The 58,523-nt window shown below is 39.5% G+C and overlaps 2 pseudogenes; one reads left to right on the forward strand and one right to left on the reverse strand.

The window, feature by feature from the left end:
• Nucleotides 1-49,463: 49,463 nt before the first annotated feature.
• Nucleotides 49,464-50,613, reverse strand: LOC141442332 (uncharacterized; annotated as a pseudogene).
• Nucleotides 50,614-56,581: 5,968 nt separating this feature from the next.
• On the forward strand, nt 56,582-57,917 carry LOC141442053 (uncharacterized; annotated as a pseudogene).
• The last annotated feature ends 606 nt before the right edge of the window (nt 57,918-58,523 follow it).

A 58,523-nucleotide genomic window follows, 5' to 3' on the forward strand; every position in this document is an offset into this window, starting at 1 on the left:
ACGATATCAAAACTATAAACTAATGAACTAAAAGATTTCCTTGCTCACCCGCGACCTTACGATAGCTAAGCTTATGCATAATATGCGTGTTCACGCAGTTCCTCCACCTCCACACACAATCACACAAACCCATCTATCACCACCACCACACACCACACTCACGCGTTTCGAACTCAACCAGAGCTCATCTTCAGAATAATACAACCGTACACCATGCTACCAGTTGTTAGACTAACAAACCACAACCACCGTTTTAAATTTCTCACTGTAACTCCCAAGTACCCACTTATATTTTTTTTCAAACAAACCAAACTACTCAGAAATATTAATAAATTTAACGGACCTACAAAACTACCTTGATTTTTATTTATTTACTGTCAAGGCGTGTTTTATTAACTACCATTGCGGAAATTAGACCAAGCCGTAGCAAGGGAGATGATACTTAATTTACTTGCTCATTAATAATAGACCCCTACTGTTGTACCTATATAATTATCTCCATGCATTCTAAAACATCGAGACGAAACTCCTTGCCGCAATAATGTAACACTTCATACGAATCTGAGTCCGATAAAAATGATTTAATTCTAACAGATGTTTGGCAAAGTTCGATCTATCAGGATGCTCATTACTATATGCCGAAACATGCTCTTTAAATCTAGTATTAAAACTGCGACTTGTCTGACCTACATATACTTTACTGCAGTCATGACAAGTGAGCTTGTATACACCCGATCTAGTTCCTTTATCCACCTTATCTTTGTGGTTACAGTACAAAGTGTTATTAGTCTTAAAGGCTACTTGATATTGTTTGATTTTAAAATACCATAAATTCTATCAGACAAACGACCAACGTATGAAATGCTACACCTAGGTATATTTGTTAGTAGACTGTTCTCAGTCTACAATACTATTTCATGGCAATACTACGTAAAGCATGCTATTCACTATCCGTGTCTGCTTCTTTTGAACCAAACTATTTACCATTGATTTAGTTTAACCATTTAACATCGCTATCTGATAAATAGTATTAATTGAACTCTTCAAAATCTCTTCTTATCAAATGTTCCTTAGAAAGAGGTACAGTTAACAATCTATGTTTCATAACAATAAAAAGCTGCTAATTTATGCTGCCACGGGTGATTACATGATCTGTGTACGTGGGCTTCGGTAAAGTTTGAATTGGTGTTTATTATTAAATCTTGTTATTGTCAAATCCAAAAAGTTTTACGAAAGATTTCGCGGATTATACGAGGTTTATGCCATTATTGTTTCTTCCTATTCGCGATTCTGCACAAAATAAATTCCACACAGCTGAATTTGATCACATGCGTAATGCTTCACAGTAATTATTTCTACGCAATCTTGTTTCTTCTTATTCGCGATTCTGCACAATATGAATTCCACACAACTGAATTTAATCACATACGTAATGATATTCAGTCATTATTTCTACGCAATCTTGTTTCTTCCTATTTGCGATTCCCTCACAATATGAATTCCACACAACTGAATTTAATCACAGGCGTTATACTTCATGATTCCGTAATTATTTTTTTTAAAATCTCATACATAACGGGAATCGAACCCGGACAAAATTGGGGCGGAGAAAAAAAATTTTTTTTTTTAATTTCAATCGTCCCTGTTTATTATTATTATTTTATTTAGGCTGCTGCTGCCTTCGGGAAGCTTCGTCTCAAGGTGTTCCGTTCACATAACTTAAAGCTCGCGACCATGATAATTTTTACCGCGGGAAAAGCGACTCACGCAGTCTGTTTTTTTTTTTTATTTATAAACGCGACTAGGAAGAAACAAGATATTATAGAAAATAGATAGAATAGAAAGATAAGATAGTATCGTGAAGTATAACGCATGTGAGTAAATTAAGTTGTGTGGAATTCATATTGTGCAGAATCGCGAATAGGAAGAAACAAGATTGCGTAGAAATAATGACTGTGAATCATTACGTATGTGATTAAATTCAGTTGTGTGGAATTCATATTGTCCAGAATCGCGAATAGGAAGAAACAAGACTGCGTAGAAATAATGACTGTGAAGCATTACGCATGTGATCAAATTCAGCTGTGTGGAATTTATTTTGTGCAGAATCGCGAATAGGAAGAAACAATAATGGCATAAACCTCGTATAATCCGATTTCGCTACAAAAATAAAGAAATAAATAAATGTGATTCAAAGAAGTGTGAAATATTAAAATGTCAAATGAAATTCTGCCAAGTAAACACTATTAAATGAGACAGAACAACTAAATGTCGCTGTTTATTTCTTCGATATATTATTATAAAACACCAACCAGAAATAGTGTCTTAAACTTTCGTGTTTTTCACTCATAGTCAAAATACCACGCACTACTAGTAGACTACTCGTGACCACGGCCACTGTAATGTCGAGGTAAATATTACTAGTGTGTGTTAGCGTGATAAGTCCTGTGCGTGGTATTTTGACTACCAGAAAATAGGTTATAACTACGACCTCAAAAAAAAACGCTACCAGAATAAAAATAGGTTGGGTTAGAACCGCGACCCCAACATAAATACATCGCTGCCAGAAAAGTAGATTAGGTTAGAACTGCGACCCCAACAAAAATTAATCGCTACCAAAAAAGAAGGTTAGGTTAGATTAGAACTGTGTCCCCATCAAAAATAAATCGCTACCAGGAAAGAAGGATAGGTAAGGTTAGAACTGTGACCCCAACAAAAATAAACCGCTACCTGAAAAGTAGGTTAGGTAAGGTTGGAACTGCGAGCCCAACAAAAAAAATCGCTACAAAAATAAAAAAAAATAAAAATTTGAATCAAAAAATAATGAAAATAATAAAATATCAAATAAAATTCTGCCAAGTAAACTATCTATTAAATAATATTTCCAGAAATTAAATATCGGTGATTTAAAAATACTTATTTTAATCATTCGAGGTAATGAATATTCGATGAAATGAAAAAATAGGAAACGTTGACTTTTAACTGATATGCTAGACAACAGACGAGGTTCTGGCAACCGAGCAAATGGCGGGATAATCATTCACCTGGCTGGGCAACCGGTTGGAAGAGGCTAAAACGGCCTTAGGGTTTAAATAACCCCTAAAAGGCTTAAATGCATAAGGCAAGGGGAAACCACTGCATAACAAATTCCCAAGAAAGGCATCATGAAGGTACAGTCAAATACACAGATGAGGCTATGCGATCCACTTAGCAACCGGCGCCGCACTGCGTCCGGGGCAGACGGTGGGAAATTGGCTACCAGCCATACGGTTGTAGGAGACCAGGCAACGTATGGAAAACATGCTACTGGAAACCCCATGAAGATGCGACATATCATAAGGATAGGGACATAGAATGTTCACGGTCTACTTCTACCAGGCAAGCTAAAGATCCTAGAGAAGGAGTTAACGAGGTATGGCATTAATATCTGCGGCGTTAGTGAAACTCACTGGAAGAGCAACGGTCATTTTCTTACAGAGACTCATGCCATATACTTTTTCGGAAATAACGGTAACAGCAGAAATGGAGTTTCCTTCCTTATTCCAAAAAATCTAAGGAATAGTGTAACGGAGTATAAACCTGTTAGCGACAGGATAATAAGGATAAAGCTGAAAGTGACTACTGTGAATTTTAACTTCATTCAGGTTTATGCACCGACTAGTGATGTACGTAATGATGTGATAGTCTCGTGCCTACATCCTTCCTTTGTAAAGTACATAGTGAAAAACTAGTAGGAAAAGCCGGAGATTTTTTCCTCTATTTTTCCTGGACATCTTAAGTTCTAAGCAATATAATTTGAAAGTTATAGAGAGCTTTTACACAGAACTGGAAAATTCCATCAAAAAGATCACCAATAGAGAAGTTTTGATCATCTTGGGTGATCTCAACGCAAAAGTGGAAGCAGATACTCATTCATCAGCTGTGTCGCTGTGCAGGTAAGTTTGGCTTAGGGCAACGTAACGAGCAAGGGGACCGGCTCATTCAATCGAGTGGGAGGCCTGCCAACGTTTCGTCTTCCGATTCGTGGTCGCCAATCGAGGTCTTTTCTCCGGCGATGGTTTTCTGTGATACGGCTGATATGATGATAAATGATGATGATGGTCCGTGATTATGGCTATCGCTTTATTTGGATGAATCAACGTCCTGTCAAAATAAAAAACCCGCAGATCCACCGTGGGAAAGAATCAAATGTTTATAATATTCACAAAGCAATATAAATTACTATGAGTCCGTTTTCTCCCAATGTTTTTTTTTCTAAACACTCAAGTGACGTGATAAGAATTTCACCTTCATCGGTTCAGATCAGACGTGAAGAGGTAGTACAATTCTATGGTACTCAGTATGAATATAATAATATAGACAGGGTTCTTGTAACACTGCATTTTAATTATGTACTTAATCATATCTACCTATATACTTCACGTATCCGCTATGATCAGAATAAGTATATAATTTTTAGTTAGTGAATTAAGCACGCTGTCAAATTTTGATTCTGCTAAAAGCTTTATAATTCCAGTTCGTCACAAAATGGAAATAGAGGGGCCACACGATGGCAGCAAAAGGGGACACATGATAGTAACAAAAAGAAAGTAAGATTTTTTTTAATTGTTATTAATTCATGGTGTCCGTGGTGGCCTAGTGGTTTGACCTATCGCCTCTCAAACAGAGGGTCGCGGGTTCAAACCCCGGCTCGCACCTCTGAGTTTTTCGAAATTCATGTGCGGAATTACATTTGAAATTTACCACGAGCTTTGCGGTGAAGGAAAACATCGTGAGGAAACCTGCACAAACCTGCGAAGAAATTTAATGGTGCGTGTGAAGTTCCCAATCCGCACGGCCCGCGTGGGAACTATGGCCCAAAGCCCTCTTGTTCTGAGAGGAGGCCTGTGCCCAGCAGTGGGACGTATATAGGCTGGGATGGTGAATTCATAAGAATGTCATACTGTTTAATAGTAAATAAGTTAAATATGTAACCTTTAATTGCTAAAAGTGGCTCCGAAGCGGTAACGTTTCGTGTGCTCAGCCTACCCCATTTGGGAATACAGGCATGATGTTTGTGTGTGTGAAATGTAATAATTATAATAAAAAATTAACAAATATCAAATTTCTTACTTTTATTGATCCCCGATTTAGTTTTTTGAATAATTTATAACTGTGTAATTTCTTAATCGCAATCAAAACGACAGAATATTCAAACTAAACTAACACTACGAAGAAGGGTTATGTTTTTCGAGCGCAGTATGTCTGTTTCTTTGGTCCTCACTGTTGGCAAAACCAACAAGAGTAATGCTATCGTGTTGGTGATATGTACGTAAATTCTTTTTCACAATGTACTTCCTTGTTTGTGAGAGCAGTAGCTCACCTCATGGCTATTTTTTATCTCCAAGTTTTCCCTTAAGTTTAACACTAGAATCAGTGCGAACCGGCGTCCACTCGCCTACCCTTTATACACTGCAGCCTCAACGGCTGCAAGGAGTTTATCACATGAGGTATCAAACTAACCAAACCACCAGCTTATATAATCTAAAAGAACTTTGAAAACACCTTGTGTATTATGCGCCTGCAAGAGGCGCATTGACCGGCTCCACGTGTCTATGACGTCGTAGCTTACAACAATATATGCAATCGTTATCTGCCATAGAGTACAAGGGTCATGATCGAATATAATGTCGCAGTGACCCTAAAGTTAATGTATTAACTCTATAGAGTATTTGTACCAGCAATTGACGTATGAGCTATCAAACTTCTCCACTGGACCTATACACATAGCCCTTTTTTTTCGGCATCACCCTTAAGGTGACCCAAACGCACGTAGATATTTTTTGAGTTCTGAGTTGCGTACTTTTGGTCACGTCATTTTGGTTAGGTACATAAGGGCTAAAATAACTACCGAGTGGATGCCTACCGACTCCAAAATGCGACCTTGTAGACCTAGACGATGATGGCAGGACGAACTGGACTACTTGAAGGACTGGCCCTTGTATGCAGGGGACAGAGCGCAGTGGAAGTATCGGGGGGAGGCCTTTGCTCAGCAGTGGGCTAACAATACTAAAAAACATACAAACGTCCGTTTTCGTAAAACTCATTTTGTCTGGCACAAACTGGACGTTTTGTATAAAACCGAATGCAGCAGAAATTATCCGACCGAAAATACGCAACTCACAACTCAAAAAAGACTATTTTGACTCCTTTTCTTGGTATTGTGTCTTATAAGATAGATACATAATTTTCGACCGTCTTTTTGTATTTTTTAAAGTTAATTTTGTTAGCTCGCACGCGTTTTTGTTATCTTACCGCAGCACGCTGGCTTCGCTCGCTCGGCTCGCGCACTGTAGGATCGCAGTTCTACCTAACACTCCTCCTCGCTTCGCTCGTCGTCGTACCTATTCCCTGTATGTTTAGTATTGTTATTTGCTTGAACCGAATAAATAATTAGTAAAATATTTGGATTAAGTAACTGACCTTATTTTATAATTAAAAGTTTAGGTACCAAAATTTGGCATAAAGTTAGTAAGCAAAACAAATATTATGATAATTCAGCATTAGACAATCCAACGTTAGTTAAAACGTTATTCGGCTATATGATGATTAGTTAAAATAAGAATCAACAAAATGAGTTTTCGATAAAATAATATTCGACAAAACAAGTTATGCAAATGATGTTAGTTAAAACGTTATTCGGCTATAATGATGGTTCGTTAAAATAAGAATCGACATAGTGAGTTTCCTATAAAACAATATTTGACAAAACAAGACCTACGCAAATGATCATTTATTTAGTAAAAATTAAAATTGAACAAAATGAAAATTATGAATAATGAAATCATACAAAGTAACTTTAGACAAACTATTCATTATAGTTAAAGTTGTTAGACAAAGTGAAATTAGGCAAAAAAACATTTAGGCAGGTCAAGGGAATACCGTTAAGTATTACTTGTTTGGCAACCCAATCCTATTTTAATTTAATTTAGTTCTTATTGAATGAGAATAAGTTAGTGTACAGTCACCTTCATTAATATATGCAACAGTGGAGCGTGCAAAAATATCTGACACGTCCTACCGCCCCTAGAAATAGAGTCGTATCAGACATTTTTTGTGTCAGATATTGGTTTGGACTGTACACAACATACATAGCAAATTTTCATAAAGATAGCAAATTTAAATAAGAACTAAAAATAACAATAAAATAAAAGATCGCTTTGAATTAAGGTTTCGATACAAAGTTTAACATTTAATACTGTTTGTTAGAGTAGTAGGTTAGAGTTCAGTGATTCATAACAATAATATTGCAACCATGTGGATTATGGTTATACAGGTTGTACTCCAAACCAAACATCAAAACGACGAGGATGGACATAGCTACAAAGTATCTATGAGCTGGTTTTTTTGTGTGTGACAATTAACTGTGGAACAGCTAACTTTTTCTTAATTTTTTTAAATGATATTTCTCTATATTTAACTTAGTTTTAGTGCTAGTTTTAGTCTCATTACTGTTAGGTGGTGGTACTTATGAAGCCAAAATAAATCTCTTTCTTTCTTTATAGGTTTATGATAGACGGTAAGCGAGCAGTATCAGTGTATACCTAGGGCCATCCACGAAGACGAGTGATTTTGTCAAAATTAGACATTAATGACATTGTAATAAGAACCACGGCACGCGTAGTACTAATTGATCTAGTCCCAAATTAAACAAAGCCGTTACGGATACTAGGCAACAGAGAGACATAGGTATCTACCTACTGAAATACATATTTATTTATTAAGCAACCAAAGACTCTGGAACCAAATAGTACATTGTGTCTTAAGGGCGGTAGACAAGGAATTGCGAACGAGAGTCTATTAGAAGCCCGAAGTCGTAGACTGAGGGGCTTTAATGAGTCAATGTTCGTAATTCTAGTACCGCCCGTGTGACATACAATTTTTTTTCATCACAATTGCGAGTAAAGTTGTGTAGTTGTAAATTCTTTTTTGTGAAAGTGTGATGAAAAATATTTTTTTTGAGCTGATGCTTGAGTCCTAGTCAAGTTCTCTATCTAGTGGGCTATCCGATCGTCGATCCATACTAATATTATAAATGCGAAAGTGTGTGTTTGTATGTTTGTCCGTCTTGTGGCATAGAGATAATTTATGGGCCAGAGAGTGACATAGGCTACTTTTTATCCCGGAAACAGCGCGCGATAACCGAATTCCACGTAGACGAAGCCGCGGGCAAAAGCTAGCAGTCGTATAAAATAAATGATATTACGTAAAATAAAACACACACAAAAGAGCTCAAGTATACAAATGCAGGGTAATTTATCCTTGAAGGAATCTTCCATGCCTCGTTGTTTGACGTGACGTTCTTAGGACAGCCTGTATATGGTCTAGTTTCATTAAAATGTAATAATCTGTTTTGATAAATAGAGCTATTAAAATAATTAATAATTAGCAGATTTACCACGTGTACGTGATAAGTTCTGCATAAGGGTTATGGGTTATTAAGATAGTGCAATTAGTATATAAGCAGAACTATGCATTCACATAATATTATATCTCTTCCAACTTCGGTGAGGTATCGAGACTCAATATAACGGTAAGTAACATCATTTAAATTACAAGATTTTCTGATGAGGTAAAAAAAAGATAGAAAGCAAACCATTTGATTCCTGACAAACCGTACAACATTCTCACAGTAAGTGTCATAATGAATTTTCTTGTCAAGCAATGCGATGTCACTGACTTTTTCTGCGAAAAGGTTCCACTATGGGTCACGATTCAGCTGGTTCGATAGTACCTACAGTCAAAGAAACTGAATCACGCCAGGGTGGGAAACTTTTCGTAAACAATTTCGCTATAAGTAATTTGAAAATGTATGGGATGTCAACATGACTTTAGTATCACAAAGGTTCCACCCGTATGTGATTCGGCTTCCTTGAATGTACCTAAGGTTCTTGTTGCTTTGTTGAGTATTTGTTATGGTTTACTAATGTTTTGGCGAAAATTATTTAGCAAATTATTAGCTCCCAAACTATTTATCCCATATTTTTAATTAGGCGAAATGATATTTCTCAACTAGTGATTTGATAAATTATTTTTATGCAAATTATTAACTGTAATTTTTTTAAGATGTGATTTATGTTTTCGTCAAATGTTGGCATACACACCTTAATTTAGCAATATATTAAATGGCTTATTGAATCAGGCGTTACTTTGCGGAGGTCCATATCAATGGCTATCGTAAGGTCGCGGGTGAGCAAGGAAATTATTTTAGTTCATATTAAATGGCATCCAATCTACAAAAAGTAGGAAAGTCGGAAAGTTCCTAGTGGCAGTTATCCTGGCTGCTATAAAAAAACACCTAACTGAACCATATACTAATCCAAGTTGCTGCTGCTCTGAACCGATTAGCTCGCTCGCTTCGCTCGCTCGCAAAAATCAAATCTTTTTCTACATTTGGTATCATAACTTTGCAATATAAAAATTGACCAAATGTTATTTGCCTAAGCCAATCGTTTGCTACATAATTATTTGCCACATAAAAGTGTAATAAAGTTAAATTTTGCAATATAAAAATGTTGCGAAATAAGAAAAATGCAAAGTAAAGCCAACGTTATGCCAACGATTGGTTTGCCAAATGAAACTTCATCGAAAGGTTGGTTGCTAATAAAGTGAAATTTCGCGAAACATATTTCGCCGAAAAGGCAGTACATCATTTGGAACACTTATAGAGAACTAGTCGCACTGTTGTTATCAATTTAGGCTTTCGAACGGAAACGAAAACCCATTACTGTCTGTTTACCGCAAAACGTAACATCGTAGGTCGGGTCGTGTAGAAGTCACTTTACGGGAATGTGTGATGGACCCTTAAATCATTTTTATTGTTTTTGACAGCCTATGTATGTCAATGGACCGGTCACTCATTCGACCGGGGAGTCATTAAAAAGCACTGAGAGACGTCTGTAGCGATCTCGGGGTCAGAGCCGCTCTCAGTGTCAAATTGTGTCATTAAGTAATCTAAGATCATCTGAATCATATTTATAGATATAAACAGTTGTACGGTATCAGTATCGCGATAATATAGTGGTGAACGTAATCGCAGTTTAATTTCATCGTCATAACCTCAACCCTTCACAAGACACCGGCGGCAGCTAGCTACAGGAGGCGGCAGCTGTCCAGACCGATCCCAGGGGCTCGGGAGAGGTCTGCCTTCACATCGGCATCATCAGCGACGACCAAGGCGCGGCCTGCACATCGAACCCGCGAGGCAGCGGTTGGTCTAAGTATAAGCGACGCAGGGTGCGCACGCACATCTAATCAAATCAACCACCGGCAGTTCTCAGGGGCGAGAATTGCCAACATTTTGGTGGAACCCATGAGAGGGAGCAGAACGTTAGAAGAACGTTGAGAGGAATCAGCACGATAACGTACGTCGCAGGGCGCGTGTACTTCATTATCATCTCGGCACGGCGGGCGCCGCGCGCGCATACTTCACATCATATTATTATTATATCATATTAATTAATATTAAGACATTAAATTCAGTGCGCGTTAAGTCATTTTCGCAGTGAGTGAAAGTGCGGTTTAAATAGTGCAATAGGTATTGACACTCGAAATATCATCATTGGAAGAATTTCGCCGCCATCTTGTTGCGAGTAGCAAACAAGCAAGCAAGTCATCACACAAATCATCGGAGAACGGACGGAATCGGCAAGTCAATCACATTCTCATTCATTCATTCAAAGACTTTAAGTGTTTTTAATAAATTGTCATTCACTTTACTCCGACCAATTCGGACAACTTGCGAGTTGCATTGTCTATGGTCAGATGAGCGCATAACCAAAACTGACTCATTCATTCGTTCATCTGTGTCAAATGACATTTATTTATCAACATAATCAACAATCGTTATCTGAAATCAATAATCTTATCATTATCACGTTATCAGTTAATCATTACGGCATAAGTAAACAAATGCTGTTTTAGTGAGGTTTAAGTTTAAATACAGTTGTGTTTAATTTGATCAAACAGTGAGATTTATTGTTGTGCGCGTCGATTGTTGTTAAAGGTAACTTTTAGGTAGGTAGTTTAATATAAGTGTAGCTCACAGGGTGTGACTATTGTTATTCAGTTTAAGCATTTATCGTTCGTCATTGAATTCAGAGGTTATTTACTTGATTTAAACACATCAAGTACTTCATTCATTTAAGTCAATATGCCTCCTAAAATTCATGCCAAGATTCAATTTATGTCGAAATATCGCATGCTGACAGATTTCTAGTACAATAAGCGAAGCCCAAGGTACATCAGCGGTGGCAGTAGCTAAACGTAATTTCGGTCATATTATAATCAGTTCGTACTAGCATATGAGCGTTGCTTGGTCTTTCGTCAGAGGAGATTCCTGAGGGAGAAATGGAACAAATTCACGCACAGTTCAGTGAAATCAATAAGTTACTTGTCAAGTTGGAGCAGGCATCGGAGGGCAGGGGGTCCGCAGACGAGCCTAGGATACCTCATCATAGCCAGGTAATGGCAAAGTTGCCTTCCATTGAACTGCCTAAGTTTAGCGGCAGGCCAATGGAGTGGATGTCATTTTTGATCTCTTTCAATCCTTGGTCCATTCACGGGACATTTCAGATTCGGAGAAGCATTTTTATTTGCGAGCATCACTGTCGGGTGAGGCGCTTTCGCTTATACGTCAGCTACCAATGGATGGTCAAAATTATTCAGTGGCACTGAAATTGCTCACAGATAGGTATCAGAACCACAGGATGCTGGTAGATACATACTTGTCACAGATCACCAACCTACCGGTCATTAACAATGTTGAGAGGTTAAGGTCAGATTTCTATGATCCTCTCCGAGAGTCTATTCAGGCATTGGAAAAACTCAAACAACCAATTAATGAATGGTCATATTTAATTGTGTTTTTAATCATACAGAAGCTGCCAGCATTGATCAGGTCAGCATTCGAACAGCGGTATGGGACGTGTCATCATGTTCTACCCAGTGTTCATCAACTGCTCGGGGTACTCGACGAGCAATGCAGGGTGCAACTCGCCGTGTCACCACACCGGAAGCGGCTTCAGGGAGAAGCTACCAGCGGCACCACCACGACGAGGACGGCAGGGTGCGTCCACCTCGGGGGCACGTGGCAGGCCAGCACGTGGAGTGCATCCAGTTCATCAGGTGAATCCTATTTCATCCTGTTCATTTTGTGGTGGGACCACTCATTATATAAATGTGTAGACTTTCTAAGTATGTCACCAGTAGCACGCAAGTCATGGGCAAAGAAAAGTGGTCATTGTTTCAAGTGTCTACGGCTACACTATGCAAGGAATGCAGTCATACCAACTGGTGTCTTCATTGCAAATCACCGGATCATAACTCGCTCATTTGCAATGCAGCAGCGAGTTCAAGGCACAGGTATCACCTGATCATAGTCAACCTGGGGCCTCAACCTCCGGCCAAGGTAGACAGATACCCAGACGCCAGTCACCAGTCAGGCAGTACCAACATGTGGCACAGGTGCAAGTGGGGAGCCAGGGCGGTCACCCAGTTGCACAGGTGACTCATTCACCACAATGGTCCGGGAGCCAGGGCGGCCAATCAAATGTACCAGTGACTCAACCACTGTACCAGGAAGCTCCATCAGCTCAGGCGTTGGCATCTCACCGGCCAAGGCTTCCGGTAGGGGCAAGGGCACAGTGGGCTCAGTCTGAGTACCAGGCACTTAGGTATGGGCAGCGGATCAGCCCCATTCCTCCACAATCCCACCATCTCCTCAATGAGATGCTACCACTGTTGGTGTGACACAGTCATTACCAGTCACCATTTGTCCCACGGCGGTAGTAATGGTGAAATCAGGTGATGGCAATTATTTTAAGGTTAGGGCCTTACTCGACACCGGGGCGAGTGTCTCAGTAATTAAACAGTCAATAGTTCAAAGGTTAAAATTACACCAACAGTCTAATGGTAATAATATTTATGGAATTGGTCAGCAAAGGGTAAAGGTACCTGGTTCAATAGTCAAATTAATAATCAAACCTGTAGGTAAACAGGTACCCATCATTAGTACAATAGCTTCAGTCATGTATTCACTAACGGGAAACATTCCATCATATGACACTCAGCTCAAAGATCAATTACGGTTGTCACATATCATATTAGCTGATGGCAAGTTCGACAAAGCCTCAGATGTGGACATCATTTTAGGTACTGACATATTAAATTATGTACTCGATGGTTCAAAGATTTCCACTCACGTTCCAGGAATAGCAGCCTACGGGACGTGCTTTGGGCATGTCGTCATGGGTTCATTGACCTCGACTCACCAGTCAGCGGTGACGTCATCACACGCAGCGGGTACGTCCGTGGAGGACTACGGCCTGCACGCCACTAGACTCGAGGAGGTGCTCGAGCGGTTTTGGAAGGTCGAGGAGCCGCCTTCGAAGCCTGCAGTTCATCCAGATCACATGGAATGCGAAAGGTTGTACATTTCCACTACTCAACGTCTGCCTGACGGCAAATACATAGTCAGATTACCGTTACTTTCAACACGTTCATCATTAGGCGAGTCAAGGTCGCTTGCAATGAAAAGGTTGCGAGCTTTGGAGAGAAAAATGTCTAAGGACGCACTTTTCGCCTCCAAGTATAAAGATTTCATGAGAGAGTACGAAACTCTCGGTCATATGTCAAAATCGGACTTTCAATTTAACTCAGAACATTTTGTCATACCGCATCACGGTATCTTCAAACGAGGCACAGATAAAATCAGAGTTGTATTCGACGGATCAGGGCGATCGTCCACAGGTGTGTCACTCAATCAATGCCTTCACTCTGGGCAACCTCTTCAAAATGATATCACTAAAATCATTTTAAATTTTCGACGTCATCAAGTGGTATTCACTACTGACATCAAAATGATGTTTCGTCAAACATTTGTTCACCCAGATGATAGGAAATATCAATTAATCCTCTGGAGGGAGGATCCGTCACACGATGTTCAGGTATATGAATTAAATACTAATACCTACGGGCTGAGGTCAAGTCCATTCATAGCTATACGGACGGTGTTGCTACTAGCGGACGATTGGGAGGTGTCGCATCCGAATTCACACGCAGCACACGTCATGCGACGAGATATCTTCGTTGATGATATCCTCACAGGAGCAGACTCAGTGGCAGAGGCTCAACAGCTCAAGCAAGAGCTCATAGCGCTAACCGGGAGCGCAGGTTATGAGTTACGTAAATGGTCGTCCAATAGTAGGGAGCTATTGCGTGACTTACCGGAGGAGTATTGCGAGCTGCCACACTCATTTGATACTGAGGATAAAAGTTTCATCAAGGTATTAGGTGTTCAATGGGATCCAGTGTCAGATTCAATGGCATATCAAATCAACGTGCCACTTGGTCACCCTCCTACGAAACGTAGCGTGCTCAGTACAATCGCACGTTTGTACGACCCGTGTGGTTATTGCGCACCAGTCATATTTCGATTCAAAATATTCTTACAGTCATTATTCTCGGATGGGCTCAACTGGGACGAGCCGATAAATCAAAATCAAATCAATCAGTGGGACGAACTTACCCAGGATCTCAATCATTTGTCTCATTTACAGATTCCTCGGTGTGTCTCACTACCGAGCGCCGTTTCATACTCATTGCACGGTTTCGGCGACGCCTCGGAGCTGGGATACGCGGCGAGCGTCTATCTACGGACGGTGGATGCGTCAGGACATGTCAAGGTCAGCTTAGTCATTGCTAAATCACGCGTCGCGTCACATAAAACCAAGCAGACGATTCCAAAATTGGAACTCAATGCATCTCACCTGGTATGCAAACTGCTTAATCACGTCGCAGATTCGTACGACGACTCTGTTCAGTTAGAGACTATCAATGCTTGGTCAGATAGCAGTATTGTTTTGTCATGGCTCAAGGCCAAACCTCACATGTTACAAACATTTGAATGTAACAGGGTACAGGACATTCAACAGTCCAAACGTCACATCACATGGCGTCATGTCAGATCAGAGCGTAATCCGTCAGATGTCGCTTCACGCGGAATGTCCGCAAGGGAATTAATTCAATTCAAATTGTGGTGGTCACCTGATTGGTTATTGCGGGAGGAATCCCAGTGGCCACAGTTACCAGTCACTATACCTCAAGAGTTACCAGGTTTCAAGAAATTAGTTCATTTTGTCACGCCAGTAGAGTCGTGGGAAGACGCACTCTTATCACGTGTCAGTTCATATAGCAAACTAATCAATGTCAGTGCATTCATACTTAGATTTTGTAAAAATATCAAGTTGCCGAGGGAGCAAAGGAATCTTCAGTCTACACTGTCATTGGACGAGATTCGCGCAGCTACTAAACATTGGATAGGTAAAGTTCAATTAGACGCTTTCAAGGAGGAAATTGTTATGGTCAAACAAGGAAAGCTGGTCTGTAAATCATTGCAGAAGCTTAGCGTTTTCGTCGATGACGAAAACTTGCTGCGTGTCGGCGGACGACTACGTAAATCAGCTCTACCATATGGAGCAAAGCATCCATATCTCATACCTAAGGATCATAAATGGGGTCAGTTACTCATCGAATACTATCACAGGTCATATTGTCATGCAGCGACGAACGCGCTCATTGCTATAATCCGGAGGGAATATTGGTTTCCGTCACTCCGACGTCAAGTTTCAAGGGTTATCAGGAAATGTTTAGTTTGTTTCAGATTCAATTCATCGGTTCAACCGCCATTCATGGCAGATTTACCGGCTGACCGAGTCACGGCAGCACGGCCTTTCTCAGGCGTTGCGACAGACTTCGCAGGCCCATATTTAGTTAAGAGTAGTTTATTAAGGAATGCTAAATCAGTCAAAGCTTACCTATGTGTGTTTGTCTGTTTAGGAACCAAGGCGGTTCATCTCGAGGTGGTTTCAGCATTGACGATCGAGGCATTCATCGCGTCGTTCACCAGGTTTGTCAGCCGACGAGGGCTGCCTTCACTCGTCCGATCGGATCGAGGTACTAATTTTGTTGGCTCTAATTCTTACCTGCGTGATGTCAATCAGTTTCTGGTCAATAATGAGACTGTACTCAAGGGGGAATTTGCTCGTCAAAATATTCGCTGGGAATTCAACCCAGCAGGAGCTCCTCACATGTCTGGTTTGGTAGAGTCAGCTGTCAAGCATGCCAAGCTTTTACTCAAACGAGAGGCTGGAGACACTATCTTCACGTTTGAGGAACTATCAACTCTATTTTCAAAAATAGAGTCCATATTGAATTCAAGGCCGTTAGTTCCTATGAGTGAGGATCCGTCAGATCTCGAAGTGCTCACACCGGGGCACTTTCTCATTGGTCAACCATTAGTAGCTCTACCGGAACCACATTGGAAGGACACTAAGACGTCGAGGTTATCACGTTTTCAGGTTATTCAAAAAATGTATCAATCAATCTGGTCAAGGTGGCATATTGAGTATCTCAATAATTTACAAGCGCGTAATAAATGGTATTCTCAAGTCAATAACCTCGAACTGAATGATCTGGTTCTCATTAAGGATGAGAACTCACCTCCATTACAATGGAGGCGTGGTAGAGTCATTGAAGTGTATAAGGGAACTGACCAGATTGTCAGGTCAGTTAAATTAAAAACTCAAGGTGGCGAACTCATACGCCCAGTAGTCAAACTGTGTAAATTGCCTATTGAATATAATGTAGGTCAATCATAATCATATTTTTCTATTATTGGTAGGGCACCAATTGATATTGTTGTAATTATAATCATCTGTGTATTATTATGTAGACCCTCAGTCTAATGGATATTGTTCATTTCATGTGTATAATGTATGGATAACTCAACTCTTAGGATAAGTCATATAGTCAATTGTATACCTACATTTTCAGGATAGGTAGAGCGTTTATTCATGTGCTACACCTAAGTTGTCATAGGTTGTCAGCTGTTTATCAGTAGATCATAAGTCAATATTATTGTAAGTAGAGTCAATAGTGCTTGCAAGTGTTCAGTCCATCTTTCGCCTGGCCCTGGCAGGAAATGTTTACGCAAAACGTAACATCGTAGGTCGGGTCGTGTAGAAGTCACTTTACGAGAATGTGTGATGGACCCTTAAATCATTTTTATTGTTTTTGACAGCCTATGTATGTCAATGGACCGGTCACTCATTCGACCGGGGAGTCATTCAAAAGCACTGAGAGGCGTTGGACGTCTATAGCGATCTCGGGGTCAGAGCCGCTCTCAGTGTCAAATCGTGTCATTAAGTAATCTAAGATCATCTGAATCATATTTATAGATATAAACAGTTGTACGGTATCAGTAACGCGAAATATAGTGGTGAACGTAATCGCAGTTTGATTTCATCGTCATAACCTCAACCCTTCACACGACACCGGCGGCAGCTAGCTACAGGAGGCGGCAGCTGTCCAGACCGATCCCAGGGCTCGGGAGAGGGTCTGCCTTCACATCGGCATCATCAGCGACGACCAAGGCGCGGCCTGCACATCGAACCCGCGAGGCCAGCGGTTTGGTCTAAGTATAAGCGACGCACATCTAATCAAAATCAACCCACCGGCAGTTCTCAGGCGCGAGAATTGCCAACACGTCTTTTCGCTGATCCATTAAGTTCTGTCTGTCAAAGGGCATTTTTCTCGTGAACCGCCAAAAGAACAGCTGAAATTTACGCAAGAATATCCGATTCTTTGCAGGAACCGACTCTATATACTATACAAAGTGCAAAATCGAACTTGTTATCTTGCCGTCCCGCTGACGTTAATATTATAATAATTTATACGGAGTGAGAGGGACGGTAGGTACGATACGAACTTCGATTTTGAAATTTTGTAGTAGCCTCTCTGTTTTTTGTAGAATCTGATTTCGTAGCAACATTATTTCAATGCACGCGTTCACACAAGCATAAAACTATTTAACCGTTTCAACCGACTCATTTTATTGGTATTTTTTTACGAATTGGCTGTAGATTTTGATGTCGTTTTCGATTATTTGTTAGAGTTCTTACCAGATAATAAAAAACTGTATCAGAATATTTGGCCACTTTTACAGAAAAGTCCAGAAAAATGAGACGGTTGAAATGCTCGAATAATGACTCTAGAAGGGATCCTGCAAAATGTGTCATCCATTGCGACAGCAAATCGATCTTTTGATCGATCGATCGATAACATTTAAACTAATAAAAAAAACTTTTCGTCAAAATTCTAACAGCGTGTTCTTCCCGGTAAAGACGGCTTTCCGAATAATATTGGCGACTAAAAAAAATCATGTAAAGTAGCCCTCTGAAGCCTATTGGCAAAATAAACTTTTGTTTTTGTTTTACGAGCTGATATAGTCTTAAATCATATTGTTGCAGAATTGAAGCGGACCACAAATCAGGCAAAATGTCGAAACTAGTGCTCTTGTTCCTCGTGATCCTGGCTGTAGTCCTGATGCAGAGTGGCGTGGAAGCCTGCCAATCTCTACTTGGGCGGGGTAAGTTTTATCCACCGTTACCTTGACAGAGTGTTCGTGTTTGTCGGATGACCAGGGGGCTACTACGAAATTCGAAAATTGAAATTTCGTATCGCACCCTCGTTTTTAATACGATTACCGGATGGCAAGTGGTTAGAGAACCTAAACTACGAAGCTTGACGTCCTGGGTTCGATTCCCGGCCGGGGCAGATATTTTGTTATGAATAATACGAATGTTTATTCTCGGGTCTTGGATGTTTAAGGGCCAATCAACTATTTTACAGACACTTTGGGCGTCTCCTGCGTTACCAAAAATGTCTCTGGGCGTTTCCAAAAAATCGTACTTCTAACAAGATATTTAACGGTTAAATAGGTTGAACTTACCTAGGATGGTATTTATTCATGTACACCATCCACTAAAATTACAGAAAAAAAAACATGTTTACTTACAAAAATCTGCAATTGTTTGAGAATTATCGCGGACAGATTAGTGCTGGAAAATAGTTGATTGGCCCTTAATATGTATTTAAGTATTGTATTTTCTATATAAGTAAGTTTAACCTTTGCCTAGCATCCATAGTACAAGCTTTGCTTAGTTTGGGACTAAGTCATTCGTCGTCAAGTGTCCCATGATATTTATAATTCATTTTATTTAAGTAATATTAAGCATCAACGGGACGCCCGATCCGGAAAAAGATACGATGGTTGAATTAAAACACTGCGTAGTAGCGGACTAGGGCCACTAGTGAACCTTTGCCCTTGGACGTCCACTACAAGATGGGCGGATGACCTGGTTAAAGTGATTCAGGGTGGAGCAGGCCGCTTCCAACTGAGCAACTGGAGGCATAAAGGGAGGCCTATGTTCACAGTGGACGTCCTACGGCTGATATGATGATGCATGATGGTGAGTGAACCTTCATGGGAAAATAGTATGATGGGTTCCGCTTGCCTTCCCCATCGCCCAAAGCCTAGCCCTGTACCACAAAAGTTACAAACTGCTACAATTCTACAAAATTGTAACATTTTACTGGAGAAGAAACTTTACAATTTGTAGAATTATAGCACTTGTAACTTATGTGTACAGGGGGCAGGAGTGTAAAGTTCGCGGCCACATTACGACTAGTTCGTAGTTGGCAATGGAGAGCGCTGCTCTCTATTAAATCCCTTTGTCGCCTTTTACGACACCCACGGAAAGATGGGTCCGTCCTTTTCTAAAACCAGCAAAGGCACGGACAAAACAGACCAATAGAAATCTGTGCTCACGAGTAATTGTTTCAAAAGAACTAATATCAGTTCCGAGGGCGGGTCCACCCTCCTCTGCTATCCTCTGCTGGAGAGGCCTCGTATTAAAAAATAATAAAATAAAATAAAAATCATTTATTTTAGGTCATTTTGTAATTACTTTGCTCACCCGCGACCGTTATGATAGCTACTTTGTGCCCATGCAATGTGTGTTCATCCAGTTCTTCCACTTCCACACTGTAAGAACACACACAAATCACACACAATCCATCTATCACCACCACCACTTTACACTGACGCGCTTTCGAAACTCAACCAGAGCTCATATTCAGAGCAACACAACCGTTCAGCATGCTACCGTGTGAAATTTGGCATAGATGGACCTAAGTAGTACAGAGGTGCACTAGTGAAAGATTTTTAGAAAATCTCATGGAATAGTTAAATATCTCAATTTTGTTTGTTTTTTGTTTGTTGGGGGTAATCTCTTGGGTTGGGGCTAAAAATCATTTCAATAGAAAGATTCACTATCCTTGATTGACATTAGAGTACTTAAAAAAAAATGCAAACTTTCCGTAGAATAAAAATAAGTTTAAATTATTGAGCACAGATTTTCAAAAATTATTTCAATAATAGAAAGCTATAATGTTTCTCTAATCGACAATTAAGAATTTAAAAATAGATCATAACAGTAATTCATGTCCCGTGGGAACTTTACAATTTCTCGGATATAATCTATATCGTGTATGAAGTCGCGGACAAAAGAAACGCGTAGTAGGGTAGACCGGGGACAATAGAAACACGTTATGATTGAAACAAGTCAAATTTCTCGAAAACTATGATACCTACGGGTATGACGCAACACTCAGAACACGCGGTCGGCCACGGCTGAATCCTCGACCAATAGCGCTCGAGCGACGAGCGGCGTGGACTTGTCGAGGAGCCATCGAAATTTTTCGCAGTCAAAAACATGAATTTGTGATCTACTATGTTTTCTTATAACTTTGTTTACTCTTGTATTGATTGTATTGTTATATTAAATTATTGGAGGGTAATAGTAAGGAATAAACGCGTGTTTTGATTGTTATGGATCAGCTTTAGAGTGTCTTTGATGAGTAATATTTGACCTTGAATTAAAAAATGTGATGTGGGGACGGTAGAAACAACTTGCTTGTGGACGATTGAAACGTTTTTATCATCCACGCGTTTTAATCGTCCCCAAAAGTAACCCACTTCAAATATAAGGAGGTTCTGTGTTCGATGCACATACATGCTGTTCACAAACATTGCTGCTATTTTTGACCTAGTTAAAAATATTTTATTTAGTAGTGTCAAATTAAAACCGCTAAATAATAATACTTTTTAATATATATTTCAAAGGATAGTATTTAAACGCACATGACTTTTTTTATTCAAAAAAAAAATCGAATCAAAATTACGGATAACACAGCAAAATACTCCACTCAAAATATAACCTAATAAAAAAAATACAAAACCTTGTAACTCTTTTTTTTATATAGCTTCTATTTTTGCACATCAAATATATAATTACCTATCAATTTATTTTCAGCATGTATAGGTATACTTTTACATAACCAGCACTATTAGGGGCCAAATAAATAAGGTTCTGGTCACAATTGTACCTAACGCTCCTCATAGGCGTATAGAGGGGGGCCGGGTGGGCCGTGCCCACCCCAGTATGGTCTATTACCCACCCCAGGTTGTTGGGCTACCGATTCAAAATTATATAATACTGATATCTTCACACAAAAATCTAGGCCAGGCCTCCCCTGAATAATAACCCTAGATACACCAATGACGATCCTTCTCGCTCCGTTCGTCGTCGTACCTAATTTTCTGGTGCCAAATTTACAGTAAAAGTTATTTTGCTATGAGAATGAGTATCATCTACGCACGCTCTAGTTAATTTGCTGTGGAGTCAGTATTTTTGCTGTGCAGTCAGTATTTTTGATGTGATTGTAGTATTTTGTATAGTTTGTGTTGATGTATATTTTCGAATTATCTGCAGTACTAGTTTTGCTAAACATTTAGTTTATTTGTATTGAAATAATTTAATTGATGTACAAAGGTATATAAATGATGAGAATAAATTGATAGGCAATTATTTATTTGATGTGCAATTAAAAATATTCCTTTTTCAAATTCGCATAAAGGCGTTAGGTATAAACTACACATACTTCAGTATTTTCACGAGACTGACTATGTAGGTACCTACAATTGTTAACAGATAAGGTTGTTGGTTATTGTAAGAGCGTTTATACCTGCTGAGCTGGCAACGGTGCATTTTTGTTAGTTTTTCTCGATTATGCTGTAAAAATTGAATTAAAATTAAAAATGTATTCTGATTGAACTGTTCTTAATATATATTGTGTCTGATGCAATAATTATTCGTGATAGACTTTTATTTTCTTTAGAAACCGTTCATTAACAATTTTTCGTTTATAAAAAATATATAAGTATCACGAATAATTATTGGAGTAGACACATTTACTTATATATTAAGAACATTTCTAACAGACCTAATTTTTAATTTTCATTAAATTTTTATGGAATTCATATATTTATATCAGAAAAAGTTTAAGAACATTTTTATTTCATCTTGGCATATGAACTTAAATATTTTTAAAAATAAAATATCGGAGTGGTTATGATTGAAACATTGTAATAATTGAAACAAGCACTTTTGTATGAAAAATGAATATGCTTTTTCCACTTTAATTCTGTATTGTTTTGTTTACTCTTGAATCATAACTACTTCGATTAAGTTAAATTTATAAGGTAACAGCAACAAAGACAGCTAAAAGTCCTATAAAATTTTTTATGCGCGTTTTTTAAATCGAGATGTTCAGAAGGTCATAAATTGTAAAATATTTATGTTATGCATGTGGAATTTTGATGAGCTCATTGTATACTATGGTAGCGATGAAAAAGATTATAACAGATAAAATTACTTTAATTGTGCCGAAAATATTAGGGTGTTTCAATTGACCCCACATAGTGTTTCAATTGTCAGCCATGTGTGGTCAATTGAACCACTCTGCCCCATTATCTTTATTACGTTATGGACAAATAACTATGGATGCTAGACCTTTCAAGTTCATCTTATTTAGGGACCAGATAACTAAACTTGAAATAATTTAGGTCTACATCTTTCTAACCATGAAAATAAAAAAGTTACAGGCGGTTAAGGTAAAATCGTTTCAGTTGTCCCCGGTCTACCCTAGGTACTTTAACGTTTTCTAAACTTCCAACCCTGAACCAGCGAAGCAGGGTTTCAAAGTTGGTAAGAATCATAATTAATTACATACGAGTACCTACGTATGTAGGTTGATTTTTCTATTACAAAATTTGTACCATCTGTCTAAAAAGAAATCTGTCTGTATTTTTATTTCCATGTAATCCTCCGAAAAATTATCAAAACACGAAACATGGATCGCAGAAAGTAAATGTATGTTACTCCAAATTTAACGCGAGCGAAGCCGCGGGCAAAAGCTAGTTTTAACATAAATAAAGTATAAACTAAATTAAATCAAATCAAATTAAATTAAATTACCTACATTAAATTAAATAGCTTTGCGGTGAAGGAAAACATCGTGAGGAAACCTATACAAACCGGCGAAGCAATTCAATGGTGTGTGTGAAGTTCCCAATTCGCACTGGGTCGCGTGGGAACTATGGCCCAAGCCCTCTTGTTCTGAGAGGAGGCCTGTGCACAGCAGTGGGACGTATATAGGCTGGGATGATGATGATGAAATTAAATAATTGAAACTTAAATTACATCAATATAAAATGCAATGCCAATTTGGCATTTATCACTTTTTTACAATGTAGTCTTAATTCCCAAAACCATTTCCAGAATAGGTTTATTAAATCATTTATAACATTTTTGTAAAAAATACTAATTGATCGTGTGTATATTTGTATATAACCGTTTGACCTTTGTTTGACTTTCATCGTAAATAAAACGTTATGGTAACTCATCGCCTAATTCTACACTGCCAGGTGACAGAAGACACAACTTTTTTTTTTAATAATTGTGATGGGCAACGAATAACGTAGTTTTTAACGCCGGTGGCAACTATACCTAGCTATGATTCCGATACTTCTAAGTGGGGTAAACATTTAAAACGCAACTAAAACCCAAAATCCTTCAATAGGTTGTCTTAAATTCGCCTTTTTATGAAAAAAAAATTTATAAACATTGTTTTTTTGAAACCAATGCCCAATTGCAACACTGGGTAAAGATCGTCACTTGATTTATCCAATGATGATATGTCTACCCAGTGCTTTGTGATGGGCAGTCCAGGCGGTCCGCAAACATGCTCTGGATGTGTTGGAGCTACGCGCACTGCTCAGCAGGGACGACACTCTCCTCCTTCTGATGGCATGGAATTTAATTTTGTTTTTTTTTGCAGTGTTCCAAACACGATGACTGCTGCAGCATGTGGTGTGCTCACTCCTGGCTCGGAGACTACTGCAGTATTCGCAATTAGTTTCCACCTGAAACAAAATAGTAGTTTAGACATCAAAGAAAATTTCAAAAATGAATTAATAAAATTTGGCTTTTTAAATATTGTCGTCTTTTAACTTCATTTATACCCTTACCAATAAAGAAACGAATTTAATTGATTATTATTAGGGTTCCGTAGCTTCGGCCGTTTAACTTTTTGCTGTAGGTACTACATCGTATCTCTATTTAATATTTACCTTTATTTTTTTTACTACATGTACATTATACGAATGTTATGAGCTGAGCATATTACAAAATAGCTATAACAGTATCAGTATACCTAACAATATCGTTTACCCCGCCAACAGCGTTCGCGTTGTGAAATGTTTGGATTTACTTCATTTCATCGTTAAATGTACGTAGATATTTATTATTAAATCAGCTAGATATGGTGTGTATCTATTCCGTGCCTAATTAAATATAGAAAAATACTTAATTTATTGAATCAGGCGTTACTTTGCGGAGGTCCATATCAATGAACTAAAATAATTTCCTTGCTCACCGCGCGACCTTACGATAGCTAAGCTTATGCAAAATATGCGTGTTCATGCAGTTCCTCCACCTCCACACTGTAAGAACACACACAAATCACACAAACCCATCTATCACCACACCCACACACTACACTGACGCGTTTCGAACTCAAACAGAGCTCATCTTCAGAGTGACACAACCGTACACCATGCTACCCAGTTGTTAGACTAACGAACCAAACCACCGTTTTAACTTGTCACTGTAACTCCCCAAGTACCCACATACGTTTTATGAAACAAAACAAACTAACCCACAAATTATTATAAATTTTTTTAACCGTCCTTCAAACTACCTTGATTTTTATTTATTTACTGTCAAGGCATAAGCATAGGCATAGGCATAGGTATTCGTCTCGATGTTTTAGAATGCATGGAGATAATTAGATACAACAGTATGGGGTCTATTATTAATGAGCAGGTAAATTTAGTTTCATCTCCCTTGCTACGCTTGGATCTAATTTCAGCAATGGTAGTTAATAAAACATGCCTTGACAGTAAATAAATAAAAATCAAGGTAGTTTTGAAGGACGGTAAAAATTTATTAATAATTTGTGGGTAGTTTTGTTTTGTTTCATAAAACGTATGTGGGTACTTGGGGAGTTACAGTGACAAGTTAAAACGGTGGTTTGGTTCGTTAGTCTAACAACTGGTAGCATGGTGTACGGTTGTGTCACTCTGAAGATGAGCTCTGTTTGAGTTCGAAAGTCAAAGTCAAAGTGAAAGTCAAAATATCTTTATTCAATTTAGGCTACAACAAGCACTTATGAATGTCAAAAAAAATCTACCACCGTTCGGAAAAACCTCTGCTGAGAAGAATCGGCAAGAAACTCAACGAGGTATATATATTTTTTTTTAAAACAGATTTACAATATTATTAAATGACATGTATACATCACAAGTATTTAACACAACTTTATTTTTAATACAGTAGGTTCGCTATTTGAAGGGATCGCTAATGCGGATCGGAATTATTTCCAAATATCCCTGTCCATGATATAATCATTACTTTATAATACGCCTTTGATATTAATGTCTTCTTGACAATAGATCTGAATTTTGTATCCGTTTCATTATAATATTTTTTTGAATTTTATTATAAAAACGTATGCAATTTCCCAGAAAAGACTTTTTGGTTTTAGCCAGTCTGTAAGATGGACTTTAAGCTTCCCTGTGTTTCTAGTAGCCTTTGGCTTATCGACGTTAGTGGGAAAATCACATATGTTCTTCCTAACATACATGATTATTTCAAAAACATAAAGCGACGGCAGGTTAGGATATCTGTTTCCTTAAAAAAAGATCTTAAAGATTCACGCGTCTTCAAATTATAAATTGCCTCTAATTGCTCTCTTTTGTAAGATAAAAATTGACTCAAAACGCGAAGTCAGTCAGTGTAGTGTGGTGGTGGTGATAGATGGGTTTGTGTGATTGTGTGTGTTCTTACAGTGTGGAGGTGGAGGAACTGCATGAACACGCATATTTTGCATAAGCTTAGCTATCGTAAGGTCGCGGTGAGCAAGGAAATTATTTTAGTTATTTTAGAAAATACTTAATGTGCAAACCGTGGCCATTTTGCATTCGGCAAGTATGTTTACTTTTGACGAACTCTACGAAGAACTCTTGTCAAAGTCAAATCAAAATAATTAACTTTTGTTCAATTATCCTTTACTTCGTCTTTACTTAGAATCATTTTTTGTTTGTTATTTGAGGAGTAAGTACGCCTGAATGACGATTGATTTAGATACACACTTAACATAATATTTACTTAAATTTTTTAAAAAAATGTTATTAGTATGCTTTTGACTTTTTAGAAACTGATGAAAGAAATGAAATGAATGAGATTTTATTGGGAGTTTATAAAACCCTATTTCATTCAGAAATAATTAATTTCATGACTAACAGCAGACTATGATTACGTTGTTTTCAGAAGATAAAGTCGCTTAAAACATTCTTATTGAAAGAGTTAATTAAATATAACCTCAACTAAATTAAATAACTTTTTAAGGCCTTTATCTCCTGAAGAAATGACTCACAAAAACTCTTTTCTCTAGCAAACAAAAACATTCGGTCAAAACTTTATTTGGGGCAAAATAAATTCGGTCAATCGCTGGCTACACCTGCATCACATTATTGTGTACACGTCATTATATTCTATAGATATAAAGCTACCTATACGATGATAACGTCGCCAAGTAGCTGCAAACCTTTTTATCAATTTTCATTCACCGTTTATAGCCGTTCAAACCCAAAACACTATTTGTTCTTTTGTACGTACTAAAGCGCGGTAGGTATACCTATAAAAATTAAGGAAAAGGAAAGGTTTGATACCGAATTTCGGTTTCCGATATCGATTAACACAAGCTGTCATTGAAAATAATCTAACCAATTTAGAAAAGTTGAAAAACCCTTGACATTATCAAAAATCTCAAAAACGGCAGAACCGATTTTAAATGAAAAATAGTTTGAAACCCACCGCAAGAAAACTCGCTTTTACGTTAAAATAATCTCATTTAAATTAGTAAATCCGTTTGAGAGCTACGATGCCACAGACACACATACAAACATTGCATAAAAACTTTTTTTTTTGTGTAATAGTTAAAAATTTGCTAAAATTGCTTGTTCTGTTCATGCATTAAAATATGATAATGTGCGTATTGTATTTAGTACTTCAGCATAGGTTCGCCTGAACATATTTTCTCAGCACCAAAAGCGTTTACCAAATCAGGTACCAATGGTACTACGCAAGTGAACCAACCGTTCAGCATCATCATCACCAGTCTACAGCACCTTTGGGCATCCCCAATGAGTGACATTGCACTCTGTCCTCATCTCACCGCATCCAGCTTCTATCAGCAGCCTTTCGCCGACCATCACTACACTTGGCCGTAGGCCCAACCAACCAACTGACGATCGGCTTTATTAACTAATTTAAAATCCTTACGTGAAAGAAACAGTAGCGCTTGATTGCTCGCATGACTTGATCAATTTAATACCTATTCGGAAGTGAATGACGAACATCACTATAACCAGCAAGTGTTTTATGAAAAAATTGTATCGCAAGCAAAATGGATGTGGCCAGTGACTTTTTGAACGTCAGTGCGGTAATTTTTATAAACACTTCGCTTTCTCCCACGTTGGTTTGTGATGGAACAAAAATTTAAGTAAATATGTAAGTATACTAAATAAACTATCCTAGTGGTTAGAAACTTAACTATGGAACTCATCAAAAAATCTACAGTTGTGTCGTTTTTGATACCATTTATAATATCCCAACCTGTCCTATTTTATCTCATTCTATTAATTTAAAGCTTATTGCTATATGACGCTATAAAATACTTACCTACATCTGATTCAATCTATGTTGTGTTTTCACCAGAGCGTATAGCGCACGTTACTCTATAACCATATGCACAGTTTTGCATCCAATTAGAGTAATTAAAAAAAAACTACAAGAAATTAAAGTGCTGAAAAAGGGCAATAGAAAACTTTTATGTAACGTTAGAAACAACAGAACTACATATACATATTTTTTAATTTATTTATCATTATCCATCCTATCTTGTATCCTTTTCTACTTATATTATACTCACGATAATTTTCTTCACCATAAAGCTCATGGCGAAATTCAAATACTCGCTCATGGATTTCGAAACATGGAGGTTTGAACCCACAATCCTCTGCTTAAGAGGACATAAGTCAACAAACTGCCTATTACGGCTTCATATTACGGATTATTATTTTAGTATAATTACAAAGCCCTCTCATTCTGAGAGGAGGCCTACAGTCCAATGCTCAGCAATTAAATGGGATTATAGACTTGGATTTTGATGATGATGATGAGTATATTAGGTATATAGAGAACATTGAACCCTCTTCTCCACGTGCCCACGTCTGAAGAGTGAGGATTTGATATCATAGCTTACCATCGGTACACCTGAGTTGATTTTAAACTAAGAGAAATAAAGCAAAGGGGTTTTTTGATTTTTGAATTTAAGTTTTTTATTTCATGCTTTTTAAACTGTTATAATATTTTTAAGTGTACTCGTGTTTTTGGATATCCTGGCTGCAGCGTCAGCTCATCGTGTTGTATGTAGAATCAAATACTGATCAAAAGGAATCAAACACGACATATCTGCTATTATTTTTTCAAGAGTATACTGTGTGCTGGATATCCTGGCTGTAGCATCAGCTCGTCGTGGTGCCACCACTGCATTGTATGTAGAATCAATTACTGATCAAAACGATTCCAAACACGACATATGTGCTATTACTTTTATAGAGTATACTAGTGTGCTGGAAGCTGGATATCCTAGCTGCAGCATCAGCTCATCGTGTTGCCACTATTGCATTGTATGTAGAATCAAATACTGATCAAAAGAATTAAACACGACATATCTGCTATTATTTTTTCAAGAGTATATTGGTGTGCTGAACATCCTGCTGCAGCATCAGCTCGTCGTGTTGCCACCACTGCATTATATGTAGAATCAATTACTGATCAAAACGAATCCAAACACGACATATGTGCTATTATTTTTTATAAAATAAATAAAATAAATAATATCATGGGACACTTGACACCATTGACCTAGTCCCAAACTAAGCAAAGCTTGTACTATGGATACTAGGCAACGGATAAACATACTTATATAGATAAATACATACTTAAATACATATTAAACATCCAAGACCGAGAACAAACATTCGTATTATTCATACAAATATCTGCCCCGGCCGGATTCGAACCCGGACCTTAAGCTTCGTAGTCAGGTTCTCTAACCACTCAGCCATCCGGTCGTATATAGTGTACTATTGTGCTGGATAACCTGGCTGCAGCATCAGCTCATCCTGTTGCCAACCATTGCATTATTTGTAGAATCAAATACTGATCAAAACGAACCCAAACACGATATATCTGCTATAGTTTATTAAGAGTGTACCTACTAGTGTTCTGGATATCTTGGCTGCAGCATCAGGCCGAGAATTCCATAATCTTGCATAGCTATATAGCATACATGGGTGTTTAAAATTTTAGGTCCAAAATATGTTTGAAAGTAAAGTAAATATCCATTATGCGTCTAAGATTCCTACCGCGGCGAACAAAGGGCTGATAATCTTGAAACGGCTGAACGATTTTAATAAATCATGTCTACGGTCCATCGCTAGAAAACCAGCTTTCAAATAAAAAAAACCGCATTCAAATCGGTCTACCCGTTTAAGAGCTACGGTGCCACAGACAGACACACATAGCGGTCAAACTTATAACACCCCTCTTTTTCGTCGGGGTTAAAAAAGGTTTGCAGCTACTTGGCGACGTTAACATCGTAAATATATACATAGACGTTTATATCTATAGAATATAATGACGTGTACACAATAATGTGATACAGGTGTAGCCAGCAATTGACCGAATTTCTTTTGCCCCAAATAAAGTTTGTCCGAATGTTTGTTTGCTAGAGAAAGAGTTTTTGTGACTCATTTCTTCAGGAGATAAAGGCCTTAAAAAGTTATTGAATTTATTTGAGGTTATATTTAATTAACTCTGTAACGCGGAACCCATAGCCGCGCTCACGGTGCCCTGTTGCTCGCAATATTCCGCCGCCGTATACTCTGTGGCTGCTTGACAACACGCGGTCGCCTAGCAACCGCGCGCCATTGCTTTTCATCGCCTGCGCCGTCCACGGCGCATGCGCGAGATGCCGCACGAGTGACCGCCGCGCCGGCCGTCGACTATCATTCGGGATTGATCTACCACCGAGATCGGGCTATACGCGTGCGCGCCGTCCGCGCCGCGCCCCGCGAACTCGCATGTCTTAGTGTTTTTTTCATTGTTATACGAGTAACCTTGTAATGTGTATTCCTAATAAACTATATATCCGTAAAGTGACTGTCATTTGACATCCCGCTTTATAATGGCGCTCCAACTCGTGGCCGAACTCACAGTGATGAGTTAGCTATGTGACTTTGTGTGATATACGTGACGAAAAACTGTGACCAGTGTGTTCGCACCGCGATACCTACGCGTCGTGCCGTCTCCTGCTACGTCGTTTTGTTGTGCGACGCACCGTGCTCCTCCATCATGCCGATGTCGACGAGAGCACATGCCGGCCGCCCCGATGGCGAGCAGTTCCAGAGCTGCACGGACGACGAAGACGCCGGCGAGGACGTTCGCGCCGCCGGCGAGGTACACGGCGCCCGGACGGCGCGCGCCGCCGACCGCGCCCGCGCGATGCATGCAACACCAGAGACGCAGCCGTCACCACCACCGTTCTTCAATGCTGAGCAGTTTGTCGCTTCGTTTATGCACACGTTCGCACAATCTCAAGCAGAAATGAACCGAAGTTTGATCGAGAATTTACGATCGACAGCAGCCACGCCCAATTCACGCGCGAGCGAGCCCGCCGCGGCCGCCGCACCGCCCGGGAACTTCAGCACCTGCACTGCGCGGTTCGATGGACGAGCGCAGGACCCGGAGGTGCTGGAAGCTTTTCTGGACGCCGTGGAGATGTACAAGGAGTGTACCGCCGTGAGCGACGAGCACGCCGTACGGGGTCTGGCGATGCTGCTGGAAGGGGACGCCGCCGTGTGGTGGCGAGGAGTGAGGAACTCCGTGACGACGTGGCGCGACGCCGCGACCCGCCTGCGAGCAGTCTACGGCGCGCCGCGCCCTGCGTATCAACTTCTACGAGAAATTTTCGCCGCCGAGCAACAGACCGAACGAGCCGAGACGTTTATTTGTAAAATACGGGCGTTAATCGTTAAGTTACCGTATGTCGTGCCGGAATCAATGCAAATCGATATGATTTACGGTTTATTGCATCGTCGCGTACGAAAACGTCTACCACGCGACGGTATCGAGTCTGTAGATTCTTTATTGAGTAAGGCGAGATCCACGGAGGACTCCATTACCGAATCCGCGATACGTAGTTCGGCAACTATTGCGAGCAACAGCGTTTCCGAGAAATCGCCTTCCGCGAATTTGTCTAGTGCGGGGGGACCTATTCCGAACGCGCCCGATAAATCGAAACGTAATCGCGTACAATGTTCATCATGTAAGGTCTACGGCCACGTCGCCGAGGCCTGTCGCAACTTGAACGGAGCAAATAGGGTAAGTGCACCGATTCCAAATAAGGTAAATGCTCCGATCGAAAACAGGGTAAATGCACCTGTTACGGATGATATAAATACCTCCGCTGCGGATAGGGTAAATGCACCTATTCGATGTTATGGCTGTGGGAAGCAAGGGGTGATAAGGTCAAGGTGTGAGACGTGTAATTCCGATAAAAATGTCGACTTTTACTATAACGATGACATACATTGCACACCGCACCCGACTTTGATGGTAAGTATTTTTGGTCAAGTAGGCGTAGCGATTATGGACACCGGTGCTACTCACTGCGTAGCGAGTCCTAGCCTTTATGCGATTCTTGTAAGTAACAATGTTAGTTTTCAGAACGCGCAACGCACATTGCGTCTTGCCGATGGTACCCAGCAGACTAGAGACGTGCTCACTGCTGAGGTACCAATCACCATCGAAGGGCGCAACTTCTCTGCGCACTTTATGGTGCTTCCTGGTGATGACACTCGGACTCTTCTAGGCTTTGAGTTTTTGTCCAAAGCTGGAATAGTGCTGGATGGCTCCCGGGACTCGTGGAGTTTTGCTGATACTCCCGAACGCAGCTTTGCTTTCGTACGTAAGTACCGTCTAAACAATGCCAACGAAGCTGAGCTGATGCGAATTGAGTCCTCCAGCTTGGCGTCGTGTTATGTCGATGAATCAAAATTCTCCCAGGGACAGAAGGACTCGGACGAGTTCTTAGGTCACGTGACCATCCCGAGAAGTATCCATGTGCCACCGGATGGAACGGCCGCCATTGCAGGTATGAGTACCCCGCAGAATGCGAAGCATTTGAAGCGTTTCCTGCAGGCATCCAGTCGGTTTCGCCGTTTTATTCCTAACTACGCTGAAGTCGTGAGACCGCTCACGATTTTGCTTAAGAAGGCAAGTACTTGGAGCTGGGGTATGAAGCAACGGGAGGCTTTCGAGCGCGTCAAGTCCCGCCTCGTATCCACTCCGACTCTGCGTCAGGCTGACGCGACGAAGCCGTTCGTCCTCAGAGCCAACAGCAGTAGGTACTCCTTAAGGGCAGTTCTTATCCAGGGGGAGGGGCCAGATGAGCGACCGGTAGAGTACGCGAGCCGCCTCCTGAGTGACGCTGAGAAGAACTACTCAACGGCGGAACGAGAAACGTTAGCCGTCGTGTGGGCCATGAGTAAGTTTCGTAATCATATTAAAGGGGCCCAAGTTATTATAATGACCGACCACCAACCTCTGCGCTGGTTGACGAGCATGCGCTCTTCCAGTAACCGCTTAGCTAGGTGGGCGTCGACTTTACAGGAGTTTAACCTGCACGTCAATTGTACACCAGAGCGATCAGATGATGCTATCGCCGACACACCTTCACGCCCGGTACCTATCGAAAGCGTAAACTGCGACCTGGGTCTTACGGCCATCGACGTATCCTTGAGACAGGGTGTCATCCGGCACGAGAAACGACCCAAGGTATCTGAGGTACGTAGAATGATTGGAGATTCGGAACCCGACGATCCGTTTAGGGGGAGACCGCGGTCCAACTACAGTCACACCGGGGAACCCGTGGGTCATCCAACGCCTGCGATGTACGGTTTCGAGATCGTTCAAGCCGGTACCCATTCGGTGGAATATACTGTCTCACATCTTGCGCCTTTGATGGACCAAACTGAAGCCCCGGTTAGGCGAAAGCGACGTCGCCGTAGACCACGCCGCAACGTAAATGAGGCCTAGTCCGACTGCGAGGGCGCTTACTCGGACTAGAGGGGGAGACTGTAACGCGGAACCCATAGCCGCGCTCACGGTGCCCTGTTGCTCGCAATATTCCGCCGCCGTATACTCTGTGGCTGCTTGACAACACGCGGTCGCCTAGCAACCGCGCGCCATTGCTTTTCATCGCCTGCGCCGTCCACGGCGCATGCGCGAGATGCCGCGCGAGTGACCGCCGCGCCGGCCGTCAACTATCATTCGGGATTGATCTACCACCGAGATCGGGCTATACGCGTGCGCGCCGTCCGCGCCGCGCCCCGCGAACTCGCATGTCTTAGTGTTTTTTTCATTGTTATACGAGTAACCTTGTAATGTGTATTCCTAATAAACTATAAATCCGTAAAGTGACTGTCATTCGACATCCCGCTTTATACTCTTTCAATAAGAATGTTTTACAGCGACTATCTCCTTAAAACAACGTAATCATAGTCTGTTGTTAGTTATCAAATTAATTAGTTTCTGAATGAAATAGGGTTTTATAAACTGCCAATAAAATATTTTTATCGGAAGTTTCTAAAAGCCAAACGCATAATAATAACATTTTTTCTAAATTCTATGTAAATATTATGTTAAGTGTATCAGAATATTTTATTCTTTTAACATAGGTACATTAGTAAGTATTGATCTTAAAATTAAAGCATGTTGCGAAACACTATGTTTTTCCAGCAGGCGTACGAATTTTATAAGTGTATCTAAATTAATAGTCTTTCAGGCGTACTCAAATAACAAAACTAAAAATGATTCTAAGTAAAGACAATGTAAAGGCTATATTGAACAAAGTTAATTATTTTGATATGACATTGACAACAGTTCTTCAGAGTGTTTACTTACAGAATGCAAAATGGCCACGGTTTGCACATTATCCTTCTAATCCTACTTCCTACTAATATTATAAATGTGAAAGTTTGTGAGTATGTGAGTGAGTGAGTGAGTGAGTATGTTTGTTACTTCTTCACGCTGAAACGGCTTCACGGATTTGGATGAAATTTGGCGAAAAGTTAGTTAATAACCTGGATTAAAACATAGGATACTTTTTTATCCGATATTCCCACGGGATAGGGATAAAATCACGAAATAACAACCTCTGGGCTTAGAGTCATGAAATTCGGTAAGTAGGTAGTTGGACGTCTGAATAACAGATAGGTGACTTTTTAACATGATATTCCCACGGATACCTTGGGATAAAATCTTGAAATAACAACCGCAGGGCTTAGTGCCATGAAATTTGGTACGTAGGTAGCTGGACGTCTGGAATAACACATAAGGGACTTTTTGACCCGATATTCTCACGGAATACCTAGGGATAAAATTTCTAAATAACAACCACTGGGTTTAGAGCCATGAAATTTGGTATGTAGGTAGCTGGAGCTCTGGAATAACACATAGGCGACTTTTTGACCCGATATTCCCAATTTGAGATTTGAAATTTCAGCACTGGGTTTAGAGTCTTGAATTTTGTACAGTTATTCACAACACAACCTCAATGAAGACCATGACATAAATTTTGGAAATTTCCAGGGAATTTTGTAAAATCCCGAAAATTTCAAATTGTAACTACCACACGAATAGTTTACGCGTGCGAAGCCGCGGGTAAAAGCTAGTATTATAAATGTGAAGTTGTGAGTGAGTGATGAGTATGTTTGTTACTTCTTCACGCTGAAACGGCTGGACGTATTTGGATTAAATTTAGCGAAAAGTTAGTTTTTAACTTGGATTAAAACAAAGGATACTTTTTATCCCGGTATTCCCACGGATAGGGATAAAATCTTGAAATAGCAACCTCTGGGCTTAGAGTCATGAAATTTGGTATGTAGGTAGTTGGACGATTGAAATAACAGATAGGTGACTTTTTGACCCGATTTCCCACGGGATACCTAGGGATAAAATCTTGAAAAACCAACCGCAGGGCTTAGAGCCATGAAATTTAGTATGTAGGTAGTTGGATCTCTGGAATAACACATAGGCCACTTTTTATCCCGATATTCCCCCGTGATAGAGATAAATCTTGAAATAATAATCGCTGGCTTAGAGTCATGAAATTTGGTATGTAGGTAACTGGACGTCTGAAATAACATGTAAGGGACTTTTTGACTCGATATTCCCACGGGATACCTAGGGATAAAAAAAATCTCGAAATAACAACCACTGGGTTAAGAGCCCTGAATTTTGGTATGTAGGTAGCTGGACCTCTGGAATAACACACAGGCTATTTTTTATCCCGATATCCCACGGGATAGGGATAAATCTTGAAATAATAACCGCTGGGCTTAGAGTCATTAATTGGTATATAGGTAGCTAGACATCTGGAATAACACATAAGCGACTGTTTGACCCGATATTCCCACGGGATACCTAGGGATAAAATCTCGAAATAACAACCACTGGGCTTAGAGCCATGAATTTGGTATGTAGGTAGCTGGACCTCTGGAAAAACACATAATCTATTTTTAACCCCGACGAAAAAGATGGTGTGTGTGTGTGTCTGTGTGTCTGTCTGTGGCACCATAGCTCTTAAACGGGTGGACCGATTTGAATGCGGTTTTTTTATTTGAAAGCTGGTTTTCTAGCAATGGATCTTAGACATGATTTATCAAAATCGGTTCAGCCGTTTCAAGATCATCAGCTCTTTTGTTCGCTGCGGTAGGAATCTTAGACGCATTATGGATATTTACTTTACTTTCAAACATATTTGGGACCTAAAATTTGAAACATCCATGTATGCTATATAGCTATACAAGATTATGGAATTCTCGGCCTGATGCTGCAGCCAAGATATCCAGAACACTAGTAGGTACACTCTTAATAAAACTATAGCAGATATATCGTGTTTGGTTCGTTTTGATCAGTATTTGATTCTACAAATAATGCAATGGTGGCAACAGGATGAGCTGATGCTGCAGCCAGGATATCCAGCACAATAGTACACTATAAAAAACAATAGCACATATGTCGTGTTTGGATTCGTTTTGATCAGTAATTGATTCTACATACAATGCAGTAGTGGCAACACGACGAGCTGATGCTGCAGCCAGGATATTCAGCACACCAGTATACTCTTAAAAAATAATAGCAGATATGTCATATTAAATATAATGACCCGGATAACTCACGTCTTAAATCGAGTTTAGCTCGACATGTTTCGGGCTAATCCGTAGCCCTTCGTCTTCGGAGCAACGCGACTCAGCGGCTGCTGCAACACGCGCACTGCGCGCCGCCGCTCTGCTCGCGCGACTACCCGACGAAACTGACACCGGCACACAACTACCCGCGTTTTCATCATCATTACAACTGTCAAATGTAGGGTAGCACACAACACTAACAATATCGCTCTGTAAAGGTACGTTCACACACACCGATGACGCAGCACGAGTATTTAACACCGTTTTCCAACTCGGAGGTACCGTCCAACCACTATCCCGGTTGAAATTCGGCCGACGACTAATCTCGATGGCTTCACGCACTTTCCGCGGAATGAAAAATTTCTCTCTCGCAAGTACAGATACCTTATCAAATCTGATATAGTGCGTCGAATCCGAGTTCATTGAGTGCTCGGCCACAGCAGACCCCTTGTCGTCCTGTTTCCTCATACTGCGTATGTGCTCCGATACCCTTGTGGAAACGTTTCGTCCAGTCTCTCCAATATAGCTCTTGCCACAGGCACAGGGAATCATATATACCCCGGGGCCACTCAGGGCTCCTTATCCTTCGGCGAACGTACCAACTGTCTGAGCTGCATATGAGGACGGAAAATCGACTTGATGCTATATCTTCGGCGTAACAAGTGTCCGATTTTATCCGTCACCCCTTTTATAAACGGTAAATATACCGGAACCCTCTCAGCTCCCACCGGTCTTTGACGAGTCGACACGTTCACCACACGGTTGCACTGCCTCCAGTTGTACCCATTGCTTTCCAAAACCCGTCTCACGTGACTCAGTTCACGATCCACAAATTTTGGATCACAAATATTCAAGGCTCGATTTATCAACGTTCTAGGCAAAGAAGACAAATGACAAGGATGGTGGTGTGAATCTGCCCTCAAGTATCGATCCGTATGAGTTGGCTTACGATAAACTGTAGTTTCCAATTTACCACAGGGTCCCCGCATAACCAAAACATCTAAAAACGGCAACTGCCCATCATTCTCAATCTCCACCGTGAACTTAACCTTATCGTGCAAAGTGTTAAGGTAGTCCGAAAACTGCGACAAACTATCCCTGGACACAATCGCAAAAACGTCATCCACGTACCGCCACCAATATCTGGGAACAACGGGAGCGTTGTTTAAAGCTCTTCCCTCCAACCACTCCATAAAAATATTGGCGGTGACCGGAGCAATCGGTGAACCCATGGCCACTCCATCAACTTGCAAAAAGTAATCACCGCGCCAAACCAAATAGCCGCTCTTCAAACACAACTCAATTCCCTCCATATACGCGGTAGGTAAATCAGTGACACATAATAGGTCAGATATAATCTTTAAAGTCTCGTCTACCGGCACATTGGTGAAAAGAGAAGTAACGTCAAAGCTAACCATCAGTTCATCCTCACGCATATGGACATCATTCAACAAGGCAACGAAGTGTTTTGAATCTCTAATAAAACTCGACGACTTCCCCGTAAACCCCAATAGCACAGACGACAGGTAACGGGCTAGCTTATACGTCGGCGAATCAATTTGACTCACTATGGGTCTCAGAGGCCAATTCGTTTTGTGTATTTTTGGCAAGCCATAGATTTTCGGCGTAGTAGGGTTCTGTGGACGCAGCTTTGCAACTAAATTCTTGTCGGGTAGACTCTGCAAAAACTTGTTTACCTTGGTCGTCACTCTGGCAGTTGGATTATAAGCCACTTTTTTGTAAGTACCCTCATCAGCAAGTAATTGACAAATTTTGTCCTGATATACCAAAGTGTCGACGATAACCGTTGCATTACCCTTATCCGCTGGTAACACCAACACATCCGAATTATTACGCAACTCACGCAACGCCCTCAGCTCCCCGCATGGTATGTTGGATTTCGGTAGACGAGCCCTACGTAATAAAGAAGCGATGTCTTGTCTCATACACTCAGCATCCACGGAAGGAATCCTGTTCCGCATGATGACATTTTCCAGGCTAGTAATAATCATCTCGGTAGGTATTCGACTCGGAGTAGGAGCAAAATTAAGTCCCCGTGCTAATGCACGCTTAGCCAAACCATCCACACTCCTTGAAGATAAATTTATTACATTATCAGTGCCCGTTATCTCAGAAACAACATTCTCCACTGATAGTTTCCCGTTGATTAAACCTGATAATTTTTTCCTATGCCTACTTATAGTGTCACCAAAAATGCGTTCTGACCTACTATACGACATCGCATCCAAACTCGCCCATAATTCTGAATCCAAATGATTGGCCAGCTCCAAATGCACTGTGTACAAGTCCTTATTGACAAATGATATTTTTCGACGGTAGTCGGAAATAATCTTCGCCAAAAGTTTGCCGTTAGCCACACGAAAAAACGATTCATAATCCCGAATGCACTTAACCGGTTTGATGCGGGCAAACTTCGGTATCACTCCGTTATCACGACACTGCACCACATAATTTAACCCACATTCAAGTTTATTACGTTTGATCCTAAGCCGTGTGAACGCTCTGACTTTATTTTGCCATATCTCTCCGTAAAGATTTGCAATTTTGAACATGAAACTACCGTGAGACTCACTCATATTAAATATAATGACCCGGATAACTCACGTCTTAAATCGAGTTTAGCTCGACATGTTTCGGGCTAATCCGTAGCCCTTCGTCTTCGGAGCAACGCGACTCAGCGGCTGCTGCAACACGCGCCCTGCGCGCCGCCGCTCTGCTCGCGCGACTACCCGACGAAACTGACACCGGCACACAACTACCCGCGTTTTCATCATCATTACAACTGTCAAATGTAGGGTAGCACACAACACTAACAATATCGCTCTGTAAAGGTACGTTCACACACACCGATGACGCAGCACGAGTATTTAACACCGTTTTCCAACTCGGAGGTACCGTCCAACCACTATCCCGGTTGAAATTCGGCCGACGACTAATCTCGATGGCTTCACGCACTTTCCGCGGAATGAAAAATTTCTCTCTCGCAAGTACAGATACCTTATCAAATCTGATATAGTGCGTCGAATCCGAGTTCATTGAGTGCTCGGCCACAGCAGACCCCTTGTCGTCCTGTTTCCTCATACTGCGTATGTGCTCCGATACCCTTGTGGAAACGTTTCGTCCAGTCTCTCCAATATAGCTCTTGCCACAGGCACAGGGAATCATATATACCCCGGGGCCACTCAGGGGCTCCTTATCCTTCGGCGAACGTACCAACTGTCTGAGCTGCATATGAGGACGGAAAATCGACTTGATGCTATATCTTCGGCGTAACAAGTGTCGATTTTATCCGTCACCCCTTTTATAAACGGTAAATATACCGGAACCCTCTCAGCTCCCACCGGTCTTTGACGAGTCGACACGTTCACCACACGGTTGCACTGCCTCCAGTTGTACCCATTGCTTTCCAAAACCCGTCTCACGTGACTCAGTTCACGATCCACAAATTTTGGATCACAAATATTCAAGGCTCGATTTATCAACGTTCTAGGCAAAGAAGACAAATGACAAGGATGGTGGTGTGAATCTGCCCTCAAGTATCGATCCGTATGAGTTGGCTTACGATAAACTGTAGTTTCCAATTACCACAGGGTCCCCGCATAACCAAAACATCTAAAAACGGCAACTGCCCATCATTCTCAATCTCCACCGTGAACTTAACCTTATCGTGCAAAGTGTTAAGGTAGTCCGAAAACTGCGACAAACTATCCTGGACACAATCGCAAAAACGTCATCCACGTACCGCCACCAATATCTGGGAACAATCGATACTTGAGGGCAGATTCACACCACCATCCTTGTCATTTGTCTTCTTGCCTAGAACGTTGATAAATCGAGCCTTGAATATTTTGTGATCCAAAATTTGTGGATCGTGAACTGAGTCACGTGAGACGGGTTTTGGAAAGCAATGGGTACAACTGGAGGCAGTGCAACCGTGTGGTGAACGTGTCGACTCGTCAAAGACCGGTGGGAGCTGAGAGGGTTCCGGTATATTTACCGTTTATAAAAGGGGTGACGGATAAAATCGGACACTTGTTACGCCGAAGATATAGCATCAAGTCGATTTTCCGTCCTCATATGCAGCTCAGACAGTTGGTACGTTCGCCGAAGGATAAGGAGCCCCTGAGTGGCCCCGGGGTATATATGATTCCCTGTGCCTGTGGCAAGAGCTATATTGGAGAGACTGGACGAAACGTTTCCACAAGGGTATCGGAGCACATACGCAGTATGAGGAAACAGGACGACAAGGGGTCTGCTGTGGCCGAGCACTCAATGAACTCGGATTCGACGCACTATATCAGATTGATAAGGTATCTGTACTTGCGAGAGAGAAATTTTTCATTCCGCGGAAAGTGCGTGAAGCCATCGAGATTAGTCGTCGGCCGAATTTCAACCGGGATAGTGGTTGGACGGTACCTCCGAGTTGGAAAACGGTGTTAAATACTCGTGCTGCGTCATCGGTGTGTGTGAACGTACCTTTACAGAGCGATATTGTTAGTGTTGTGTGCTACCCTACATTTGACAGTTGTAATGATGATGAAAACGCGGGTAGTGTGTGCCGGTGTCAGTTTCGTCGGGTAGTCGCGCGAGCAGAGCGGCGGCGCGCAGGGCGCGTGTTGCAGCAGCCGCTGAGTCGCGTTGCTCCGAAGACGAAGGGCTACGGATTAGCCGAAACATGTCGAGCTAAACTCGATTTAAGACGTGAGTTATCCGGGTCATTATATTTAATATGAGTGAGTCTCACGGTAGTTTCAAGTTCAAAAATAGCAGATATGTCGTGTTTAATTCCTTTTGATCAGTATTTGATTCTACAAACAATGCAATGGTGGCAACACGATGAGCTGATGCTGTAGCCAGGATATCCAGCACAATAGTACAGTACACTCTATAAAATAATAGCACATATGTCGTGTTGGAATCGTTTTGATCAGTACTTAATTGATTCTACATACATGCAGTGGTGGCAACACGACGAGCTGATGCTGCAGCCAGGATATCCAGCACACCAGTATACTCTTGAAAAAATAATAGCAGATATGTCGTGTTTATTCCTTTTGATCAGTATTTGGTTCTACATACAATGCAATGGTGGCAACAAGATGAGCTGATGCTGCAGCCAGTATATCCAACACACTAGTACACTTTAAAAAAAATATTTACAACTTTAAAAAACATAAAAAATAAAAACTTAAATTAAAAATTTATAAAATTCCCGACATAAAAAAAGCCAGCAAAAACAAAAAAATTGCCCGAAAAAAACGCCGCCAAAAAAGACAATTAAAAGTAAAAAATAATTACGCACTACCTAGCTGTTGCCCGCGACTTCATCTGCCAAGAATTCGTTTACCCCTATCCCGCGGGACTATGCTGATTTCCCGCAAAATTACTTAAGTTAATTACGTATAAAGTATCTAGTAATATTTTTTTATCCTAAGCGTCGTCGGTGTCGGGGGACCGCTAAGGTTAATACTTTAAAAAATACAACATATTATGTACTTTAGTTTCCTGTTAACCTTAGCAGTCCCCCGACACCGACGACGCTTAGATAAAAAAAAATATTACTCGGATAATGAGTGACTTGTCACAACTAGAAGAAACAATGCTTTATAACTAGGTTTACAAACACCAAAAGTTTCAGCAGATTGGTAATGATGATGGTGATTGTGGTAATGATGATTGATGATGATGAATAACAAAAAAAAACATTGTTTATAAAAAATGTCTTCAAAAAAATTCATCAATCATCATTATCACCACAATCATGATCATCATCATCACCAATCATCATAATCAGCACCATTATCATCACCATCATCATCAATCAGCTTCGCAGCCTCCGCTCCATTGTCTCCGCTCCATCCGTTGCCTACGCTCCGCTTCGTTGCCTCCGCTTTACTCCACTGCCACTCCGTTGTCTCCGCTTTACCCACTGCCTCCGCTCCGTTGTCTTCCGCTCCGTTGTCTCCGCTCCGTTGTCTCCGTTCCGTTGTCTCCGCTCCGTTGCCTCCGCTCCGCTGCCTCCGCTTTACTCCACTGTCGAAGATAATCGATTAATTAAAATTGCCATTTCGGCACGTGATAAGAGACGCGCGTTTTTATTCTTCCTGTTAGGGGGTGATAGGGATGAAAGTTTATATAGAAGATCGTCATTATCGAAGATAAATCGATGGTTCTTTATGAAACTTGGTTTCGGCACTTAATAAGAGAATAAATAGATATTTGTTGAGCGTTTTTGAAAATTTTACCTGTGAGGGGATGAAATAGGGGATGATTATGTAACGCCGTCAGAATCAGCAGAAGATAAATCGATGAATCCATGAAACTCGGCATTTAGGCACTTAATTGAGACATAAATAGATATTCGCATGCTTAGTAATAAACGGTCTTAACTCAAAAAATCGTGAATTTGGCAAATCGAGTTTAAAGTTTAGTAATTAGCACTTCTCGTTTCCGTTGAATTATATTGGTAGGATTTAAATTTTGTTACTATGTTTTTATAATTCCTAACGTTGTATTATAATGTCTACTTGCAGTTTTTTCCTTATAAACCAATTTGTTTTTATATATTTAATAATATTGCTAAGGTTTAAAAAACATTGCATATATATATCACTTTATTACAAATGTAGCAAAATGTAGCGAAATAATAAAAATAATAAATGATGCAAGTCTTAATACAACACAAGTATTCAAGGTTTATTTTTAATAAAACGAGGCAATTCGAATTACATCACTTCATTTTGCGTTTGATTTTTGTGCTAAAAGAAGTAAATCCAAATATGCTTTTATTTGCTTAAAAGTTATTCAAAATACTCTGTTTCCTTCTTGCAATAACGATCTATCTTCAAATGGCTCACGAAAGCCAACTTCTTGCTCGCAAGTAAGTCGGAACATGACTGAAGTTAGCTGCTTAGCACCAAATGAAATTTGCAATTTTGTTAAAAGTAAAACGCACCAAGTCGTGCTATCTCTTTATAATACCCGATTTAGGCTGTTTAAGAAAGAGAGCTCTCAGATATAAGCCGTTTTAGTACAATAACTAATTTTTCGACAATTTTGAGTTAGGCCCGTTTATTACTAAGCATGCGATTTTGTTTGAGCGTTATTTTTAGTTCTACCTATGACAGGATGAAATAGGGGTTGAAAAATTATATGGAAGGTCGTCATTCTCGAAGATAAATCGATGAATCTTTATGTTTAAGTATTTGATATGAACTAAAAAAAAAGATGAAATGCTAGTCGTTTTTTATGAATATCCAGTGTTAGCACCGCCCCTCTCTTAAGCAAAATGTACGCAATGTGGGGTCATTTTAGATGGCTTCGGCAAGGACAGCCAGACATGAAAAATTCTAATTTTCAGATTTTTCTTATTGATCGTGCTATAAGTGCTACCTTCATACACAATTGCAAGTTTCTAGAACAGCCGAAAGAACCCTTTAATTTTTCGGTTAAGGCGATTGTAGCTTTTGATTGCTTTGACTTAGAAGTTTAAATTTTTCACAGCTCATGGGACTAGCTCTGAGTTTAAGGTTTTAATTTCAACTCGATACCTCGCGCGTTTCCGAGATAAAGGGTCTTGACAGACAGACGGACGGACGGACCGCAAAGTTTTTTTCCTTTTGAGGTACGAAACCCTAAAAAACATTTGTTCTTGCGCTCTAATTCATAATTCCAAGCAAATTACTATATTAAGTATATTTATCGGAAATATGTATAGGTATGATTAGTAAAAATGCCGTCTTAATATAATACTACCCTCCTTACTTACACAAAAGGACGTAAAGGCGCCAAGAGTTCACTATGAAGAGTCCTTTTGTGTTAGCAAGGTAAAATAATACACGTTGTATCGCTAAAGTGTGACTACCCGCCTAATATTTATGTTTTACCAAAAAATAGTTTAGTAAAATAAAAATAAAAAACAAAAAAAATAGTTTAGTAAAATATGTTATTTTCAGTATACCGCAGAAGTTTCTATATGTAGGTATTATTGTCAGAATAGGTACCCGAAAAAAAATACTTCACCAAAATTACTATTCCACGCGGACGAAGTTGCGGGCAAAAGCTAGTTTGATATAAAGTTCAAATATTATACTTATATATAACCTAAACAACAAAAAGTTCGAAAACCCCCGACTTTTTCACTTCAAAGTTCAATATCTCAAAAACGGCTGAACCGATTTAAATGAAACATGTTTAAGAACCATCGCTAGAAAACCTGCTTTCAAATAAAAAAATGCATTCAAATCGGTCTACCCGTTTAAGAGCTACGGTGCCACAGACAGATACACAGACAGACAGACACACATAGCGGTCAAACTTATAACATCCCTCTTTTTGCGTCGGGGGTTAAAAATAACGAAGTTTCATAAAGAGATAAGCTGTGTGGTGTAAAATTCGGTTATAGCTAAGTTTCAAAAATATAAATAAAAAGTTGGCTGACTTAAAACCTCTTTAATCTGAAATGACGTACGTACACACCTACTAACTTGTATTTCATATTTGTTTACATGTAAATGACGCTACGTTGTAGATATTATGAAGAAAAAAAAAATGTATATTTAAAAATGGAAGCAAATACCGTATACAAAATTGTGATTGAGGTTGTGGTTGTTTACTTAATTTTACTAAAAATATCGTGTACATACATTATTTTGGTGGGTTTTCTGGGTACCTACATCATTTTGAACGCTATGCGTGTGGACTTAGTTAAAAGAAAATGCTCCATATATGTATATGCTATGCTATAATGCTCATAGTATATGCTATTAAAGTACATATCCTCGCTGCAAAGCAATGCTGACACGTTGTGCGAGGATTGCCAGCTCTTCGGTCCCTTGTGGTATCCGATGGCCGTTTTGAAAGTTCATTATAAAGAATTTTTACGCTGGGCTAGGTCCGTGGCCTAAGGTCTCAACCCCGGATGGAACATAGCTGCATTCAGGGCCGAGTCCATGAAAATATTTTTGAAATCAATGCAATGTAGGTAAGTACAATACGCTGCCAACACAAAACCAAAACGAAATTGCCGCCAAAGAAAAGATAGTATCAAAATGATCTACTATAATATTTTACTTGATATTCAATAATCAAAGGCCTGGCGATAAAATTTGCAACTGGATCAGGCACTGACATCAGGGTGTCATCTATTGGGCATTAGCTTGTCAAACACTAGGACTCAATTACCTTTACGTCACTCACGATCTCAAACTCTTAACGTCACCAGCTGACAAGCCGTTTGTTCTATCCGACTTGACAAAAAGTGCGTGCTTGAACTATATCAGGTCAAGTTCACGTGTGTTTTTCTGCGTGCGATTTTTTCACGAGTAACCTGTGATCTTCGCCAAGGGTTTTATTTACATCACCTTCTACTGTTCTTGACTTATGTGTCTAAGACAATATTTTACTTTTAATTTTCTAATTTCGACGTCATAGCAACACATTGTTATTTAAGTCACTTATTCTGTATATTTCTATCTTCAATACAGTATTTCAGTATAATTATTAAAGTTTCATTTAATACAACTAAGTACATTTAAGATTCTATCGAACTTAAACATGGTGCCGAAACCAGGGACATGTTTAAGTTCGACAGAATCTTAAATGTAGTTGTATTAAATTAAACTTTAATAATTATACTAAAATACTATATTGAAGATAGAAATATACAGAATAAGTGACTTAAATAACAATGTGTTGCTATGACGTCGAAATTAGAAAATTAAAAGTAAAATATTTTCTTTGACAGTGCTCTTGACGAAATGGATGATATTTCATTTCATCAGTACCTGAGCGACCGAGCTTTCTCGGACTAAAACTCGATAAGCGTTTTCCCAGAGAAAAGACCAACCAACAAAAAATTAATAAATAAATAAATAATAATAATAGCAGTATTTAATTTGTATGAAAAAAGGAAAATTCAAACACTCCATTATTTTTATTTAAAAGTCGCTGAACTAATAATTAACTAATTCAGTTTGACGAGTACGATCTACGTTTTAATTTTTTGCTCGTATTACAGGCCACACCCTTTATAATACCTACGTTCTACTGCTACTTCTTTCGCACATGAATTTCCTAAAACTCACATGGGAGGCCGGGTTTGAATTGAACCCAAGATCCGCTTCTTGAGAGGCCATACCAAGTTTAAACCACTAGGGCCCTGTGGTTAACTATGTCCGTTATACAATATTAAACCGAACAACCAACTAAATGTTCGCACCAAAAAACACCCGCTGTATAAATCAAACGTCGCGGGCGCAAACCATCCGATACTTATGTGAATTGTAAAAAACGCAAGGGCCTCGGTTTTTTACGCGCGTATCAAAAGAAATTCTCATAAAAAGTCTGATTTCGCAGATGTTGGTTTTATAAATTTCTTGCACGTGTTTGTAAGGTAGTTTTTTCTATCGGCTGTGAGGTCTCGCCTAAAACTTTTGAAATGGTCTTAATTAGAATTAAATTGTAGTTAAATATGATTGCGAATTTAGCAGCTGCTCAATAGATATATTTTATTGTGTTTTTGTTAGTGTTACATAAATTAAACCATCCATTACATTATCATATTAAGACGTCAATGTAAAATCCTGTCAGGTCAAAGCAAAGTAACTGATGGTCGACTACAGCTGCTCCGTTTGCTTTCATCATCATCAGCCGAAAGACGTCCACTGCTGAACAAAGGCCTCCCCTTTGGAACGCCACAATCAACGACAACTCGCCACTTGCATCCACCGCGCGGTTGCCCGCAACTCTCACGATTTCGTCAATCCACCAAATGAGAGACCTGCCACGCTTCGTCTTCCAGTTCATGATCGCCCCTCGAGGACTTTTCTCCCCAACGGTTATCTGTCCTTCGAGCGATTGTGGCCTACCGCTGCCACTTCAACTTGCATAATTTTTACAGCTATGACGGACTTCTTCGGCTATTCTTCGACGAATTTTCGAAGTTGTGTTTGCTTTAACACCATCAATTTAAATCTCTAAATTTTTCGGAAATCTTATGGAGTTAAGTATGTATATCGTTTATGCGTCCAAAAGAACGTTGTGTGTTTAATACCTGGCTGGCGCTGGCGACATCTAGGAGCAATTCAACGCACTAAAACCCGTGCGCAATCAAAACGAAGGCCGTACTTTTGTTTGCAACAAAATAGTTTTCGTCGATCACGCGAGATGGCGTGCTCTTCAAAATTATCTATCACGGTTAAATTCTTAACGAAATGTCCGTAGTCCTAAACTATGTTAATTAAACCAATCATAATCGATTTTTTTTCAATAATTACACCTCTGTCTTTTAGAAATATATTAATAAGTAGTGAATCTCTTTCATTCAAGCGAAAACAATACACGAAAGGTTTCGACTTTAAGACTAGCTACCGATTTATAGTACGCGCATTATCATCATCATTCCAGCCTATATATGTCCCACTGCTGGGCACAGGCCTCCTCTCAGAAGTAGAGGGCTTGGACTTGAAATTTCACACACACCATTAAATTACTTCGCAGCTTTGTGCAGCCTCACGGTGTTTCCCTTCACAGTAAAGTTCGTGGTAAATTTAAAATTAATGCGCATAATGATGATTAATTGACTGACTAACGTCATGATTTCAGTACCAATGACAGTAAACGGTTATATCGTAAACTATCAATGGAGTTGGTAGTAAGCAATGCATCCTACTATGCCGCCCACACTGCACATTCCTGATGATAGAATGGCCGCAAAGCAGGTGTGTTGCCTTGACTAAGGGCCTTCGCCCACGGTGACTTTTTGTAGCGATGCTGTCGCGCGTTTTGAAATTGCTCGACAGCATCGCTACTAACGCGCGTTAGTCGCATTGGCAACGCGCTACAGAAGCGATGCCAACGCGCTACAAACGCGCTACAGCATCGCGACTGTACCGATGCAAACGCGCGACGGTGTCGGACATCGTGGACAGAAAGGAGGGATGGTGTGAAGGGAGGGAGGGTGAAGTGCGACAGTAGCGCGTTTGCATCGCGACTAAATCGTGGTTATGTGGGCGAGGGTACACAGCTAGCGTTCGCATCTATGCGAACGCGCGACAGCATCGCTACTGCATCGCTACAAAAAGTCGCCGTGGGCGAGCGGCCTAAGTATCTTATTAGGATATAATATATTGTTAAGTTAGGTACAGTCAAGAGCAGTGACAACGGGTTTTGGGTTTAAGTTGTCTCTGGGAAAATATGTGCTTTCAAGTTTTAGCTCCTGTAAAGCTCGGTCGCCCAGGTACTGTAATAAACAACAATAAACATATTAGATACTTATTATTACTTTTTATTTATTTTTTACATAAAACTGACCGCGATTGAATCCTATCTCACTTGATGTTAAGTGCAGATGAGGCCAAAGGTGTATCTCACTGGTTCAGTAACAGCCTATTCACTTCAGCCTAGAAGAGCCCTAGATTGTATTTATCGGGAAATACCGACGACGGGAGCGAATTCCATTCCAAACATTTCAAAACATTTCAAACATTTTTAACTCTGTCGAAATAACCTTGTATTATTCGTACTTGTTTTGTCAAAACACAGAATATTATTATCAAAAACAACACAACAAGGTTTCACAACGAGGCTTTTACTGTTGCTCTCAAAGACGTCAATTAAAATTTTATCGATAATAGGTAAGAACTGCCTCGCCGTATCTATGAATGCGGTACCTACTACAAAAAACTCAAGGATTCATAAATAAAAACACTCTCACAGCAAGCTTTTTATTCGTAAGTTTATTTTATAGGTTACATATTTACACTCGACTGCGCATCATCACTCTTGACTTCTGACTCACATTGATCTTCTATAACGTCATTACTAACTTTATCTTTAACTTGTTCCCCTGCTATATTAAAATCAACTGATGACGAACCTTCATTTGAAGCAACATTACTGATTTTCTCTTCTACATTATGTGAAACATTCCTAGAAATATCAATTTCACTTTTCAACCGCTGTATCGCCTGTACAACTTCATTTTGAAAATTCATATTCAATTTGTACAGTTGTTCTGAATGTTCTTTTTCCCTTCTGATCTCATTTTTCAAATGTGTGTCTTTAAACTTATCTAGCTCTGCCATAATTCTTACTTTTGACTCGAAAACATGCTGCACCATTGAAACTAAAGTAAATAGCTTCTCGATGACTTTTTCCTTTGTTTCTTTTGAAATGTTTACATCGGCTTCAAGGTCAGATTTAGCGGCGAGAGCTAAATCATTAGCTGAAGATGGAAATCCTAAAAGAGATTTAGCACCGTTTGATCCGTTTCCATTTCTGGGCGATGATGCTCTTGAATCACTCTTAACTGCTTCTTTAACTGATACATTCCTAGAGGTAAAGGCACCAGCAGTTGTAACTTCTGTAAACACTCCCGAACTCGGCTTACAGGATTGATATTCAGCTGTTTTCTTATTCGCCTTTGCATCAGTTCAGTTTGCTTCTCTTTTTGTTTGTCGTAATGTGTCTTCTGAATTTCTTCTTGCTTGACTTCATTTGGCATGTCTTTTTGGTTAGAACTGGCCGTTTAATATTTGTAACGGTCAGTTTAGACATGTCCGTTTCTTATATGGTTTGGTTTGAATATAGGTCACGGAATAGGTTGATTCGTTGCACTGACTGTCCACTCAGGGCGAGGACGATGCGACAACTAAGTAATGATATGAAATATCGAATGCCTGGCCTCTGAGCGCCAAGTGTGGGCCGCTCCATAGTTTTGGTAAGGCAGCGCTTCCTCGGCGTGGCAATGAATTAGTTATTAAGTTGAGTAGCCGGTGTGGACTTGCAGTCTGCATTAGTTGACAATGACGGCGTTAATTTAATTTCATATGATTAATTTTAGGTGAACCGTTTTATTTGAAGGCGTGATGTAATGTTTAGTGAGCTCTAGTGGTATTAACGGACTGACGCAATATGTGTACTCGGCAGATATGAGACGATCGTTGGATTATGTTTACAAAGTTAAATTGGTATTTTTTTGCTATCTTGTCGTTGCGGAATTTACACTATAGGTTTATGCATCTCAAGTTATCTCGGAGAGAAACCTGCATGTAGCATAATGAATATAATGATCTCTGTTGTGTCCTGGTTGCAGTAAAAGGATTCATATCTACGAGTACATTAATTACTCTCTATTAACAATGTACAATGGCCTGCATAAGTGGATGGACACCTTACGTTCTATAATCGCTTGAACACAAGAGTTGGCGATTTTGTTAAGTGTTCACAAGAAATGAACTAGATGGCGCTGTTAAACACTTATTATGATATGATCGATATTTTATCCCGTAGCAGTAATGTGTTGATAGCTGAGTTGATCGGCTGCTTAGATAAACTCGTTAATGATCATGAGTTCGTATCCTACATATCAGTTTTTTTTTGGTCTTATTTTTATATTTTATAAGTTTCTATTTTAATTTTGTAGATAACTGATATGGAAATTAAAAAAAATACTCTGAAAAAAGGATAACGTTGTAACAGAAATAATACACGTTTTGAAGTTTAAAACATAAAATTTTTATTCCTAAAACAATATTTCTATTCATTAAATATTGACGCAGTTATTAATGTTATACTATATATTAATTAAATAACTGAAAACCAGAAAGTAGTTTGTTCAGAATCCAGAGTAGAATCGATTACACTATGTTTTAAATCAGGTTGTGTTTGAGTTTTTAAATCCTTTTTTTATTGGGCCCAGTCTAAATATTACGAATGCATACACCAATTAAATGTTTTAGGGATGTTTCATACCCCTTAGATAATTTAATACCTACCTACTGGCCGTTTTGCGTCAGTTTGGCTTTCTTCTAAATCTGGCATTAAAAATTACAACTGTAAAGTTAGAAATGAAGTAGAATTACTTACTGATTACGTAAAACATACAATTATTTTAGGAAATAATGAAGGTGAAAAAGAAAAAATATTTACTGGGTGTCGTGTGAGGTTTTCAGTTATTTAATTAGCACCTGACCAAAAGTTGTATTTTAACATTTTATTGAGGTATTAGCTTAAGTATTCATTTCCGATTCTGGAAAGAGGATTGAAGCTGAACCACAATAAAAAAATAGTATTTGAAAGTATTATACCTGAGACCGGGTTATCATAAGACTCGAAAGCGTTATAAATTATAATAATTGAAGTTTTCCAGTTTTAAACATTTACTTATCAATAGTTGATGGCGTAGATCCACTGTAGTGTGTAATGTGTTACTGACAGTTATAATAAGATTACAGTATTTACAGTCATAATTATATTGAACTTTCACACTTATCTCATATAAATAAGTAAACAAAACTATCAAGGTATAATTAAATGTTTTGTTTATAATAATAAAATAATTACTTTTCATAACAAAGTGATACCTACAGGATCATAAATAAAGATAAATATTTTGATATAATACAGTGTGCTAGAAAATCAGATGCGGATATTTTGAGGATCGATTATTTGCATCGTCGTTAATTGGTTTCAATTACTTAAATTAAATTAAAAAAATACAGTTAATGTTAATGCGAGGATGATTATTTTTGGACGGAATGGTATTTTTGTATGAAGCAAAAAAATATTACCACACAATACTTAAATAATTTATGCGTCAATTATGATTCTTTTCAATTATGGTTATTATGGTCTCGTCAATTATGGTTATTAATTACATACCCTGAAAATATCTGCACCTTATATATTTTATTATAACATAATTGTTTCAGTATATAACCCGGTCTACACGTAACTATCAATTTTATTTTAATAACTGGTGTAACCACCATGATTGTCGATAACTGCTTGCAAAAGAATCGCATCGATGCAACTAGATTTTCACACATATTAGAGCCGCGAATAACTGTCCCTTATTTTTACACAGTGGGCTTCTAACGTAACAGAGTTCGCTTATTTTGGTTATCCCAACGTTGGACATGGTTATAACACCCCATACATTTTCAATGGGGATTTAAATCCGGTGATCTGGCAGGCCAAGGAACGACTTTAATATTATTTTTGTGTTGATCAAACCAGTCTTGCACCATACGCGACCCGTGTATTGGGCAGTTATCTTGCACGAACGTTATGCACGGCACTTGTTCTTCTGGATAGACAATTCTAACAGTGGGCAACATCATAGCGGGGCATCTATGAGTCTTAGTCTACCCGATCTTTGACGATGCAGCAAAGATCCTTCGTCTTGATATCGTCGTACCCATAATATAACTGTTTTTATCTGTAACAATATAAATAAACATAAAATAATATAACGTAGATATAATTTTAATGAAGAAGTTGGTAGGATGAACGTAAACAAAAAAAACTCACATTATTAACTACAATTTCTCTAGAAATTTCCGACATATTTTTTCCTTCTTCATATAAATTAATAATTTCACATGTTTTAACCATTTCAATATTGCGATGAGAACTCATTTTAAAGAATAATTACGATAATAAGCAGATTCAACTTGAAAGAGACGATCAAACGATGTTGCAAGCAGCTGAACAAGTAGCAAAATCTTTGTAATAAAAACTTAGACTGGTAGTTTGAAGATCTTCAGTCTACCCTCTTTAAGTTTCGTTAAACACGCATGACTTACCGATTAATTTTAAGACGACCCGATATAGATCCGATTTTCATCGCTTAAGATAACAGTACGATGGTCAAGTGGTTCTGAACTTCGTTCTTCGTTCGTATGTCACAAGTTCAAATCCCACCAGGCGATAATATTGAGTTTGTGTTTTTGTAAATTTACTGCTAGATTTGGAGATTACTAAAGTTGATACTAATTCGCAACATGAGTCTTCGTAAATAAAGAATTTAACTATCATCAGCATCCCAGCCTATAGATACACGTCCCACTGCTGGTCACAGGCCTTCTCTCAGAATGAGAGGGCTTGGGCCGTAGTTCCCACGCAGGCCCAGTGCGGATTGGGAACTTCACACACACCAAAGAATTTATCGTTGGAATATTTGAAGGACAAGAAACGATAGTAATGCGAATAATAATATTCTCCTTCTCTTACGACAAGTATGAAAGAGACAGAAAATGTCGTTACGCGCTTCGCAGGCAGGGACATAATTTAGTTACTACGGCAGTGAAATATCAAATTTCTAACATGAATAATTTTTTTTTTAAGGTCAGCGCCAGCGCCATCTAGTGGCATCTTAATAAACTAACTAAGTTAGTAAATAAGTAAATACCGCTAATACACTTCAAACACATAGATGGCGCCGTTTCACGTGTCAGACGATTATGTTTGGGAATTGTCCATCGACTTTTGCTGGCCATAGTACAGTCAAGTGTAAAAAATATGAACTTATTCAAAGTTTCAAAAATTAAGTACCATAGACTCCTATTTTTGAGTGGTTACAGTCATTTGATAAAATCTTATTTTCAAATGATCACGTACACTCATCAAAAGTTACCTATTGATATCTTTATCCCTGATAATGTACATATATCCCGAGACTTTTTTAATGTGCTTATTTTTAACAATAACAATAATATCATTTATTTACATTGAAATTTACGATTTTTACGGTTTTATTTGTTATTTTTACGTCTGCATCTATGGCTCCTTTTTATCCCAGGGACACGGACGAAGTTGGAGGCAATAACTATGCTTACTAATCCTAATTCAAAACTTAATACAAAAAATATGAGTGAGATTATGTATTTTTATTTTTTTGTTACCTTTTCAAGCAGTACTCCACCGACCGAAATGTTTTTTTTTGCAGAGATAGTTTAATACCTTGAGAAGAACATAAATACAAAGAATATTTTTTATCCCGAAAAATTGTATATCTAGTTCTTGCAGACATGCGATTAACGAATTCTTTGCAACCAAAATTGTGGGCAAGAACCAGTATTGTATAAAGTAAAAACACTAGATTTATGGGTATGTTATTGTAATTAATTAATTGGTAAAGTGAAATAGGTATCACTTTCTCCGACGGCGGATCCGAACGAAAATGGTCATCTATTGTTATTCTACCCGCGTATATAAAAGAGGATAGGCACCGTTACCGCGACGTACATGTGTCTATTTCGTTACAAAGAAATATTTACAGGTATAAAAATTATAATTCCTCAAACCGCCTACAGTCCAGAGATATTTGATGAATGAAAACTATTCTAATACTAAAATATTGTTAAAACCTTGCGCGCTTGTTGAAAATTTATGCACCTAGCTTGTTGATTATCTACTCGTAGTCTTAAATACCAGTGGACGACGGTCCTTAGGAATGTTCATATCAGTATAGGTTATTGAAAGGCTAAGAGGCTGTTTCACCACCCATTGACTAATTTTATTTGACGGATAAATGTGATGCCGTAAATAAACAGAGAAGGCATCGCATTTATCCGTCAGATAAATTTAATCAATGGATGGTGAAAGAGGGAGTCAGTCTTTAATCTTACATAGACATAGAAGCTATTTAAATAGCTGTTGATCCTTACCTATACCTACATACTAAGGCCAGTACAGACGGGCTGCATTCAACTGCAACGTAACTACCACCTGCCGACTGCCCATACATTTCAATTGCAGTCAGAGTGCAGTTGTGCTGACTGCAATCGAACTGCAACGAAAGATGTACCTATGGGCAGCGACAGTTTCGGTTACGTTGCAGTTTGAATGCAGTCTATCTGTACTGGTCCTAAAAGAACACTGATGTTGATATAAAAATACTTGAAGTCGAATCAGCACCAAACATTTCTACACAGACTAAAACAGTTCCTCTTCTCAAGGCAATAGAGTTGTTTGAAGATTTATTACATCTTTTATAGTGTTGTTCCTGATGGTGACTCTACAATGGCACAGGCATTTTGCCAAGGCAACTGCTTCATCAGAGAATTCTCAGGAAGTATTGGGAATAGGTACTTTAACTAGGCTAAGATAATAAGTTTCTTTACTACTGAGCTCAGGATCAAAAGTGTTGGAAACGAATTGACATTTAACTAACAAGCGAGTGCGAAGCGTCTCCGTTTTAGTTTGGGAAAAAAAATTTTGTTTGTCTGGCCGTTCTACTCCACAGGCCGCATTTCTCAACCGAATCTCGTGAAACTTTGTGAGCAGATTCAATAATTACATACGTATACATATGGTTTTTTTCGACTAATTTTCCGTACATTTTCCAAAATAACGGAGTCATGGGTTGAAAATTTTAAAAATATCATACCTACGTATTTCGACCATATAAAAAAACTCACGAATCTATCTACTCAACTTATTGAGCTTATACTGGCTTATACAAGTATGTAAGTAATAATAGAACCTCATTCTTTTTCTGGCCTTCACGTTATTTTCTTTCTTTTCGTATCAAAACAAACGCACGTAACTCTACTCCAGTGACCTCACATTTCTGCAGTGCAGAGCATTTAGGCTAATAAATCGGTTGTTCAGAGATATTATCTCCTCGGTGACAAGTTCAATGATAGTCATCGGACACAATTACGTATGCAAACGGCGAGCACGCATGCCTGCTCTTCCATATCAAACACTTGGCAACTTCACACTGCCTCCTCTCGCTCACACCAACAGAATTAACCACTTGTGGAAAAGGGACACACTAACTGGATCACTACTTCTCCAAATCAGGGTACGGTGTCACAAACAACAGAAAAGGTGCTCACAACTGCCTATAACAAAACATCCGATCAGCGAATACCTGCGGTTACACATGCGCCCTTTTGGATCGTGCCGCTCGAGGAGGATTCATATCAAATAGCTTTCCCTTACACTTAGATCCTTTCCCCTCCAAAAGATCGTAAGGCATCGTTTGGCTCGCTGAATGAAAGACAATGCGTACCGGAACTACAAACAACGTGCTGAATTTGAAATGGCTGTATAAAAAGCGGAGGGTCCTTGACGAAATCATCACACACTCACTTGCTTTCGCCCCGTCAACACCAGGAGCACAGAGGATCAGTATGGTGTCTCACAGAGCAATTTTCCTTGTGGCTTTTGCGCTTTTTGGAGTGCAATGGCCCAGCCTGCCAAGGAGGGCTTCTGGAAGGGAACTCCCATGGACGGTCTCGTGGAAGACATGAGATCTGGCTGCGCTGAAGGTTCCGACCCAACCGCATGCATCAAGTTCAAGGTTCATGTCTCTATTAGACACCATCTTCAAGAAGGATGTCTTCCAGGTAATTTTGATTAACCCAAGCAGCTTTTATTATTTAATAGTATAAGATTTTTTTCTAACTATTTCTCTTTTAGATCTCTGAGACCGTCGAGGTGACTAAAAACGGAGCCGGCAACGACGTGACTGGTCGCGCCAATGGGGACTTCTTCGACAACATTGAAAACTTCATCCAGTCCCACGACGTGACCTTCCAAACTGCCCATCGCTGACACCAAGATCACTGTGAGCCCCAGGAACCTGGACCAAGATGAGATGAGCCTGAACATCAAGTTCAACAAGGAAGGTGCTCGCTCCGTTGGCGAAGCCGATAGGCAACTGAAGATAGTCCCGATCCTCGGTGGTTTCGTGCTTCTCAAGGCTATGACCCTGATCCTCTGGCCATCGGTGTCCTCGGTTTGAAGCCTGGAACGCCCTGCAGCTGTCTTTCTTCTCTTTCGTGGTGTCCGTCGCTCTGGCCATCTTCCAGCTCTCTGCAAAAAGGTGAGTTAATAACACATTCTTTACATTGTTTTGTAGTGTTAAAGCAGATTTATTTCCTCTAAAATAAGGTTGCCAGCCAGTATTATTATATTTAAATTAAAATACCCTAATAGATTTTAAGGAAATACATAGCACTTATCCTGTAGCACTTTCACTAGTATGTCCCTGTATTTTGAATATTGATATCTCGAAACGATGCAGTTCATCACTATTAATGCATTTTTTCATCGTCTACAAAAACGAATCCAACTAAAAAACCACTTTTTTAAAACCGTCTCTGAATGCCAATGAAGTCTATGTTTTTATTGGTTTTGCACGCACTGTTCCTTCTAAACCAACCACGCACTGTTTCACAAGCGCACTTTTTGTCTAACATTTCCTCACTTACCCTTGAGCCTAAAATTGTAGTTTACACAGATTGCTGCGGACAACACGCATCCCCAGATCGCCACCCACGGGCCATGGGACGCCGCCTATGCCGCCACCCGCCACCGGAGGGACGCTGAACCACAAGAAATCGCCCAAGAACTCGCTTACAACGCTTACCACTAAAACCTGTCTACTCGAACTCGGACTGAACGAAAACGACCCAAGACTTCCCGAAAAAAAACCGTTCAAAAATGGCCACCGTTCGATTTTAGAATTGGCCGAACGGACTAGACCAAATAATATTTTCCGATGAAACTGCGTGTGTAAATACTATGTAGTGCAATTTATTTATGTGTGTGACAGGAGCGTGAATGTGCTGAGTGAGTGTTTTATATTTTAAATAAATCGTTGACAAATATGTTGCATTTTATTTTTGAATCATTTACCTACTAACTTTAAAATATACAAATAAAGTATTGTATATTTAATGCTATTAATTTTTATTAATCAGCCCTTAACAAAATAATCTACTTTTCCCTAAATAAATCTACAACACCTTCAAATCCTTTAAATTATAAAATGATTACGCTCCGCATATATAAATATAACGTAGATAACATCCTAGCCGATTCTGGACTATTTTTACTACATAACCAGGTTAAATTTACCATACAACACTAAAAACAAATACACAAAAATTAAATGAGATAAAGAGACCGGTTTATGACAAAAAAGGAACTGAAGTAAAAGTATACTACAACAGCCGAAATTAACTATTATTGTGTTAAA

This window comes from Choristoneura fumiferana, chromosome 25 (assembly GCF_025370935.1).
Source record: "Choristoneura fumiferana chromosome 25, NRCan_CFum_1, whole genome shotgun sequence".
Lineage (NCBI taxonomy): Eukaryota > Metazoa > Arthropoda > Insecta > Lepidoptera > Tortricidae > Choristoneura > Choristoneura fumiferana.